We start from the raw sequence: 72089 nt of genomic DNA on the forward strand, positions 1-72089 counted from the left end.
CAAGTGAAACCAAAAGAAGAACCACATGGAGAAGAATTGGAGACTTTATTAATAAAGAAACAAGTTAAAAGAGAAGCAAAAATATAAAGAATACAAGCTGTTCATGGAGACTGTGTTCATAGTTGATGAGAGATAGAAGGAAATTTTATCAACCTGATAAAGTTTATTAACAGAAAAAATATATATATCCTACAGCTAACATCATACTTAGTAATGAAAGACTGAACTCACCCTGCTTAAGACCACGAACAAGGCAATGATGTCCATTCTTACCATTTTCACTCTGTGCTGAGCTGAAAGACCTGACCAGTGGAATAAGGTAAAAATAAATAAATAGCAACAATAAAGGTTTGTTTACAAGTAATAAATGTGTATGTAGAAAATTCTAAATAATCTACATTCTATTTCCTGTAACTCATAAATAAATTTAGCAAGATTGCAGAGTCACGTAGTTAACATACATATTCTGCCATTTGCCACAATATGGATGTACCCTGAGGACATTATGCTAAGCAAAATAAGCCAGACACAGAAGGATAAATACTGCCTGATACCACTTACATTAGGAATCTAGAATAGTCACACTCATGGAAGCAGAGAGTAGAATGGTGGTTTCAAGGGGCTGGGGCGAGGGGAAATGGGGAATTGTTTTTCTATGGGTATAAAGTTTCTGTGATGCAAGATAAATAAGTTCTAGAGATCAGCTGTTAAATGTAGTCTCTATAATAAACAATACGGTATTGTGCACTTTTTATAAGATGGATTTCATTTAACTGTTCTCACCAAAGGAAAAACAAAGTAGAAGAAAAAACACAAAAGAACACAAGAAAATTTTTGGAAGTGATAGACATGTTACTCAGGAACTTGCTTATAGTGGTGATATCACAGGTGTATGCATATGCCCAAACTCATCAAGACATAGATATTAAATGTGTGCAGTGTTTTGTATATTAATTATACCTCAATAAAGCTAAAAAAAAAAACCTAAATGTCTTCAGTTGCATTTCCTTTTTTTAAAAAAATTATTTGCTTTATTTATTTATTTTTTAAAATTTTATTTATTTATTTATGGCTGTGTTGGGTCTTCATTTCTGTGCAAGGGCTTTCTCTAGTTGCGGCGAGCCGGGGCCACTCTTCATCGCGGTGCGCGGGCCTCTCACTATCGTGGCCTCTCTTGTTGCGGAGCACAGGCTCCAGATGCGCAGGATCAGCAATTGTGGCTCACGGGCCTAGTCGCTCCGCGGCGTGTGGGATCTTCCCAGACCAGGGCTCGAACCCGTGTCCCCTGCATTGGCAGGCAGATTCTCAACCACTGCGCCACCAGGGAAGACCTGCATTTCCTTTTGAACAATGTGTTTTTTTTTTCTTCTCCGTGGTCATTATTTAACAACGAAAAATTTAGAAAAGAAAACAAAGGCATGTTAATCTCACTGTATTATCAATATTTTCTTGCATGTATCACATAGTTTAGTTTTTACTGTAAATCGTACAACCTGAATTTTACTTAGCAATTTAATATGACATATTCCTCATTGTGAAATAACTGAATAAACATTGAAAAATTATTTATAAAGAGCTCTTATAGATTAATAATAAGAAAACAAACAATGCATTTCAAAAATTGGGCAAAAAATTTAAGATATTTCACAAAAGAAAATATGCAGACTTGTGGTTGCCAAGGGTAAGGAAGTGGGAGATGGATGGATTGGGAGTTTGGGATTAGCAGATGCAAAATATTATATATAGAGTGGATAAACAAAAAGGTCCTACTGCATAACACAGAGAATTATATTCAATATCCTGGGATAAACCATAATGGAAAACAATATGAAAAAGAATATATATATGTATAACTGAATCACTTTGCTCTACAGCAGAAATTAAACACAACATTGTAAATCAACTATACTTCAATAAAAATTTTTAAAAAAGAAAAAGAAAATATGCAGTGACAAATAAGGTGCACAATACCACTGGTCATTAGGAAAATGGAAATTACAACTACAGTGAGATATGACTACACAAACACTAAAATAGCTTAAAAAAAAAACACCTAACAATCTCAAGTGTTAGAGACACTCTGGAGCAATGGGAAAATATAAAATGGAACAACTACTATGGAAAAGAAATTGTGTATAATCATGCCATTAACCCTAGTTGGAAATAAAAATGAATGGATTTCTGACACTCAAAATGACATAGAAAATCCTCAGAAGCATTGTGCTGAGCAAAAGGAGCCAGACACAAAAAAGCATATATTATGTGATTCCATTTATATGACATCTACAACAGGCAAAACCAATCTCCAGTGTCAGAAATCAGATCAGTGGTTGCCTGGGTTGAGGAGTGGAGAAGCTTGACTGCAAGAAAGCACAAAGGAATATTTGGGGGAGATAGAAACACCCTATTTCTTGATTGTGGTTATTACATTGATATGTACATTTAGCAAGACTCATCAAACTGTACTCTTTATGTATTCTATTGTATATAAATTATGCTTCAATAAAGTTGAGTTTTTAAAATATTCCTCAAAAACATACCACACACAATGAGTAGAATGGATTAATATTTTAAAATATCAACCATAAGTCAATAGATCATAACTTCTTTCTGTTGGAGAAGGTGTTTAGCAACTGGAAATTTTATATGTTTCTGTTGGAAGTGAAAAATGGTACATTCATTTTGGAAAACAGTTTGACAGTTTTTAATAAAGTTAAAAATACCTGTACTGTATGACTCAGTAAAACCATTCTGAGGCATTTACTTAAGAGAAATAAAAATGTATCCAACAAAAGACCTGTATAAAAATGTTTATAGCTTTTTTATTCTTAATATACCCAAAATGGAAATAATCCAAAAATTCATCAACAGCTGAAGAGATAAACAACTTGTATATGCGTCATATATCCATACAATGGAATATTAACTATAAAAAAAAGAAACTACTGATACATGCAACTGATTCATGAATAGATATCAAAACACTATGCTGAACAAAAGAAACCAGACACACAAGCACATAAAATGATTCCATATATATATGAAATATATATATATAGATATTACTCAAACAGAAAAACTAATATTTAGTATTTTCTCAAGCCATGAAAAACATGGAGGATCCTTAAATGCATATTACTAAATGATAGAGGCCAATATGAAAATGCTATGTACTGTATGATTCTAAATATGATATTCAGGAAAAGGCAAAAGAATGGAGACAGTAAGATGATCAGTTATCTCTAGGGGTTTGGGATAAGGTGTGGGGAGGGGCAGGGGAAGAGGGATAAATAGAGCACAGAGGATGTTTAAGGCAGTGAAACTACTCTTCATGATACCATACAGATGGATACATCTCATATACATTTGTCATAACCTATAGAATGTACAACACTAAGAGTAAACCTTAATGTAAATTATGGGTGATAATAATGTTTCAAGAAATGTTCATCAATTGTAACAAGCATGTCACAATGATGGGTATGTTGATAATGGGGGAGGCTATACCTGTGTGAGGGCAGGGAATATATGGCAACTCTCTGTACTTTCTGCTCAATTTTGCTGTGAACCTAAAACTGCTCTAAAGAACAAAGTCTCTTCAAAAGAAAAAAAAATGTCATATCAAGGTTGCCTGATCCAGAGCATTGGCCTTTTATTGCAAACAGTTGTGAATAAACTTTTTTCAACAATGGAAATGTTCTATCTATAACTTGATGGGGTAGTAGTTACATATGTAAATGAGTGTATGTATTTTTCCAAGTTCAGGCGCTGTACACTCATAATGGATGTATTTTACTGTATGTAAAAATTACTCCAATAAACTCAATCAGAGATAATTTTTATAAAACATTTCAACAGAGGGGGCATTGGGTAGACTCTGTGGTCGGTGACTTAGAGAAAAACGTGTATGTAGAAAGAGTAAGAATATGAAGTACACTGGCTGTTTGTGACATATTGGTTGCATAACAGTCCTAATTAATGACACCCCTTCCCTTATGTATGTTCTTTGGATTAGTATATCTTTCCACTTTGATTCTGGGTCAGTCATTCCTTTGGCCCATTGTAAAATAGTCAATGTGGTGTATACTGGTGTTTATTTCTGCCGTGGCACTCTTTCTGGACTGGGCTTGCTCATTCTTAAATCTCTGCCCTAAACAAGAAAACCTCTTTAGGTCAGATACTGGATGGATGGGAGATGTGTAACAGAGCTATCTTTTCCCAGCCATCCAAGATAAGCTGCTGGTAGATAATCCAGCAGCCAGCCAACACCCTTACATGTGAAGATTCTCCCAGCACAGAACAACCTAAATAGTTGACCCACAGTGAACCCAGTGAATGCTTATTGTTTTGAGTCACTGAGTGTTAGGATGGTCTGGTATGTTCTATGGGGCATTAAAATGTAATGTAAACATCAAAAATAACTAACATTATTTTTAGATGATTCATAATACATTCTTACTTAATATATGTTGACATTATAGTTTAAAGGGTGGGCTCAAGTGTTTAATAATCCAGGATTGTCCTAGATATAATAGAAATTTAAGCTTTAAAAAGACTTTTTTAAGCCTTGAACTTAAATTTCTAAGCAAATTAAAACACTGTAATTCAAATTTGCTGAGTATTTTATTTAAACAGAAGTTGGCAGCAGATATAAGTGAGAGTGAGTCATTGACAATTCTTTTGTTTAAAGTTTTTTTCTTTTTTCTATGGGATTTCAGGTCTTTCAGGATGACATTCACATCTACTATCTCTTTTTTTCCCCTTATTTCAATAATACTGTTATTTCCTCTCTCTCTCTCTCTCTCTCTCTCTCCCTCTCTCTCCCTACCCCTCCCTCCCTCTTTCTCTGTTGGTCAACCTGGAAATTTCAATATAATTTCTGAATGCTAGAACATGAGGATGTATCCAGTTTTGCAAATCTACCTTATTTACATAAGTTATTTTATAATGAACTTCATGAGGTTTACTCAGTTTTTTAAATTGTACTAGAATTCTGTGTCCTGGCCACTCTTTCACCTAGTGAAGCACCAACTGAAGCTTGACAATCTTTTATGAAAAAATGCTATTTGTGATAATGATATTTTCCTTGAAGTTTAAATTCCTAAGTAGGCTGTCCTAGTGTTAACATCTTCTTCCACTGGAATCCTTTAGACTCGGAAGTAATCATACCTGATAAAATAACAATGCCACCAGGTTTACAATGAATAATTTTCTGCAAAATTTTGAAAAGGTCAAAAAAAGATGTTATTGTTAGCCTTCTTTTATCGGGAAAGATGCAAAACATAACAGCTGGCACATTGTATAAAGGCTTTAGAAGATGATTATTCAAAGCACATTGAAGTTGCTAAAAGAATAGATCTTAAAAGTGCTCATCACAAGAAAAAAAAATTGTTAACTATATGTGGTGATGGATGTTAACTAAACTATTGTGGTAATCATTTTGCAATATATACAATATATACAAATCCTTATGTTGTACAACTAAAACTAACACAATACTATATGCCACTTACATCTCAGTAATAATTTTAAAAAGAACATTAACTCAAAGGGTATGTGTAAGGGGAAAAATGACAAGTAAATACAAGCTACATTACATTTCTCTCATACTTAGTTAACATCTATTACACAGAACTAAGGTAACTTTTATTCCTCATGCTGCAAATCAACCTTTTATCATAAACTTGATTTTAATCTTTCAGAACTAGAAGAGAAAAGCTAAGATTATTGTTTTCTGATCACAATAATGAATAAAGGTATTATTATTAATGCAAAAATGGTAATTAAGAATTTTGTAATTTTCTATGATAAACTTCACCTGCGATTACTCAAATATTTTCTACTGATTCATGATATAAATATTTGATTTTATTGTTATCTTTACAATACTCTTTTTTAAAAAGCTTATCACTTCTAGAAATGTTGAAATTCATAATTATCAACTTTAATACTTTCATATTTCACTCAAACTTCGAGTTCTTACCTGGACTACTGTTTCCTCCAAAAATGGAATATGTTGGGAAATGGCTGCTTCTTCTGACTAAAATTGAACATAATAAATAATTAACTATCCATTGTCTACCAGTATAACCAAAACAGAAGCAATCACAAGCTGCTTGAAATTTGGGGTTTATAAATTTTATGTTTATAATAACAAAATCACCTTCCAACCTATACCTCCACATACCCTTTGATTTATACATCCCCTAGGCTCAATAGCAGTAAAGTCCTCCTACTAATCCAATGAATTTTAATGAAGCAACAACTATATACACAGCAGACACTTTAGAGCAGGTGTCATCATACTTTTTCAGTAAAGGACCAGATAGATTTTGTGGGGCACATAATAGTCTCTGGCACATATTTTCCTTTGATATTTTTGTTTGCTTTTTAAACAACCCTTTAAAAATGTTAAAACCATGAGGCATTCAAAAAATTATAGAACAACACTGCTGTTTTAAATACAATGCTTAATTCATTATCAGAAAGTTGTCCCCTTAAGTATGTAATTTTAAAATATTTTAATTTCTATTTTTTAAAAAGTATGACCTTAAGTCTATACATTCTCAGGGAGTTCTACATCTGAAGTTATAACGAGTATGTGTAGTAGTTCAAGTGACTCTGCTGCCATAACAGATATGCCCCAAATTGTGGTGTTTTTACTTTTATGCAGTTTATGTATCGCTAGTGTAAGTTTATATTAGCAGTTGGCAGTGAAAGTCTGTGCCACAGAGATATTTGGAACCATAGGTTGAAGGAAATTCTATCATCTTCAGCATATACTTTATAAATACTGAGAACACCCTGAACACATATTTACATTTGATTAGTAGGCTTGGGTAGAGATGTAGAATTAGGGTACGGGGGAAATTCTTGTGAACCAAGGATGGAGGTCCACATTCTATTGAACAAACTCAGTCATGTGACCACACCTCGCTTCATGGGAGGCAGAATGGTGGAGTCATACCAAGCATCTGAAAGGAAGAAAAAGCAAGAATGATAAATAGCTAGTATCTGACTCAGGTAGAGATAAGCAAATAAGACTCTTTAATAGAAATTAAATTTTAAACAAAATTTGCTACAATTCAAACCTTTTCTTAAACAAGGAGGATCTTTAGATAAATTGATTAAAATTACCTTTTCCTGATTTTATAATCTGGTTTAAAAAAATGAACTTCTCATGTTTGAGTAATAATACTCTTCAGAAATATAAACCAGAAAGCAATAAATAGCCACATTAATAATTCAGTAAAGTAATAAAAAAAAAGACTGAGACTGTATAGGGAGATCATTTACTTGAGAAATCAATGTGTAATTTATAACCTCCACATTCATGTGGAATAGTGGTTATTAGTGTTTGATAGGTAAGGTTTAACCCATCCAAGACTGAGTCCTTCCCCTTAGCCAGTCAGAAAAATATTCGGCATCACACAGAGCTCGGTGTGATCTCACTTCAGCCTTGTGATTAAGGCAGTCAATTCGGGTCATCTGAAAGGCATGGCCCCTAATCCTGATTGTGCCAGGAGATGGACTGGCAAGCTACAACAGGAGCAAAGTTTCTGTCCTATCAAATGGCTGCGGGAGAGGGCAGCCTCTTCTGAAATCTTGCAGCTGAGAAGCACCACAGTCATGAGGTCAGGACTCTTCTCCCAGGGACTAATATTCTGCCCTGCTAGATGTTGTGAAGCTCTACAATAAATGAGTAACTTGTAAGTTTTCTCCAGTGAATTCTGCACGGACAGCAGGGAGGGAGGTGTTACTTAACTGCTGCCCTATTTGCATGAGTCTTCCTCACATATTTTAATTTTTCATTGAGTTTACAGTGTAAAGCTTACCTTAAGATTTATACTTCCTCCAAAAGGGAGGGGATATCTGTGTGTGTATGGCTGATTCACTTTGTTGTATGGTGGAGGCCAACACAAAATTGTAAAGCAACCATACTTCCATAAAAACTAATAAAAAAAAAAGTTTCAGCCATAAAAAAAAAAAAGATTTATACTTCCCCCATTCATTTGTTTCCATTTTTTCTCTTTTTTATATTTTTAATCTTACCTGATATCAAAGTGTGAGGATTTTTTTTTTTCTGGTAGGAAAACTTTCTTTTTTAAATTGAAGTAAAGTTGGTGTAAAATATTATATAAATTACAGGTGTCCAATATAGTGATTCACAATTTTTAAAGGTTATACTTCATTTATAGTTGTTATAAAATATTGGCTATAATCCCAATATTGTACAATATGTTCTTGTAACTTAATTTATACATAAGAATTTGTACTTCTTAATCCCTTACGCATATATTAATCCTCCTCCTTTCCCTCTCAACACTGGTAACTAGTAATTTGTTCTCTATATCTGTGAGTCTGTTTTTTTTTTTTTGTTATACTCAGTAGTTTGTTGTATTTTTTAGATTCCACATGTAAGTGATATCATACAGTATTTGTCTCTCTGTCTGAATCATTTCACTTAGCATAATACCCTCCAAGTCCATCCACATTGTTGAAAATGGCAAAATTCCCTTCGTTTTATGGCTGAGTAGTATTCCACTGTGTGTGTGTGTGTGTATATGTATAAATATATATATGTGTGTGTATATATATATACACATACCATATATATATATATATATATATATCACATCTCCTTTATCCATTCATCCATTCATGGACATTTTGGTTGCTTCCATATCTCGACAATTGTAAACAATGCTGCTCTGAACATTGAGGTGCATGTTAACTTTTTGAATTAGTGTTTTTGTTTCTTTTGGATATATACCCTGGAGTGGAATTGCTGGGTCATATTGTAGTTCTATTTTCAGTTTTATGAGAAACCTCCATACTGTTTTACACATTGGCTGCACAAATTTACATTCCGATGAACAGTGAACAAAGATTCCCTTCTCTCCACATCCTTGCCAACATTTGTTATTTGTGTTCTTTTTTGACAGCCATTTTAACATGTGTGAGGTAATATTTCATTGAAGTTTTGATTTACATTTCCCTGATGATTAGTGATGTTGAGCACATTTTCATGTACCTATTGGTCATCTGCACATCCTCTTTGGGAAACTGTCTATTCAGGTCTTCTGCCCATTTTTTAATCAGGTTGTTTGGTTTTTTTATGTTGAGTTGTATAGGCTGTTTATGTATGTTGGATATTAACACCGTATAGGTCATATCATTTGCAAATGTTTTCTCTCACTCTGTAAGTTGTCTTTTCATTTTGTCGGTGGATTCCTTTGCTGTGCAAAAGCTTTTAAGTTTAATTTGTCCTATTTGCTTATTTTTGCTTTTATTTCCTTTTCTTTAGAAGGTAGATCAAAAAAAATATTGCTGCCATTTCTCTCAAAGAGTGTTCTGCCTATGTTTTCCTCTAGGAGTTTCATGGTTTCTGGTCTTACATTTAGGTCTTTAATTCATTTTGAGTTTATTTTTGTATATGATGTTAGAGAATGTTCTAATTTCCTTCTTTTACATGTAGTGGTCCAGTTTTCCAGCAAAACTTATTGAAAAGACTGTCTTTTCTGTATTGTATATTCTTGCCTCCTTTGTCACAGATTACTTGACGATAAGTGCATGAATTTATTTCTGGGCTTTCTTTTCTGGTCAATTGACCTGTGTGTCTGTTTTTGTGCCAGTACAATACTGTTTTGTTTTTTGGGGGTTTCTGGTTATTTATTTATTTATCAATTTTTAACATCTTTATTGGAGTATAATTGCTTTACAATGGTGTGTTAGTTTCTGTTGTATAACAAAGTGAATCAGCTATACATATACATGTATCCACATATCCCCTCTCTCTTACGTCTCCCTCCCACCCTCCCTATCCCACACCTCTAGGTGGTCACAAAGCGCTGAGCTGATCTCCCTGTGCTATGCGGCAGCTTCTGACTCGCTATCTACTTTACATCTGGTAGTGTATATATGTCCATGCCACTCTCTACTTTGTCCCAGCATACACTTCCCCTTCCCCATGTCCTCAAGTCCATTCTCTATGTCTGCATCTTTATTCCTGTCTTGCCACTACATTCTTCAGAACCTTTTTTTTTTTTTTGTAGATTCCATATACATGTGTTAGCATATGGTATTTTTTTTTCTCTTTCTGACTTACTTCACTCTGTAGGACAGACTCTAGGCCCATCCACCTCACTACAAATAACTCAAGTTCGTTTCTTCTTATGGCTGAGTAATATTCCATTGTATATATGTGCCACATCTTCTTTATCCATTCATCTGTCGATGGACATTTAGGTTGCTTCCATGTCCTGGCTATTGTAAATAGAGCGGCAATGAACATTGTGGTACATGATTCTTTTTGAAATATGGTTTTCTCAGGGTATATGCCCAGTAGTGGAATTGAAGTGTCATATGGTAGTTCTATTTTTAGTTTTTTAAGGAATCTCCATACTGTTCTCCATTATGGCTGTATAAATTTATATTCCCACCAGCAGTGCAAGAGGGTTCCCTTTTCTCCACACCATCTCCAGCATTTATTGTTTGTAGATTGTTTGATGATGGACATTCTGACTGGTGTGAGGTGATACCACATTGTAGTTTTGATTTGCATTTCTCTAGTGATTAGTGATGTTGAGCATCCTTTTATGTGTTTGGTGGCAATCTGTATATCTTCTTTGGAGAAATGTCTATTTAGGTCATCTGCCCATTTTTGGATTGAGTTGTTTGTTTTTTGAGCTGCAGGAGCTGCTTGTATATTTTGGAGATTAATCCTTTGTCAGTTGCTTTGTTAGTAAATATTTTCTCCCATTCTGAGGGTTGTCTTTTCATCTTATTTACGGTTTCCTTTGCTGTGCAAAAGCTTTTAAGTATCATTAGGTCCCATTTGTTTATTTTTGTTTTTATTTCTGTTTCTCTAAGAGGTGGGTCAAAAAGGATCTTGCTGTGATTTATGTCATAGAATATTCTACCTATGTTTTCCTTTAAGAGTTTTATAGTTTCTGGCCTTACATTTAGGTCTTTAATCCATTTTCAGTTTATTTTGGGGTATGCTGTTAGGAAGTGTTCTAATTTCATTCTTTTACATGTAGTTGTCCAGTTTTCCCAAAACCACTTACTGAGGAGGCTGTCTTTTCTCCATCGTATGTTCTTGCCTCCTTTATCAAAGGTAAGGTGACCATATGTGCGTGGGTTTATCTCTGGGCTTTCTATCCTGTGCCATTGATCTATATTTCTGTTGTTGAGCCAGTACCATACTGTCATGATTACTGTAGCTTTGTAGTATAGTGTGAAGTCAGGGAGCCTGATTCCTCCAGCTCCATTTTTCTTTATTAAAATTGTTTTGGCTATTCGGGGTCCTGTCTGTTTCCATAAAAATTGTGAATTTTTTTGTTCTAGTTCTGTGAAAAATGCCATTGGTAGTTTTATAGGAATTGCACTGAATCTGTAGATTGCTTTGGATAGTATAGTCATTTTCACAATGTTGATTCTTCCAATCCAAGAACATGGTATATCTCTCTATCTGTTTGTATCATCTTTAATTTCTTTCATCAGTGTCTTATAGTTTTCTGCATACAGGTCTTTTGTTTCCTTAGGTAGGTTTATTCCTAGGTATTTTATTCTTTCTGTTGCAGTAGTAAATGGGAGTGTTTCCTTAGCTTCTCTTTCAGATTTTTCATCATTAGTTATAGGAATATTTTATCGTTAATTATAGGAATGCAAGAGATTTCTGTGCATTAATTTTGTATCCTGCCACTTTACCAGATTCATTGATTAGCTCTAGTAGATTTCAGGTAGCATCTTTAGGATGTGTAGTATCATGTTATCTATAAACAGTTACAGTTTTACTTCTTTTCCGATTTGAATTCCTTTTATTTCTTTTTTTCTCTGATTGCTGTGACTAAAACTTCCAGAACTATGTTGAATAATAGTGACAAGAGTAGGTAACCTTGTCTTGTTCCTGATCTTAGAGGAAATGGTTTCAGGTTTTCACCATTGAAATCGATGTTGGCTGTGGGTGTGTCATATATGCGCTTTTTTATATTGAGGTAAGTTCCCTCTTTGCCTACTTTCTGGAGGGCTTTTATCATAAATGGGCGTTGAATCTTGTTGAAAGATTTTTCTGCATCTATTGAGATGATTATATGGTTTTTATCCTTCAGTTTGTTCATATTGCTCATCACATTGATTGATTTGCATATATTGAAGAATCCTTGCATTCCTGGGATAAACCCCTCTTGATCATCGTGTAAGATCCTTTTAAAGTGCTGTTTGATTCTGTTTGCTAGTATTCTGTTGAGGATGTTTGCATCTATGTTCATCAGTGTTATTGGCCTGTAGTTTTCTTTTTTTGTGAAACCTTTGTCTGGTTTTAGTATCAAGGTGATGGCAGCCTCATGGAAGGAGTTTGGGAGTGTTCCTCCCTCTGCTATATTTTGGAAGAGTTTGAGAAGGACAGGTGTTAGCTCTTCTCTAAATGTTGGATACAATTCGCCTGTGATGGCATCTGGTCCTCGGCTTTTGTTTTTTGGAAGATTTTTAATCACACTTTCAATTTCAGTGATTGTGATTGGTCTGTTTATATTTTCTATTTCTTCCTGGTTCAGTCTCAGAACATTGTGGTTTTCCAAGAATTTGTTCATTTCCAACAGGTTGTCCATTTTATTGGCATATAGTTGCTTGTAGTAATCTCTCATGATCCTTTGTATTTCTGCAGTGTTAGTTGTTACTTCTGTTTCATTTCTAATTCTATTGATATTGAGTCTTCTCCGTTTTTTTCTTGATGAGTCTGGCTAATGGTTTATCAATTTTGTTTATCTTCTCAAAGTACCAGCTTTTAGTTTTATCGATCTTTGCTATCGTTTCCTTCATTTCTTTTGCATTTATTTCTGATTTGAACTTTATGATTTCTTTCCTTCGGCTAACTTTTGTTTTTTCTTCTTTCTATAATTTCTTAGGTGTAAGTTTATGTTGTTTATTTGAGATTTTTCTTGTTTCTTGAGGTAGGATTGTATTGTTATGTACTTCCCTCTTAGAACTGCTTTTCCTGCATCCGTTGGTTTTGGGTCATCATGTTTTCATGGTCATTTGTTTCTAGGTATTTTTTGATTTCCTTTTTTATTTCTTCAGTGATCTCTTGGTTATTTAGCAGTGTATTATTTAGCCTCCATGTGTTTGTATTTTTTACTGATTTTTACCTGTAATTAATACTGTGTCTCACAGCATTTTCATTGGAAAAGATACTTGATGCAATTTTAATTTTCTTAAATTTACCAGGGCTTGATTTGTAACCCAAGATGTGATCTATACCGGACAATGTTCCATGAGCACTTGAGAAGAAAGCGTATTCTGTTGTTTTTTTTGATAGAATGTCCTATAAATATCAGTTAAGTCCATCTTGTTTAATATATCATTTACAGCTTGTGTTTCCTTATTTATTTTCAGTTTGGATGATCTGTCCATTGGTGAAAGTGGGGTGTTAAAATCCCATACTATTATTGTGTTACTGCCAACTTCCCCATTTATGGCTGTGAGCATTTGCCTTATGTATTGAGGTGCTCCTATGTAGGGTGCATAAATATTTAGAATTGTTATATGTTCTTCTTGTATTGATCCCTTGATCTTTATGTAGTGTCCTTCTTTGTCCTTGTAATAGTCTTTATTTTAAAGGCTATTTTGTCTGAAATGAGAATTGCTACTCCAGGTTTCTTTTGATTTCCATTTGCATGGAATATCTTTTTCCATCCCCTCATTTTCAGTCTGTATGTGTCCCTAGGTCTGAAGTGGGTCTCTTTTAGACAGCATATGTACGGGTCTTGTTTTTGTATCCATTCAGACAGTCTATGTCTTTTGGTTGGAGCATTTAATCCATTTACATTTTAGGTAATTATAGATATGTATGTTTCTATTAACATTTTCTTAATTGTTTTGGTTTTGTTTTCGTAGGTCTTTTCCTTCACTTGTGTTTCCTGCCTAGAGAAGTTCCTTTAGCGTTCGTTGTAAAGCTGGTTTGGTGCTGCTGAATTCTCTTAGCTTTTGCTTGTCTGTAGAGGTTTTAATTTCTCCATCAAATCTGAATGATACCCTTGCTGGGTAGAGTAATCTTTGTTGTAGGTTTTTCTCCTTCATCACTTTAAATATGTCCTGCCACTCCCTTCTGGCTTGCAGAGTTTCTGCCTAAAGATCAACTGTTAACCTTATGGGGATTCCCTTATGTGTTATTTGTTGCTTTTCCCTTGCTGCTTTTAATATTTTTTCTTTGTATTTAATTTTTGATTGTTTGATTAATATGTGTCTTGGTGTGTTTCTCCTTGGATTTATCCTGTATGGGACTCTCTGTGCTTCCTGGACTTGATTGACTATTTCCTTTCCCATATTAGGGAAGTTTTCAACTATAATCTCTTCAAATATTTTCCCATTCCCTTTCTTTCTCTCTTCTTCTTTTGGCACCCCTATAATTTGAATGTTGGTGCCTTTAATGTTGTCCCAGGAGTCTCTAAGACTGTCCTCAATTCTTTTCATTCTTTTTTCTTTATTCTGCTCTGTGGTAGTTATTTCCCCTATTTTACCTTCCAAGTCACTTTTCCGATCTTCTGCCTCACTTATTCTTCTATTGATTCCTTCTAGAGAATTTTAAATTTCATTTATTGTATTGTTCATCATTGTTTGTTTGCTCTTTAGTTCTTCTAGGTCCTTGTTTAACGTTTCTTGTATTTTCTCCATTCTGTTTCCGAGATTTTGGATCATCTTTACTATCATTACTCTGAATTCTTTTAGGTAGACTGCCTATTTCCTCTTCATTTGTTTGGTCTGGTGGGTTTTTACCTTGTTCCGTCATCTGCTGTGTATTTCTCTGTCTTCTCATTTTGTCTAACTTACCGCATTTGGGGGTCTCCTCTTCACAGGCTGCAGGTTTGTTGTTCCTGTTGTTTTCGGTGTCTTCCCCCAGTGGGTAAAGTTGGTTCAGTAGATTGTGTAGGTTTCCTGGTAGAGGGGACTGATGCCTGTTTTCTGGTGGATGAGGCTGAATATTGTCTTTCTGGTGGGCAGGCCTGCTTTCGGTGGTGTGTATTGGTGTGTGTGTGAACTTATTATGATTTTAGGCAGCCTCTCTGCTAATGGTTGGGTTGGTGTCCCTGTCTTGCTAGTTGTTTAGCATGCAGTGTCCAGCACTGTAGCCTGCTGGTCGTTGAGTGGAGCTGTGTCTTAACATTGAGATGGAGACCTCTGGGAGAGCTCTCGCCAACTGACGCTACATGGGGCTGGGAGGTCTCTGGTGGATCAATGTCTTAATCTCAGGTCTTCCACCCCAGAGGCTCAGGTCTGACACTCAGCCGGAGCACCAACACCCTGTCAGCCACACAGCTCAGAAGAAATGAGAGAAAAAAAGAGAAAAAATAAATAAATAAAGTAAAATAAAATATTTAAAGTTATTAAATTAAAAAAAAATTTAATAAAAAGAAGAAGAGAGAAGCCAAACTAATAAACAAATCCACCAATGATAACAAGCTCAAAAAACTATACTAAAAAAATAAATAAAAAAGAAACAAAAAAGAACAGACAGACAGAACCCTAGGACAAATGGTAAAATCAAACCTATACAAACAAAATGACACAAAGAAGCATCCACATACATGCTCATAATAATAGAAAACGGAAAAGAAAACAAAACAAATATATATATATATATATATATATATATATATATATAAAGGAAGAGAGCAACCAAATCAATAAACAAATCTACCAATTATAATAGGTTCTAAATACAAAACTAAGATCAACATAAAGCCAGAAACAAATTAGATACAGAAAGCAAACCCAAGTCTACAGTTGCTCCTAAAGTCCACCACCGCAATTTTGGGATGATTCAGTGTCTATTCGGGTATTCCAGAGCTGCAGGGCACATTAAGTTGATTGTGGGGGTTTAATCTGTTGCTCCTGAAACTGCTGGGAGAGATTTCCCTTTCTCTTCTTTGTTCACACAGCTCCTGGTGTTCAGCTTTGGATTTGGCCCCACCTCTGTATGTAAGTCACCTTCTGGCATTTGTTCTTTGCACAGACAGGAGGCAGTTAAAGGAGCGGCTGATTAGGGGGCTCTGGCTCACTCAAGCTGTGGGGGAGGGAGGGGTTCGGAATGCAGGGTGAGTGTGCAGTGGTAGAGGCCAGCATGACATTGCACCAGCCTAAAGCGTGACATCTGTTCTCCCGGGGAAGTTGTCCCTGGATCACGGGACCCTGGCATTGGCGGACTGCACAGGCTCCTGGGAGGGGAGGTGTGGATAGTGGCCTGTGTTTGCACACAGACTTCTTGGTGGCTGCAGCAGCAGCCTTACTGTTTCATGTCCGTCTCTTGTGTCTGCACTGATACATGTGGCTTGCCCCCGTCTCTGGAGCTGATTTAGGTAGTGCTCTGAATCCCCTCTCCTCGTGCACCCTGAAACAATGGTCTCTTGCCTCTTAGGCAGTTCCAGACTTTTTCCGTGACTCCCTCCTGGATAGCACTAGCCCACTTCAGGCTGTGTTCACGCTGCCAACCCCAGTCCTCTCCCTGGGATCTGACCTCTGAAACCCAAGCTTCAGCTTCCAGCCCCCACCTGCACTGGCTGGTGAGCAGACAAGCCTCTCAGGCTACTGAGTGCTGGTTGGCACCGATCCTCTGTGCAGCAAAGTGATCCTCTCTGCTTTGTGCTCTGCACCCCTGTTGTTGTGCTCACCTCCGTGGCTCCAAAGCTTCCCCTCTGCCCACCCTCTGTCTCTGCCAGTGAAGGGGCTTCCTCGTGTGTGGAAACTTTTCCTCCTTCACAGCTCCCTCTCAAAAGTGCAGGTCCCATCCCTATTCCTTTGTCTCTGTTTTTTTCTTTTTTCTTTTGCCCTACGCAGGTACATGGGGAGTTTCTTGCCTTTTGGGAAGTCTGAGGTCTTCTGCCAGCGTTCAGTAGGTGTTCTGTAGGAGTTATTCCACATGTAGATGTATTTTTATATATTTGTGGGGAGGAAGGTGATCTCCATGTCTTACTCCTCTGCCATCTTAAAGGTCCACCCTGCAATACTATTTTGATTACTGTAGCTTTGTAGAATTGTCTGAAGTTAAATTGTGAACTTTTTAAAGAAAGGATTAAGTAGAGATATGAGGAAAAAGCAAGAAAAAACATTAAACTAAATATACCGTAAGTTTATATTAATAAAAAGATATTTCTCTAGTATCATTTTAGTGTTGTGTTATAGTTGTTTTACATTGATTTAGCTATTTTAATTCAATAGTATCATCCAATAACATCTAAATTTTACCAGGACTATAATGATAGAAAACATAGAACATAGATATGCCAGAGTGCTTAACAAATTACTCTACATGTCCATGTTTGAGTCTAAGTTGTTTTATAGGAAATTACTGTATCACCTATTTACAAGTAATAAGTCATTCCTATAGCTTTTGTTCCATGGCTATACCTTCACAATATAGTGTCATTTCCAATTCATTTATCTCTACAGACAAATATAAATATAGTGATTATATTTACTGGACCCGTTACTGAATGATCAAATATGGGTAACTTACCTGAATATTACAAAAAATAATTCATAAATCCATAATATGTGTAAGTTGTTTTTATAATATACTCAGTAGTTTAAAAATGTATCAAGATTTTCAATGGAAATACACTTACATTAGGTATCTTTTTAAAATAAATAGTTTCAGGCATGTAACATTTATTAAGGGGTACACTCATTCAGCTTTTTTGTCTTTGCCTTTATATTTTTTATAGTTCTGTTTTTCTCTGGGTGGTATAGAGAGAGAACTTGAACATTATTTTCCAAGTGGCAGCACCAATATCTTGGCCTTTGATGTTGACACTGGGCTTGTCACATGGTCACATTGCTCTTGGACTATAAGGTTACACTTAAAGTCTTCTGCAGCATCAGTTTCCATGGCTAAGTCTTAATTAAAATCATATCAAGGTTTTATCTATAATATTGGAGAATTAACTTGTAACTATTTTAATGTAAAATGATTTCTTTTAATGCGAGGGGTGGGTGTTGTTTGAGATGCCTGTGTCTTATCCAACAGACAGTAGAGACCAATCATAAAGAATGTGAGAGACAAGAAAGAGCTCCCCACTCTCCACTATGATTCTTCTTGTCACTATGAAAGACATAATCTGGGAAGGAATTTAACAGAAAATAGGAGGGAATGGCACTAGAGTGTTCTGATTTAATTGTTTTATAATTTTAAAAAGCAAGAAAGAAAAATTTTAATTGAAGGAAAATGCAGAATGAATCATGCCAAGTTTTGTCTAATTTGGGGAGAAGGGAAAGGGACAAGAAAATGAGAATAAATGAAATTTTCTAGTTCTATCTTGATTGGAGGAGATATTTTTTGTAATCCGTGTCTTTATAGGGCTCTACCCATTAGATTAATAAACTCAATACTTAACAAAGATCGTGAAATATTCCATTTAAAATAACTGAGATGGTAATGTTTTCTACTTGTGAAGTTTGGCTAGAACCTACGTTATATTTCACAATAAAATAATGATGGATGAGAAACAAATATCACAAATATCCTATATTGTAGATGCCTAAGTCAAAGAAATATATTTCTATGATGACTTTATGATTGAAAATAAATTTTAGTTATAAATTGTAAAAGGAAAAAACAAGTTTATTTGAATAATAGTTAATTACTATCATGATTCATCTACCTCTAACTGGAGTTAAAAGAAGTGAAATTTGAATTAAATATTAGAATCACTTTAATAAAATATAAGTCAACTATATGCTATACAATGCATTGATTTTAATTATATCAATACATCATTTTCTATCAGAAGTCCCAAGAAATCTTTGCACATTCCCAAATTAAATTTTGTTTTGGAGTGCTAGAAGTTGTATGCAAAATTTGTCCTACTTAGATTTAAAATTCTCCCTGTAGTCTTTTTGTCCCTGAAGATTTTAGGTATGTACAATATGTAATATACATATAATGAAATACCTTGATAATTCAAAATGGACAGTATGAATTTCAACTATTGAAGTGTGTTTCATGTAGTTCCATTTTAAATGTCTATTAAATTATGTTATTTTCCTCTCTGGTAAGTACAGTAAACCTCTATATTTATAGCATTTCTGTTTTCTCTCCTATACAAATTCTTTTTTTTTTTCTTTTCTTTAAGTCCTTTATTTTAATCTCATATCTAATAGAAATATATCCGAGTTATATAGAATTAAATGATGTCACACATATCACACTTAATCCCAAATGATGCTGTTACAATGAAGCATTTTTTCTGTAGAGAGAATATCTGAATCCTTAGTCACTAGGGCAAAGAGTGGAAGCTAGTATTGATTTCATTTGCATAGACTGTTGGAACATGGGCCATGGGAATTGGTGGGCAACAAGAATGGGCCTGTGTGGTACAAGGACAGAAGACCTATTAGGTTCTCTCCACATGTGACCAGGCAGAAAAGATCCTTCAATATTTTTTATAACAGGAAATAATGTGTATTAAAGATAAGTCAATCTAATTTAAATTTAAAGTCAATCTAATTTAAATTTAAATTTTGAAGTATTTTATGAGCCAAACAACACACACCTGTGTGGCTCACATGGCCTCTGGGCCACCAGTATTCCATTTTTTCATATTTTTGTTTCCCTTGATTATTAGTTAGATATTTTTGCTTTGTTTTGTTTTGTTTTAGCAACTCTATTGGAATATAATTGCTTTACAATGTTTTGTTAGTTTCTGCTGTATAACAAAGTGAATCAGTTATCTGTATACATATATTCCCATATTCCCTCCCTCTTGAGACTCCCTCCCACCCTCCCTTTCACACCCCTCTAGGTGGTCACAAAGGACCAAGCTAATCTCCTTGTGCTATGCAGCTGCTTCCCACTAGCTATTTTACATTTCATAGTGTATATATGTAAATGCTATTCTCTCACTTCATTCCAGCTTACCCTTCCCCTCCCTGTGTCCTCAGGTCCATTCTCTAACTCTGTGTCTTTATTCCTGCCCTACTCCTAGGTACACTAGAACTTTTGTTTTTTGGTTTTTTTTTTTGAATTCCATATATATGTGTTAGCATACAGTATTTGTTTCTCTTTTTCTGACTTACTTCACTCTGTATGACAGACTCCAAGTCCATCAACCTCACTACAAAAAACTCAATTTTGTTTCTTTTTATGTCTGAGTAACATTCCATTGTATATATGGGCCACATCTTCTTTATCCATTCATCTGTCAATGGACACTTAGGTTGTGTCCACATCCTGGCTATTGTAAATAGTGCTGCAATGAACATTGTGGTACATGACTCTTTTTGAATTATGATTTTCTCAGGGTATATGCCCATTAGTGGGATTGCTGGGTCATATGGTAATTTGTTTTTAGATTTTAAGGAACCTCCATACTGCTCTCCATAGTGGCTGTATCAATTTACATTCCCACCAACAGTGCAAGAGGGTTCCCTTTTCTCCACACCGTCTCCAGCATTTATTGTTTGTAGATTTTTTTATGATGGATATTCTGACTGATATGAGGTGATACGTCATGTGGCTTTGATTTACATTTCTCTGCTGATTAGTGATGCTGAGCATCCTTTCATGTGTTTGTTGGCAATCTGTATATCTTCTTTGGAGAAAAGACTATTTAGGTCTTCCACCCATTTTTGGATTGGGTTGCTTATTTTTTTATATTGAGCTACATGATCTGCTTGTATACTTTGGAGATTAATCCTTTGTCAGTTGCATCATTTGCAAATATTTCTCCCATTCTGAGGGCTATCTTTCTGTCTTGCTTATGGTTTCCTTTGCTGGGTAAAAGCTTTTAAGTTTCATTAGGTCCCATTTGTTTATTTTTGTCTTTATTTCCATTTCTCTAGAAGGTGGGTCAAAAAGGATCATGCTGTGATTTATGTAATAAGAGTGTTCTGCCCATGTTTTCCTTCAAGAGTTTTATAGTGTCTGGCCTTACATGTAGGTCTTTAATCCATTTTGAGTTTATTTTTGTGTATGGTGTTAGGGAGTGTTCTAATTTCATTCTTTTACATGCAGCTGTCCAGTTTTCACAGCACCACTTTTTGAAGAGGCTGTCTTTTCTCCATTGTTTATTCTTGCCTCCTTTGTCAAAGATAAGATGACCATAGGTGTGTGGGTTTATGTCTGAGTTTTCTATCCTGTTCCATTGATCTATATTTCTGTTTTTATGCCAGTATCATTCTGTCTTGATTACTGTAGCTTTGTAGTATAGTCTGAAGTCAGGGAGCCTGATTCCTCCAGCTCCATTTTTCTTTCTCAAGATTGCTTTGGCTATTCGGGGTCTTTTGTGTTTCCATACAAATTGGGAAATTTTTTGTTCTAGTTCTGTGAAAAATGCCATTGGTAGTTTGATAAGGATTGCATTGAATCTGTAGATTACTTTGGGTAGTATATTCATTTTCACAATGTTGATTCTTCCAATCCAAGAACATGGTATATCTCTCCATCTGTTTGTATCATTTTAATTTCTTTCATCAGTGTCTTATAGTTTTCTGCATACAGGTCTTTTGTCTCCTTAGGTAGGTTTATCCCTAGGTGTTTTATTATTTCTGTTGCAGTGATAAATGGGAGTGTTTCCTTAACTTGTCTTTCAAATTTTTCATCATTAGTGTATAGGAATGCAAGAGAATTCTGTGTATTAACTTTGTATTCTGCTACTTTACCAAATTCATTGATTAGCTCTAATAGTTTTCTGGTAGCAACTTTAGGATTCTCTATGTATAGTATCATGTAATCTGCAAACAGTGACAGCTTTACTTCTTCTTTTTGATTTGGATTACCTTTATTTCTTTTTCTCTCTGATTGCTTTAGCTAAAACTTCCAAAACTATGTGAATAATTGTGGTGAGAGTGGGCAACCTTGTCTTGTTCCTGATCTTAGAGGAAATGGTTTCAGTTTTTCACCATTGAGAATGATGTTGGCTGTGGGTTTGTGACATATGGCCTTTATTATGTTGAGGTAGGTTCCCTCTATGCCTACTTTCTGGACAGTGTGTTTTCATAAATGGGTGTTGAAGCTTGTCAAAAGCTTTTTCTGCATCTATTGAGATGATCATATGGTTTTTCTCCTTCAGTTAGTTAATATGATGTATCGTATTGATTGATTTGCCTATACTGAAGATTCCTTGCATTCCAGGGATTAACCCCACTTGATCATAGTGTATGATCCTTTTAATGTGCTGTTGGATTCTGTTTGCTAGTGTTTTGTTGAGGATTTTTGCATCTATGTTCATCAGTGTTATTGGTCTGTAGTTTTCTTTTTTTGTGACTTCTTTGTTTGGTTTTGGTGTCAGTGTGATGGTGGCCTCGTAGAATGAGTTTTGGAGTGTTCTTCACTCTGCTATATTTTGGAAGAGTTTGAGAAGGATTGGCATTAGTTCTTCTCTAAATGTTTTATAGAATTCACCTTTGAGGCCATCTGGTCCTGGGCTTTTGTTTGTTGGAAGATTTTTAATCACACTTTCAATTTCAGTGTTTGTGATTGGTCTGTTCATATTTTCTATTTCTTCCCTGTTCAGTCTTAGAAGGTTGTGCTTTTCTAAGAATTTTTCCATTTCTTACAGGATGTCCATTTTATAAGCATATAGTTGCTTGTTGTAGTCTCTCATGATCCTTTGTATTTCTGCAGTATCAGTTATTACTTCTCCCTTTTCATTTCTAATTCTGTTGATTTGAGTCTTCTCCCTTTTTTTCTTGATGAGTCTGGTTAATGGTTTATCAGTTTTGTTTATATTTTCAAAGAGCCAGCTTTTAGTTTTATCAATCTTTGCTACTGTTTCCTTCATTTCTTTTCCATTTATTTCTGATCTGATCATTATGATTTCTTTCCTTCTGCTAATTTTGGGGTTTTTTTGTTCTTCCTCCTCTATTGCTTTAGATGTAAGGTTAGGTTGTTTATCTGAGACATTCTTGTTTCTTGAGGTAGGATTGTATTGCTATAAACTTCCCTCTTAGAAGTGCTTTTGCTGCATCCCATTGGTTTTGGGTCATCGTGTTTTCATTGTGATTTATTTCTAGGTATTTTTTTGATTTCCTCAGTGATCTCTTGGTTATTTAGTAGTGTACTGTTTAATCTCCATATGTTTTATTTCCTACAGTTTGTTTCCTGTAATTGATATCTAGTCTCATAGCATTGTGTTCAGAAAAGATACTTGATATGATTTCAATTTTCTTAAATTTACTGAGACTTGATTTGTGACCCAAGATATGATGTATCCTGGAGATGTGCCATGTGTAACTGAGAAGAAAGTGTATTCTGTTGTTTTTGGATGTAATGTCCTAAAAATATAAATTAAGTCTCTCTGGTCTAATTTACCTTTTAAAGCTTGTGTTCCTTATTTATTTTCATTTTGGATGATCTGTCCATTGGTGAAAGTGGAGTGTTAAAGTCCCTCACTAGTACTGTGACACTGTCAATTTCCCTTTTTATGGCTGTTAATATTTGCCTTATATATTGAGGTGCTCCTCTGTTGGGTGCATAAATATTTACAATTGTTATATCTTCTTTTTGGATTGATCCCTTCATCATTATGTAGTGTCTTCCTTTGTCTTGTAATAGTCTTTATTTAATTTATTTATTTTTAAAAATTCATTTATTTATTTATTTATTTTTGGCTGTGTTGGGTCTTCATTTCTGTGCAAAGGCTTTCTCTAGTTGCGGCAAGCGGGGGCCACTCTCCATCACGGTGAGCCGGCTTCTCACTATCGCGGCCTCTGTTGTTGTGGAGCACAGGCTCCAGATGTTCAGGCTCAGTAGTTGTGGCTCACGGGCCTAGTTGCTCTGCAGCATGTGGGATCCTACCAGACCAGGGCTCGAACCCGTGTTCCCTGCATTGGCAGGCAGACTCTCAACCACTGTGTCACCAGGGAAGCCCAATAGTCTTTATTTTAAATCTATTTTGTCTGATATGAGTATTGCTACTCCATCTTTCTTTTGATTTCCATTTGTATTTAATATCTTTTTTCATCCCCTCACTTTCAGTCTGTATGTGTCCGTAGTTCTGAAGTCGGTCTCTTGTAGACAGCATATATTTGGGTCTTGTTTTTGTACCCATTCAGCCAGTCTGTGTCTTTTGGTTGGAGCATTTAATCCATTTACATTTAAGGTAATTATTGATATGTATATTCCTATTACCATTTTCTTAATTGTTTTGGGTGTGTTAATATAAGTCTTTTCCTTCTCTTGTGTTTCCTGCCTAGAGAAGTTCCTTTAACATTTGTTGTAAATCTGGTTTGATAGTGCTGAATTCTCTTAGCTTTTGCTTGTCTGTAAAGGTTTTAACTACTCTGTCAAATCTGAATGAGATCTTTGCTGGGTAGAGTAATCTTGGCTGTAGATTTTTCCCTTTCATCACTTTAAATATGTCCTGCCACACCCTTCTGACTTGTAAAGTTTCTTCTGGGAGATCAACTGCTAACTTTATCTGGATTCCCTTATATCTTATATGTTGCTTTTCCCTCGCTGCTTTTAACTTTTTTTCTTTGTATTTAATTTTTGATAGTTTGATTAACATGTGTCTTGGCGTGTTTCTCCTTGGATTTATCTTGTATGTGATTCTCTGGCTTTCTGGACTTGATTGACTATTTCCTTCCCCATGTTTGGGAAGTTTTCAACTATAATCTCTTCAAATATTTTCTCAGACATTTTCTATTTCTGTTCTTCTTCTGGGACCCATATAATTCCAATGTTGGTGTGTTTAATGTTGTCCCAGAGGTCTCTGAGTCTGTCCTAAATATTTTCATTCTTTTTTTCTTTATTCTGCTCTGTGGCAGTGTTTTCCAATATTTTATCTTCCAGTTCACTTATCCATTGTTCTGTCTCAGTTATTCTCTTATTGATTCCTCCTAGAGTATTTTTAATTTCACTTATTGTGTTGTTCATCATTGTTTGTTTGCTCTTTAGTTCTTCTAGGTCCTTGTTAAACGTTTCTTGTATTTTCTCCATTCTATTTCCAAGATTTTGGATCATCTTTACTATCATTACTCTGAATTCTTTTTCAAGTAGACTGCCTATTTCCTCTTCATTTTTTTGCTCTGGTGGGTTTTTACCTTGCTCCTTCATCTGCTGCATATTTTTCTGTCTTCCCATTTTTTTAAACTTACTGTGTTTGGTGTTTCCTTTTCTCAGGCTGCAGGATCATAGTTCCTGTTGTTTTTGGTGCCTGCCCTCAGTGGGTGAGTTTGGTTCAGTGGCTTGTGTAGGCTTTCTGGTAGAGGTAACTGCTGCCTGTGTTCTGGTGGGTGGGACTGGATCTTTTCCCTCTGGTAGGTGTGGCCACGTCCAGTGGGGTGTTTTAGAGTGTCTGTGAATTTTGTATAAGTTTAGGCAACCTCTCTGCTAATGGGTGGTGTTGTGTTCCTGTTTTGCTTGTTTTTTGGCATGGGGCATCCAGCACTGGACCTTGCTGGCCGTTGGGTGGAGCTGGTTCTTAGTGTGAGATGAAGATGTCTAGGAGAGCTCTTGCCAGTTGATAGTATATGGGGCCAGTACGTCTGGAGGTCCAGTGCATTGGACTTGGACCTTCCACCTCAGAGGTTCTGGCCCAACACCCGGCCTGTGCACCAAGACCCTGCCAGCCACAGGGCTCAGAAGAAAAGGAAGAGACAAAACCTAAAACAAAAAACAAAAATAAAAAAATAAAAACAATAAACCAAATAGACAGAACCCTGGGACAAATGGTAAAAGCTAAACTATGCAGACAAAATCACAGAAAGAAGCATACAGATACACACTCACAAAAAGAGAAAAAGGAAAAATAAAATCTATCTCTCTCTCTCTCTCTCTCTCTCTCTATATATATATATATATAAAAGGAAGAGAGCAAACAAACCAATAAACAAATCCATAATTGATAATAAACACTAAATACTAAACTATTATAAACATAAAACCAGAAACAAATTAGACACTGAAAGCAAACCCCAAGTCTACAGTTGCTCCCAAAGTCCATTGCATCAATTTTGGGAACATTCATTGTCTATTCAGGTATTCTTCAGATGCAGGGTTTATCAAGTTGATTTTGGGGATTTAATCTGCTGATCCTGAAGCTGCACAGAGAAATTTCCCTTTCTCTTCTTCGTTTACACATCTCCTGGTGTTCAGCATTGGTTTTGACCCTGCCTCTGCCTGTAGGCCACCCTCAGGAGTCTGTACCCTCCCAGACAGGAGGGGGTTAAGACAGCGGCTGATTAGGGCTCTCTTGATCTCTCAGGAGGGGGAGATGGAGGAGTACAGTAGTCATAATTGGAATGCGGGTGATCCTGCAGTGGCAGAGGCCGGCACGACATTGCAACAGCCTGAAGAATACAGTGTGTTCTCCCGGGGGACTTGTCCCTGCATCTCGGGACCCTGGCAGTGGTGTGCTGCACAGGCTCCCAGGGTGGGGTGTGGGTAGTGACCTGTGCTTGCACACAGGATTCTTTGTGGCAGTGGCCACAGTATTAGCAGTTTATGCCCATCTCTGGGGTTCAAGCTGATAGCCATGGCTTGTGCCCATCTCTGGAGCTCGTTTAGGCAGTACTCTGCCTTCTGTGGGCACACTGGGAAGGAATCCCCTCTCCTTTTGCACCCCAAAACAAAGGTCTCTTGCCTCTCTGGCAAATCCATACTTTTTCCCGGACTCCCTCCTGGCTAGCTGTGATGCACTAACCGCCTTCAGGCTGTCTTTATGCAGCCAACCCCAGTCCTCTCCCTGGGGTCTGACCTCCAAAGCCTGAGCCTCAGCTCCTAGCCCCCACCCTCCCTGGCAGGTGAGAAGACAAGTGTCTCAGGCTTATGAGTGCTGGTTGGCACCGCTCCTCTGTGAGGGAATCTCTCTGCTTTGGCCTCTGCACCCCTGTTGCTGTGCTCTCCTTCATGGCTTTGAAGCTTCCTCCCTGCCCACCCCCATCTCCGCCAGTGAAGTGACTCCTTAGTGTGTGGAAACTTTTTCTACTTCACAGCTTCCTCCCAGAGGTGCTGGTCCCATCCCTATTCTTTTGTCTCTGTTTTTCCTTTTTTCTTTTGCCCTACCCAAGTATGTGGGGATTTTCTTGCCTTTTGGGAAGTCTGAGGTCTTCTGCCAGCATTCAGTAGGTGTTCTGTAGGACGTGTTCCACATGTAGATGTATTTTTGATGTATTTATGGGGAGGAAGATGATCTCCACGTCTTACTCTCCTGCCAGCTTGAAGGTCTCCTCACCAGTATTTTGACTCCTAGTTTAGGCAACAAAGATGAGAGAAGTGAATCCAGATGGTGTAGAAAACAGTAATTCTTCTGCATGGGGGAAGGGACGTCCATAGGTGAGATTTTGTTGGAAGGCAGTGAGGGGACTTGGCTTTGAGCTTTCTTTGCATACCCAGCACACTATTTACACTTATGTTGTATAATTTGAGCTTAGCTGGGGAGTGAGTCTATGATGGATATTTAGGATATACATAAATTCTTAATAGCTGTCCCTTAGTTTGTCCCTCATTCACTGTCCTGTTCTAAAGAGAAAAGCCATGTTGTTTCAATGACTAGTCTAATTTTATAGACTATGTTAAGACAACAGAGACAGAGGGAGCTTCCGTCTCTCTTTATAGACTAATGCAGTGTAATAAAAGAATCTAGAAACTTGTCATTAATTAGCTCTGTGGTCTTGACAAAGTCATTTATCCCATCTGGTTTTGGTTTCTCTGTTTGTAAAATGAGGAGGTCTTACCAACAATCTCTGTAAAGTCCCCTCTTAAACATAAATTTTTATGATATAAATTTTGATCAGATTTAATACAATATTTTTGAAACAATGAATGCCGAAGTAGTAATTTGGATGGTTTGCTAATTAATGTAAGATGAAAGTGAATCTAAAAAAAATCACACATCTTAAGAGTCCATCTGACAATAGTCACGATCGCAAATGATTTTGCTATTTAGATTACACTATTCACCTATGCCAGTTCCCTCATGCTGCTCTATTTATACTCCCAAATGTAACACTTCCAGCAACAGAAAAATGTTACTCACTTATTGAACTACCCAATACCCATGGAAATTTTTGCCAAAGTAGCATTGCTAAGTGATTGACCCACCCCCATTGAAATTTTTTTTCAAATAATGCCTTCACTTGAATCACAAGCAACAACCAGCCAGTGGAAATTTTTGCAAAACTTTTGGCTTTTTGTACTAACCTAATAGTAGATGGATATTTCCTCATTACAGATGAAACACATGTTTCTCTTTGGATAAGCTTGCCCATTAAACAACTTTTGCCATTGAAATCTGTTTAGATTTGGGTAGTTGGGACATCACCAAGTTAAGTAGTTGCTTGCTGGAATACCTGTTTTATTTTGCTGATTCAGAAACATGTTAATTGTTCTGTGAATTTGATAACAATCATCAAGTATTATTTTAAAATAATTACTTTGTCAAAAGGTGGTACTTCTAATGTTTGATTTTGTTGGCTTGTGAAGTAGACTTCAATCTTTTAAAATTACTTAAACTATCTACTTTTTCCTGAATACAAATGAATCATTTCTTTTGTGTGTGTGTGTGTGACAATCACACTCTGCTCAAAACTTGCTCAGAGAGAAGTCCAAGACCAGCAAAACACATCATTGTTGCTTAACAGAATAGAAAAAAACAGGATTTTTTTGAAAGTTCATACTTATATTTATTTTGAGCAACTATCCCCTTCTTGATCTCAGTGTCCTGTGTGTGAAATGATGAGTTTGCATTAGATGATTTCCAAGGTCTCTCCCCGCCCTAACTTACCAGGACTCTATGACCCCATTTATAAACCTTATGAAGCTAATATGCTGCAGTTGTACTCTGGTCCAATATCAAAGCCAATAAACATCAGCATTGAGAAACAATTAATAAGAAGTTAATGTTTTGGATGGTGCAAACAGATATTAATATAAATGAAAACACAGTTTAGTTTTCATTAGATGTAACTGGATGTCTTCTGTCATTCTTTTTGTTACCTACTATATATAAGGTTGGAATTCCTACCTAACTTCAGTGTATTATCCCCATTCTCTTTTCCATCCTCACTTTATTCATCTTCTATCATATTCTGAAGATTCAGAGGGACTGAGTTGAGAAAAGCACCAGTTTAAGGGGAGTATTAATAAGCTCTTCTCCAAGCCTCAACTTCTTCCTCTACTGACCCAAATGCTCAGATGCCCTGTATATGGTTGTAAGGCATGTTCTGCTTAGGGATCAATGTGGTTACAAATTAAGAATAAAATCACCTGTAGGAAATACTATTTTTTTTTTTGCTTACAATATATCAATTCCTTGCTTTTCCCTTATTAATAAACCACATCAAGCAGCAATATTCCCAGCCTCATAAAATTAATCTAAGTCAATCAACATAATCCTGTGTCCTTCAGAGAACTATTAAATTTGCCAATCTCCCTTGCCCTGTGACCAATCTGAACTATAAGAATTAAAGGTACATCTGCTGGAGGACTTTAACTTTCTAAATACGAGAATCATGATCAGTGGTACCACCCACATTTTCTTTTTCATCTTGATGCCTGGAGTTGGAGTCGGCTTCTTGCGAGAATAAAGAAAGACCAAGAGAAACAGATATACAGAAGTCCTGACATCACTGAATAGGTGAACCTAAACCATAGCAACTATTAATATCTAGTCTTCTTGTCATATGAGAGAAAATCAGGAGGTTTGTTTACAGTGAATGAGGTTATGGGCTGCCTAGATTTCCCCTTCAAGATTGAAGGATTTATTCTTCCAGCTGCTAAAAAGATTATGAGCTGACATCCCTCAGCTGTCAAGGCCTGTTCCAGAATTGAATCAGCTGAAGAACGCCTCCTTGCTGAGGGAGGAATTGTCTGCCCCCTTGCTGGAGAAGCCCCTATCCACTGCCTGGTTGATGTGGGAGTATAAATATCTGGGTGTCTCCCTTCAACACAGGATAACCATCTCTGAAAAGCCATCCATCTTTGGAGTTCCCCACAAGTTCAGCTGATGTCTTGTTATAAATTAACTGCAGCCCAACTCTTCCTCTACTCAGAGTCTTGCTTTCTTCAGATCTCCTAAGGTGATGTTTCTGAGAACACTCCCTCTGAAAACTTCTGACGCTAGTCTCTGTCTCGAATTGACTCCTAACAAAAAACATATTACAGTGTTGTTTAATCCGCTGTTAAACTTTCTGTTACTTGTGGCCAAAATTATGCCTAATTTATACATGGATATATGAGACAGTTAGAAGACTGGTTAAATGCTTCTTATATAGAAACTGTTACCAAATTGAGTCGTTAGGACCCTGCTCAGACCCTAGCCCAGCCCAGTCCCTGCATCCACGGAGGAGGGGTTTTTTTCCATTGTGGTTTGAGTAGATGAAATCAAGGCTGAGATCAACACAACACAAGCTTTATTCAGTGGCCAAAAAATGGAGAAGGGGGAACTAAGTTTACAGATCACCTTCTAGCCCATCTGGGTAGAGGGATTTAATTTTAAAGAGTAAAGACAAAGGGAGGAGGAGTGAGGCTAATGATGGGGAGGCATATGCATTAGCCTACTGGGGAAGAGGCAGTGCTTTTTCCAAGGGAGTGGGGTGCCACCCCCTTTTTTATCCTTTATTGGTCCTTAATGTCCAGCCATGGCCACCAGTAGGTGTGTCATTTAATATGCTAATGTAGTAAAATTAGTGTATAATGAGACTCAGGGTCTGTTGGAGGTCAGATTTATTGCCATTGCCATCTTGGTCCCAGCTGGTTTCAACTGGTTTTTTTGTTTGTAGCTTCCTTTCTTATTTCTGGATCCTTTAATGTAAAGATTTATGTTAACTCCTGCTAAAGGTGAGGGTTGATGGGTTTTGACCAAAGACTTGGAGCAGCTCTGGCAACAAAACCACTGGGTGAAACTAACTGTTTTAGACTCCAACAAAGAGAATACCCACCACTTTTCATGGAGGTAGGGTTCAAATCCAGGCTTGGTCTCTTAACCAGCAAGGTAAATTTAAGCAAAATATTTAAGCCTCTTTGTCCTCAAGTGTTAAGTCTAATAATAATACCGTTCTTATTATTTAACTTTTTGGTGACTAATAAATAGGTAACGCATGTGACACATCCATCATATATAATTGTCCTTGATCATTTTTTGTGAGGATTCAACAAAATAACAACTGAATAATACCTAACATATATAGTCACCCACTCTGTAAACAATAGTTATTACTATTACATTGACTTCAGAATTGTTTTCCTAAAATGACACCAGCCCAAAATTATAATTCCAGATTTGATCACCTCAAAGCTTATCTTGCATATGTAACTCTTTGACATTTATTAGGCTTCTCCTTTCAATTTTATTTTTAGATGTGTGTGTGGTCCAAGGTCTTCACTGGGATTTATGGAAGTAGCATGAGTGGGGAGATTTGAGAATGTGACAATGACAGAGGTACTCATTCATACCTGTCTCTGGAACAGCCTCAGAGGAGGGCCAGAGGTCCAGAGGATCTGTGACACATTCACAGTGGCCTCGGGTCTCAGATGCAAAATGGCTTCAGATAGGGTCTGAAGCTGAATCCAGCCTCTGTACTCCAACACCGAAATAAATCTCAGAGGCAGAGTTTTGGGTGAAGTAGAAAAATATAGCTTTATTCCTTTGCCAGACAAAGGGGACCATAGTGGCTAATGTCCTCAAAACTATATGTCCCAACCTGGAGGGGTTAGTGAGAAGTTCTATAGTAATGGTTCAACGAGGGTGTGATCAGCTCATGGACATTCTTCTGATTGGTTGGTGGTGAGAAAAGTGGGAGTCAGCATCATCAACGTTCTAATTCCAACCTGGTCTGGAGCCTAAGTGCTTGTGGGCATCATACCCTTAACTTCTCCCACCTGGTGGGGGTTTCAGTATCTTCATAACAGCTCAAAGATATTGTTATGTGTATCCCTTGAGAGGGAACCAGGACCCAGCCCCAAGGCTGCACTATTGTCTCTTTTGACTGCTCCTCCCTTGTCTCTGTATTCTCTTCCTTCCCTAATTAGCAACTGTCGGAATCTGCCCGTTGGAACTCAGGAAAGGTCATGGAGGCTGAATGAAGCCTATTTCCTGTAATCAAGAAATAAGGGCCACAAAAGAAGCTTTTGTGTCCAGGAGACCCACAGGGTCCTGCTAGGTAATAGGCCTACATGCCACTTTCACCCGAGAGGATCAGGACCTCAGAATTTTATGTGCCAATCTTGACTTGTTCATTTATGCATGACGGCTTTTGACAGACACTCGCTCCCCACATCACGTGTGGGTGCTTCTGCATCTATAGCTTTGCGGCACTTGGTGGAACCTCGGTTACTATTTCCTGATCTTGAAACAGTTTATCAGTGGGTTCCTGTTCTCCACTATAGTATGCCTTTAACAGTAAAGAATGAATTCCTCCTCTGAGTTCAGGGACTGTTTAGCCAAGAGATCAAATATTATCTCTCACTCTTAACATTAAAAAAAGTCAGTGTTTCAAAGGAGTCATCTCTTAAAATTTGAGGAAAGAAATGTTGGAAACACTATTGTAGAATTGTTGGTAAAGAAAGGCTCATTCATGGCAATTAACCTGCCTCAATTACTGTAAGATTTGTTCATGAACAAAGGCTTGTGAGAAATTTATGGCTTGTGGGAAAGTTGATGGTGAAACTCTATGTAGTGGGACTCCCTAAGGGAGTGTATTAGGCTTGCCACCTTCGGAATCTGGATGGATGAGGGTGGGCGGCCAGGGAAAGTTTATCAAGGTTCTGTTTCTGTTAAGAGCCACAGGTCCTCAGGGAGGAAAATTACTGGGCAGGTTGCTATTGTAGTTGGGCTCAATGTCTTTAGAATAGAGATTTCAAACTGGCAACCTGCAAGCTGAACATGGCTCATGGATATGTTTTATTTGGCTCCTATACTGTTTTAAAAAATGATACCAACATTTAAAACAGGAAATTTCACATAAAAACCCAGATTTCTGGCTTCTGCTGAAAAAATGGAAAGATCTGGCAACATGGGGCTCACATTCCTGTATGACAACAATTGGCTGGATCTATGTAATGGCTCTTCAACAAGAAAAGAATGTGCTCTTCTGTTTACCACAGTCTCCACTACTCCCTAATATTCTCCAACTCTGAACCTGTCAATTATCATCATGCTTGTAGTTTTCCAGTGTAAAGAATTATTTCTTCATAGAGATGTACATCTTTCTCAAAAGAAGGATAAAACAGATAGAATGAGAGGTCCTCAGGTTAAAAAACAATGAGAGAATTTTCCATTAGAGGTGAAGAATAATCATACACATTTAATTCTGTTTAATTTAAAGTTTATACCTGGCCTTAAATTAAGGGAAAATCCTCACTACTCTTTGAGGATTCATAAAAAATATTAATTTGATGAAAAGTTGACTTTGTTCTCACCACATACTATTGACTTTAGGATTGGATTTGACATATCATAAGACTTCAACCACTTAGATAAATGAATACATTTGCATAGAAAAAAAGATCTAGGACCAAGCCATTTCTCATTCCAAGTAAGTCATACAGATTCTGAGAGACTTTCTGTCCCCTAGGATGTGAAAGAAATGTGTATATTTTAAATCCCTGTCTGAGATATTGACACCTCTTCACAAGCTGAGAACACCTACACAAAACTTTATGAATCTGCACTTTCAAAATGCATCCATCAGAGTCTTTCATACTATCATCTGATAGAAACTTTAAAGGATGTGTCCCAGGACTTTATGGTTGACCTCGTCTGTTCATTTTTTTTTTTAATCAAGAGTTGATGAAGACAATGATGATTTGCTTAACATATTTACAGATGACAGTATTGGGGGGAAAGAATGTCTCCAAAATTATTTTCAGGTTCAGTATATTTGAGTGCTACCCCCACTAGAGACATACTTCACAGGTTCAGTTAACATCACAGACTCAGAAAAAGACAACAGTACATGTAAAAAGAGTCATGACTCAACAAGAATACACTTAAGAAAAAAAAAAAAAAGGTGAGGAAAAGCTCACTATGAGTGAATAGTGTTACATGACTTTCAAAAATGTCTAAGTAATCTTAGGGCATTGATAGAAATATAGAATGTTAGCCCCTCCACATTATGCACTTGTCAGACCTTATCCAATATTTATTTTCACTTCTCAGAATCATAAGTGTGTGTGTGTGTGTGTGTGTGTGAGAGAGAGAGAAAGGGGAATGGCAAGGTCAAGAATATGGAGTCAACAGCATGCCATTTGAAGAATGGTTAAACAAACTTGAACTAATTACATCAGAAAATAATACGAACGTCAATAACATATTTTATTTAAAAGAGATGGTTATGTTTAGATTATTTGGGTCTATTTCCTCTGTAGATCAAAGATGTAGAAGTAGTACTAAAAGATAAATAGTCAATACAAGAAATATTTTTCTCACAAAGGGTTTCACACCACCCCACCAAACAAATAAAATGCACTATTTCAGGGAAATTTTTTGTCCTTATTACCCTTTCTGTATTCAGCTGAAGGTTAAAGATGCATCATATTACATGATATTTAAGAGCCCTCTGGTCATTGGGAACTGCTGATTTTATAAACATTTTTTTAAAAATGAAAATTGTTTGGTCTCCCGCCTTTTATACAAATCCAAACAGTTGAGGGTTGCCACACTTTTATAACAGATCTGCCTTGTTTTCATGGACAGTTGTAATTTTTTGTTTGTTTAACATTCAAAGAGACTTCCAACTTTTGAGACATTTACTCTTCTTACCTCTTGCCAGGCTTGGCTGATCAGATGGTACTGTCAAGAATTTGCCTTTGGAATGGGGAAAACAGGGTCCATAAGCAGTTAAGAAATGATTCCTAACAGCAGTGCTGGCAGCATTGAGAATTTTATGATGCCCGTGAGCATCTAAAAGAAGTGTCCTATCTAAATTCCTTTGATCACTTATCATTTTATGATCTGGTTCCCCAGCCCTCATATCACTTCTGTGCATGTCTCCCTGATATTCTAAGAAATAATTTTGCTGCAGAAGTTAACCAGAGATGATTTCTGTTGCTTGTAGGCAATAAGTTGATACAGAAAAAAATTTATGAGAGACTATTTTATAGAAGTCAATGCAAATGCATTAATTTACAAGAAATAAAACTGCAAGGGGTTGGTTTTGGTGACTTATGCCCACCCAGCACATTCTCTTACAAGAGAAGAATATACTGTAATCTACATTCTAGTCAGAAGATTTGGGGGACATAGAACCCATGAGAGAGTTTTATAACTCACCTGATTACAACGGATCACAAGATCAAACAATGGGGCCCTGATATTTATTCTCATTGGCAGGGCTCTTCTGCTATAGAGACAAAAGAAAAAAAAAAAAAAAAAAAAGAAGAGACTTGGAGTTTCTCTAAACCTCTAAAAGTATTTGTATGGTCACTATCAATTTTCTTCTCTGACTCCTAGTTTTCAATATTTCATTATGATGCATTCTGATTGGTACATTTTAATGGCCAAATTTTTCCTTTGTTGCTTCTCAAGTAATAACGAAGCATGTGAACCAAGATTCCTTAATCACCCACTTAATTATTGATTTTCAAAAATTTACTTTTGAATACTATAATTTTTTTCTAAATTTTGGGAATACCTTTGCTATTCATTAGGCACAGCCTACTGTTGATCATGTGCTTTTATAAAAACTTCAAAAAATACTCAATCTAAGGTAAACAAATACTCATCAAAATGTATTGAATGTTTAGAGAAAGGAATTTAAGTGATGAGTGCTCTTTCAGTGTAGTGATTTAATTCAACTGTTTTTGATGTGACTACTTTTCCAATTAGAATAATTGTTCTCTTTGACAAACACAATATTACTGTATTTCCACTGATTTCACCATGAATGAGGTTTCTAAAATTAATTATTCCTTATTGCACCATCCTTATCACCTAAGAAATTTAATGTAATGGTACAAATAGTATGTGCATCAGTTATCAATTTATTCTAAAATCTACATAAAAGGAAAATTATAGTATAGTGGAAAGTACACAGGTTTTAGAATAATATGTCCCAATGTTATTGAAGTATTTTGGCTTTCTAAATGTTTCACTACATAAAACAAACTTCCCTTCTTTAATTCTCCTATTATCTGTCATGCTTTGCATTATCATTCAAAAATGGAATCATAGGGCTATCATATAAAAACACTATAATAAATGCTAGGAATGCCAGAAGTTCTTGTCCTCAGATATCTAATTGTATTCTTAAGATAACTTGACATGTATTATGAAGATAAATAATGACACAGCACAATACAGAATACATAGTGCTGAATACTGCAGTCTATGAGCAAAACTGAATTCTGAAAAGAAAAATCACTACTGATTCTGTTCCTTAGAGGAGGTGAGCATTAGCTGAAACTTAAAGGAACAAAGAGAGCCTTCACTCTATTTAGGGAGCATTGCGAGGAAGAGAGTGCTGCTCACTATAAGATGATATGTTGTGTTTTTAAAAGCCATTCCATATGTGGGAATTTGTTATAGAAAAAATAGAAATTTAAGACAGATTTCAATACCTGAGAGTGAGACACTGCTGTAACAAATATCTAAAAATATGTCAAAATGTCTTGGAATTGAGCAGAGTGAGGCTGATGAATTTTCAGAAGCATGTTCAAAAAAGCTTAGATTGCCTTAAACATTCTGTTAGTAGAAGTATAGTTATTAGTGACTCTGTCAGGGAAGACTCAGAAGTGAAAAGCATGATAGAGAAAATATAGATTGTTTTAAAGAATGCCTAAATCATCACAAACAGACTATTAGTAGAAGTATGAACATAACAAGTTCTGTTGGTGAGGGTTCAAAAGGAAATAAGTAACACATTACTGAACAATGGAGGAAAGGTTCTCCTTCTTGTATAGTGGCAGAAGTCTTAGCAGAATTATCTTCCTGCAGTTATGTGGAAAGCAAAACTTATACGTGATAAATAAATAAAACTTATAAGTAATATTTAGCTGAAGAATAGTTAAACAAAAAGGAACCAAGAGGTGATGATTTGGAAAATCTTCAGCCTATCTAAACTGCCAAAAAAAAAAAAAAAAAAAAAGCTTAAAATTAAGGGATTCATTGTCAGGAATATATGATCTAAAGAAAAAGCTGAGGGTGTGTCTCTAACAAACTTTTGCTAGTATTCCCAGAAGATTAAAAGGTCACAATACTCAGTCACACATAAGACTCTTTGAATAGTTTGAGTGTGCCTCTCAGATCCCCTCAATCACACCAGAGAACATCTTGAAAGTTTAAGGGTGCTGTTCCTCAATTACCTAAGGGAAGCCAAAAATAGAGAACTATCTAAGAAGTATCTGTGCAAGAGTCTATTGTGTAATGGAATGAATCTCTATGACATACATAGTAGATCCACAAAGTTCTTGTGAATTTTATACTACAAGAAACACTGCCAGTTTGGACTAAAAGGTATAAAGTATGAAATGAAAGAAGGCTATTGGATCCTTAAAATTCTACTGGCAGGAAACAAGCTAGTAAAACTACTCAGCTGCAAACACCTGTCATATTTCATGAAAAGGATGATTCAGAGTAGAAAGCCATGAGCTTGAAAAGAGGGACTGAAAAGCATAGAAAATTATTCACAGGGCTTGAAACCTAATGGAGTTTCCTCAGCTGGATTTAGAAATTGTTAGGACCAATATCTCCTTTTTTCCTTTAGTTTTCTCCTTTTTTCTTAACTGGAATGTCTATAAATGTTGTCCTATGCCTGTCCAACATTTTATTTCAGAAGCAGTTAATGTGTTTTTAATTTCACAGATCCACAAATAGAAAGGAATTGTGTGTGCCCAAGGATAGTTCATACTCAGACCCTTATGCATACCTAAATTAGATCATTTAGATGATGACATTTGGGACTTTGAACTGATGAGATTTGGGATTTGGATGAGATTTTAGACACTTGGTTGATACTTCATGAGTTAGACTTTGAGGAATTAGGGGTTCAGTGAATAAATTTTGCATGTGGACAGGTAAATTTTAAGGGAAAAAAAGGCAACTGTACTGGATGGATCCATGTTGCCATGATGTCCATATCCTCATTCCCACAATTTATAAATAGATTCTCTTACAAGACAAAAAGAATTTTACAGATGTATTTAAAGTTAAGAAACTTGAGATAGGGAAAATATTATCCAGATGGGCTCAATCTAACCATGTGCGTCTTCAAAAGCATAAAACTTTCTCAGTTTTCCTGTTGTAGCACAACCAGAAAAATGGTAGAGTGAGGACTTGGTCCACCATTGATGGCTTTGAAGATGGAAGTAGGTGCCTAAACCAAGGAGTATAGGTGGTTACCAGAAACTGGAAAAGGCAAGAAAACAGATTGCCCTCCTATAGCTTCCAAAAAGAAATTCAGTGCTGCCAACAGCCAGCAAATTGGTTAGATATTAGCCCCATGAGACCTGTGTCAGATTTCTTACCTATAGAACAATAAGAACCATGCAGATGTGTGCAGCCTTTCTCACCTCCTGGTGCACTGCCTGGGTTGGAGGGATATTGCCTGAGCCGTGTGGCTGACGAGTGGTCTTGGTGCTCTGGCCGGGTGTCTGGCCTGAGCCTCTGAGGTAGGAAAGCCGAGTCCAGGACACTGGACCACTGGAGACCTCCTGGCCCCAAGTAATATCAATTGGTGAGAGCTATCACAGAGATCTCTGTCTTAACACTAAAGACCCAGTTCCACCCAATGGCCAACAAGCTCCATGGCTGGTCACCCATGCCAAACAACTAGCAAGACAGGAACACAACCCCACTGTGGGGTCATTAGCAGAGAGGCTGCCTAAAATCATACTAAGTTCACAGACACACCAAAAAACACCACCGGATGCAGGCCTGCCCACCAGAAAGAAAAGATCCAGTCCCACCAACCAGGACACAAGCACCAGTCCCGTCCACAAGAAGCCTACACAAGCAACAGAACCAACCTCACCAAATGGGGACAGACATCATAAACAATGGGAACTACAAACCTGCAGACTGTGAAAAGGAGACCCCAAACACAGTAAGTTAAAAAAAATGAGAAGACAGAAAAATATGCAACAGATGAAGGAGCAAGGTAAAAACGCACCAGACCAAACAAATGAAGAGGAAATAGGCTGTCTACCTGAAAAACAATTCAGAGTAATGATAGTAAAGATGATCCCAAAATCTTGAAAATAGAAGGGAGAAAATATAAAAAAACCTTTAAGAAGGACCTAGAAGAACTAAAGAGCAAACAAACAATGATGAACAACACAATAAATGAAATTAAAAATTCTCTAGAAGGAATCAATAGCAGAATAACTGAAGCAGAAGAACGGATAACTGACCTGGAAGGTAAAATAGTGGAAATAACTACCACAGAGCAGAATAAAGAAAAAAGAATGAAAAGAATTGAGGACAGCCTCAGAGACCTATGAGACAACATTAAACGCACCAACATTCAAATTATAGAGGTCGCAGAAGAAGAAAGAGAAAAAGAAAGGATCAGAGAAAATATTTGAAGAGATTACAGTTGAAAACTTCCCTAATATGGGAAAGGGAATAGTCAATCAAGTCCAGAAAGGGCAGAGAATCCCATCCAAGATAAATCAAAGTAGAAACACATGAAGACACATATTAATCAAACTATGAAAAATTAAATACAAAGAAAAAATATTAAAAGCAGCAAGGGAGAAACAACAAATAAAACAAAAGGGAATCCCATAATGTTAACAGCTGATATTGCAACAGAAACTCTGCAAGCCAGAAAGGAGTGGCAGGACATATTTAAAGTGATGAAAGGGAAACCTACAACCAAGATTACTCTACCAGCAAGGATCTCATTCAGATTCAACGGAGAAGTTAAAATCTTTACAGATAGCAAAAGCTAAGAGAATTCAGCACCACCAAACCAGCTTCACAACAAATGCTAAAGGAACTTCTCTAGGCAGGAAACACAAGTGAGGGAAAAGACCTACAAAAACAAACCCAAAACAATTAAGAAAATAGTAATAGAAACATACATATCAATTATTACCTTAAATGTAAATGGATTAAATGCTCCAACCAAAAGATACAGACTGGCTGAATGCATGCAAAAACAAGACCCACTTCAGACCTAGGGACACATACAGACTGAAAGTGAGAGAATGGAAAAAGACATTCCATGCAAATGGAACTCAAAAGAAAGCTGGAGTGGCAATTCTCATGTCAGACAAAATAGACGTTAAAATAAAGACTATTACAAGACACAAAGATGGACAGTACATAATGATGAAGGGATCAATCCAAGAAGAAGATATAACCATTGTAAATATTTATGCACCCAACATAGGAGCACCTCAATACATAAGGCAAAGGCTAACAGCCATAAAAGGGGAAATTGACAGTAACACAATCATAGTATGGGATTTTAACACCCTACTTTCACCAATGGACAGATCATCCAAAATGAAAATAAATAAGGAAACACAAGCTTTAAATGATACATTAAACAAGATGGACTTAATTGATATTTATAGGATATTCCATCCAAAAACAACAAAATACACATTCTTCCCAAGTGCTCATGGAACATTGTCCAGGAGAGATCATATCTTGGGTCAAAAATAAAGCCTTGGTAAATTTAAGAAAATTGAAATCGAACCAAGTATCTTTTCTGATCACAACACTATAAGACTAGATATCAATTACAGGAAAAAAACTGTAAAAAATATAAAAACATAGAGGCTAAACAATATGAGGCTAAACTAAACAAACAAGAGAACACTGCAGAAATCAAAGAGGAAATCAAAATACTTAGAGACAAATGACAATGAAAACACAATGACACAAAACCTATGGGATGCAGCAAAAGCAGTTCTAAGAAGGAATTTTATAGCAGTACAATCCTACCTCAAGAAACAAGAAAAATCTCAAATCAGCAACCTAACCTTACAACTAAAGCAATTAGAGAAAGAAGAACAAAAACCCCAAAGTTAGCAGAAGGAAAGAAATCATAAAGATCAGATCAGATAAAAATGAAAAAGAGGGCTTCCCTGGTGGCGCAGTGGTTGAGAATCTGCCTGCCAATACAGGAGACACGGGTTGGAGCCCTGGTCTGGGAAGATCCCACATGCTGCAGAGCAACTGGGCCCGTGAGCCACAATTACTGAGCCTGCGTGTCTGGAGCCTGTGCTCCGCAACAAGAGAGGCCGCAACAGTGAGAGGTCCGCGCACCGCGATGAAGAGTGGCCCCCGCTCGCCGCAACTAGAGAAAGCCCTGGCACAGAAACGAAGACCCAACACAGCCAAAAATAAATAAATAGTAAATAAATTTAAAAAAAAATGAAAAAGAAATGAAGGAAACAATAGCAAAGATCAATAAAACTAAAAGCTGGTTCTCTGAGAAGATAAACAAAATTGATAAACCATTAGCCAGACTCATGAAGAAAAAAAGGGAGAAGATTAAAATCAACAGAATTAAAAATGAAAAAGAGAAGTAACAACTGACTCTGCAGATATCAAAGGATCATGAAAGATTACTGTAAGAAACTATATGCCAATAAAATGGACCACGTGGAAAAAAGGCACAAATTCTTAGAAAAACACAACCTTCCAAGGCTGAACCAGGAAGAAACAGAAAATATGAAGAGACCAGTCACAAGTACTGAAATTGAGACTGTGATTAAAAATCTTCCAACAAACAAAAGCCCAGGACCACAAGGCTTCACAGGAGAATTCTATCAAACATTTAGAGAAGAGCTAACACCTATCCTTCTCAAACTCTTCCAAAATATAGCAGAGGGAGAAACACTCCTCAACTCATTCTACAAGGCCACCATCACCCTGATACCGAAACCAGAAAAAGGTGTCACAAAGAAAGAAAACTACGGGTCAATATCACTGATGAACATAGATGCAAAAATCCTCAACAGAATACTAGCAAACAGAATCTGACAGAACACTAAAAGGATCATACACCATGATCAATTGGGGTTTATCCCAGGAATGCAAGGATTTTTCAGTATATGCAAATCAATCAGTGATACACCATATTAACAAATTGAAGGATAAAAACCATATGATAATTTCAATAGTTGAAGAAAAAGCTTTTGACAAATTTCAACACCTATTTATGATTAAACACTCTCAGGAAAGTGGGCAGAGAGGGAACTTACCTCAAGAAAATAAAGGCCATATATGACAAACTCACAGCCAACATCATTCTTAATGCTGAAAACTTGAAACCTTTTCTACTAAGATAAGAACAAGACAAGGTTGCCCACTCTCACCGCTATTATTCAACATAGTTTTGGAAGTTTTAGCTACAGCAATCAGAGAAGAAAAAGAAGTAAAAAGAATCCAAATTGGAAAAGAAGAAATAAAATTGTCACTGTTTGCAGATGACATGATACTATATATAGAGAATCCTAAAGTTGCTACCAGAAAACTACTAGAGCTAATCAATGAATTTGGTAAAGTTGCAGGATACAAAATCAGTGCACAGAAATCTCTTGCATCCCTATACACTAACAATGAAAAATCTGAAAGAGAAATTAAGGAAACACTCCCATTTACCATTTCAACAAAAAGAAAAAAATATCTAGGAATAGACCTATGTAAGGAGACAAAAGACCTGTATGCAGAAAACTTTAAGAGACTGATGAAAGAAAGTAAAGATGATACAGACAGATGGAGAGATATACTATGTTCTTGGACTGGAAGAATCAACATTGTGAAAATGACTATACTACCCAAAGCAATCTACAGAATCAATGCAATCCCTATCAAACTACCAATGGCATTTTTCACAAACGTAGAATGAAAAATTTCACAATTTGTTTGGAAACACAAACTACTCCGAAGAGACAAAGCAATCTTAATAAAGAAAAATGGAGCTGGAGGAATCAGGCTCTCTGACTTCATACTATACTACAAAGCTACAGCAATCATCACAGTGTGATACTGGCACAAAAACAGAAATATAGATCAATGGAACAGGATAGAAAGCTCAGGGATAAACCCACACACATATTGTCACCTTACCTTTGATAAAGGAGGCAAGAATATACAGTGGAGGGCTTCCCTGGTGGCGCAGTGGTTGAAAATCTGCCTGCCAACGCAGGGGACACGGGTTCAAGCCCTGGCCTGGGAAGATCCCACAAGCCGCGGAGCAACTGGGCCCGTGAGCCACAACTACTGAGCCTGCGCATCTGGAGCCTGTGCTCCGCAGCAAGAGAGGCCGCGATAGTGAGAGGCCCGCGCATCGCGATGAAGAGTGGCACCCGCTTGTCGCAACTAGAGAAAGCCCTCGCACAGAAATGAAGACCCAACACAGCCAAAAACAAATAATAAATAAATAATAAATAAATTTTAAAAAAAAGCTTAAAAAAGAATATACAGTGGAAAATAGACAGCCTCCTTAGTAAGTGGTGCTGGGAAAACTGGACAACTACATGTAAAAGAATGAAATTAGAACACTTCTTAATAACATACCCAAAAATAAACTCAAAATGGATTAGAGGCCTAAATGCAAAGCCAGACACCATAAAACTCTTAGAGAAAAACAAGGCAGAACACTCTATGACATAAATCACAGCAAGATCCTTTTTGACCCACCTCCTAGAGAAATGGAAATAAAAACAAAAATAAACAAATAGGACCTAATGAAACTTAAAAGCTTTTTCACAGCAAAGGAAACCTTAAATAAGATGAAAAGACAGCCCTTATAATGGGAGAAAATATTTGCAGATGAAGCAACTGACAGAGGATTAATCTCCAAAACATACAAGCAGCTCATGCAGCTCAATATCAAAAATCAAACAACCCAATCCAAAAATGGGTGGAAGGCCTAAATAGACATTTCTCCAAAGAAGTTATACAGATTGCCAACAAACACATGAAAGGATGCCCAATATCACTAATCATTAGAGAAATGCAAATCAAAACTACAATGAGCTATCACCTCACACCAGAAAGAATGGCCATCATCAAAAAATCTACAAACAGTAAATGCTGGAGATGGTGTGGAGAAAAGGGAGCCCTCTTATACTTTTGGTGGGAATGTAAATTGATACAGACACTATGGAGAAAAGTATGGAGGTTCCTTAAAAAACTAAAAATAGAACTACCATATGACCCAGCAATCCCACTCCTGGGCATACATCCTGAGAAAACCATAATTCAAAAAGAGACATGTACCACAATGTTCATTGCAGCTCTATTTACAATAATCAGGACATGGAAGCAACCTAAGTGTCCATCCACAGATGAATGGAGGAAGAAGATGTGCCACATATATACAATGGAATATTACTCAGCCAGAGAAAGAAACGAAATTGAGTTATTTGTAGTGAGGTGGATGGGCCTAGAATCTGTCATACAGAGTGAAGTAAGTCAGAAAGAGTAAAACAAATACCGTATGCTAACACATATATATGGAATCTAAAAAAAAAGTGCTTCTGATGAACCTAGGGGCAGGTCATGTATAAAGACACAAACATAGATAATCCACTTGAGTACACGGGGAGGGGGAAAGGTAAGCTTGGGCAAAGTGAGAGAGTAGCACTGACATATATACACTATGAAATGTAAAATAGATAGCTAGTGGGAAGCAGCCACATAGCATAGGGAGATCAGTTCAGTGTTTTGTGACCACCTAGAGGGGTGGGGTAGGTAGGATGGGAGGGAGGCACAAGAGGGAGGGGATAAGGGGCTGTATGTTTACATATAGCTGATTCAGTTTGTTGTACAGCAGAAAGTAACTCATCATTGTAAAGCAATTATATGCCATTAAGGATGTTAAAAAAAAAACAAAAACAAACAAAAAATCAAACAAGAACCATGCAAAGCAAGGCCTGCTTGTCTCTAAAAAGATAGCTATATGTATTCATGTTCTGGGTTACAAGGTAAAGGGCAATTCTCAGTTTTAAAAGTTTGAAAAACCCAAGTAAAGATGGCATTTGAATCAGCTTATTATCTAGCCTACATTTCCAGTTACATATCACAAGTGCACCTTATATTCTAGTCAATTAAAGTAAATGCACTCTCCTGAGTGCCTTTGGTTCCATAATGCCTTTGGTTCCATAACAAAGTAAATGCACTCTCCTGAGTGCCTTTGGTTCCATAATGCCTTTGGTTCCATAACATTATTCTTATTGTTCTTTCCACCTGGACCCACTGCCCTTATTTATCTGGTGAAACCCTACACTTCCTTGAACATGTCATTCGAGAGTCAGTTCCCATGGAAAGTTTTCCTGATGCCCTCTTCCCATCCTTGTCATTTATGTAAAAAACTAGCAGTCTTTCTCTATCCATGTATCTGCTGTTGTCTGAATGTTTGTGTTCCCTCTTCTCTCAAAATTCACATGCTGGTATCCTAATGCCCACAGTTATGGTGTTAGGAGGTGAGACTTTTGGGAGCTGATTAGTTCATGAGGGTGGAGCCCTCATAAATGGGATTAGTGCTCATATAACAGGGTTCCACCAGAGTTTCCTAACCCTCATCTGACCATGTTGGCACCCTGTTCCCAGATTTCCAGCCTCCAGAACTAAATTTTGGTTGTTTGTAAACTACCCAGTCTGCAATATTTTGTTATAGCAGCCTGAACAGACTCAGACAGAATCCATCTTTTTTTCTTTTTTTAATTAGTAGAAACTTCTATGAGATAGCTCTTGAACTCCTACCAAGAAACCCCATTGAAACTCCAGTAAAGAATTGAAAAAAAAATACTTAAGCAAATATTAATCATTGGCAGATAGTCATGGAAAACTCATGCTAGTCTGTCTATGTATATTTATATATATTTTTTAAGGAGAGCAAAAAGTGTGAACAAAGGAGCGCCAGTGTGTGTGTATGTGCATATGTGCAAGGTGTTCACACACAAGTGTTTTTTACAGAAAAATCACAAGGTTATGAAAAATATTTTGACATGATTATGAAACTGGCTTAAGAAAAATAAACTAAAGAGAGAATTTATCTTTGGATGAAAGAAACATAAACAGGATTCTCCAGGGATAGGTGCTATGGCCAATTTTGTTCCCCATCTTAATTAAATGTACCTTGGTGTCATTCAGAAACAAAACACTTGGTTATACAAGCCATTAATTTGGACCAATATGGAGATTTATCATGAAATCTTCATAAAGGTTGAGCTGCAAACAGCAACTCATACAAATAATTAATCATTGTTTGAGCTAAAACCAGAGGAGTAAGATATTTAGAGAATCTATTATTAAAAACATGTTTATACATAGAAATGGATTTTTAACAATTTAATCATACTAATCTTCTACTTTTTAAGCTTAGGTAGTGAATTATAGTACTTGGTATGGACTCAGCTATCTCATATATGCTATATTTTAATCATTCTTCTCTATTCATCAATTACAGTACTTGTGTTTCAAAGATATTGCTTAAGTTTGAAAAAGTGATATCACATTTTTTACAGTTTTGATTACCTCCATCTTTACTAGCACTGAAATCAAATTAATTTCTACTCTTTAGAAATTCTTATCAGTTTTGGGTTTCTTTCTCACTTTTAGGAGAATGAGAGATTGACAAAATCTCATTTATGTTAAATGGGAGGAAAATTACTTGCCTGAAAATTTCAGTTATCAAATAAATTTATTATTGGGGGAAAGAAGATGATTTTTGTTCTAGTCATTTCTTCCTATAATAAATACAAAAATAAATGTTTTAAGCCATTTTATACCTTGAATATTATATTTGTCAAGATACATCTCCATGTTTTAATTCTCACTGTGAGGTACATTTTGCATAGACATTTCCTAACATTGTGTTCTACAAGAGTTTCCCCCAAAATTAGTAGTTTAGGGGAAAATATTTTAAAATAAATATTTATTCTTTTATACAAGTTCATATTATTAAGCAGCTGGGAACCATCTATTTGTATAAAAACAATGTGTTTAATATGATTATATATTTAGTACTGTAAGCTCAGTGAATATTATATAGTAATAAAATGAGTTGTCATTCATATTCCATGCTTTAGAAAGTATTAAAACATTTCTTTAAAATAATGTGTTAGTTTTTTCTTCAAACTTTCTAAAATTTCTTTAAGTTTGTGAGGATATATAGATAAGTTTTATAATTTTTCCGTAAACAGTTTCACAGATTGTGAATACTAAATGGTAAATCCAAAGGTCAAGGACATATACATGAAACGTATCAAATCATTGGTCAATAATCTATGTTGATACTTCTATGATAAACTGGCAATGTCATTGATACTCAGATCAAAGGCATATACTTAATCAGTAATTAATATGAATAGAACAATAGCAAAACTATATTTTATGATATACTGTAAATATTTCTTCCAAATTCAAGTTCTTTCAACATACAGTGTAGTTAATTGAGAGTGTTAATTCCTCTTTTCTACATTTTATTCATTTCCCATTCTTTCATATCTGTGAGTGGTGCAAGACTTTGTGGTTGTGTTAAATATCAAAGCATTATTTACCGAGTGACAGAGTCAATAGAAGTCTATGCAGGCACTTCTAATGAGTTTTCCCATTATTAGATGATTTTTCTTTTAGGATGATTTTTCCTTTTTTCTATTATTACAAATGAAAAGAAAGAAAACGAATATTTAGGAACCTATTATGAAACAGGTATCTTTCTGACATTGTATATAATTCCTTCCATCACAATGTAAACAGTTATTATAATTCCCATCTTACAGAAGGGAAATATTGCCTATAAACCATTAGCTGTATTCCAAAATGAGACGTCCAGGAAAACAATATGGCTGGAATTTGGTACTCAGATCTATGAGAATTCTAGGTTCCTATGTTTTTAATGCCTTTTAATGCCTTTAGTGGTTTAATAAAATGTTTAAGGGACAGACTTAATGTCGTATCTTTAATTCTGTCCTCGCCAAAGAGATGGGCTATGCCTCTTTTATATTTCATACAATGTAATATGCTTCCAGATCAAAATGATAAAACTGATTCCAGAAAATGAAAGTCTAGATCCATTTAAACAGTTAAATCATAGCATCAGACATTGTGAGGCTACAAATAACTAATTCCAAATAGGATGATAATGCTAATTGTGAGACAAAAACACTGTAGACATAATGTAGCCTTAAACTATGAAGTTAAATGAAGGAGGATAATAGAATCTTGGCATAGAAAGATAATTTTAGAACATTCATTCCAATTTGTGTTAGTCCATCGGTAGAAAGTACTAGAGCCTGCACATTTGGTTTTCAAATCTCTGGCATGGCTCTTTTCCAGGGACAGTTTTGTGTGAGGAGGGATGATGTGAACATCTGGAAGTAAGGTGGCCATCACAGGATGCTGTGGGGACATATCTTTTGGCACCAAATAATTTATATCAGCTCCAGAAGGAACTTTGTTCTGAAGAGTATTATTCAGAAAAACAGTTTACAACAACAACAACAAATCTGTGAACATACAACTACTAAATTTAAAAAAAATCACTTCATATTATATTTAATTATATTATATACTTATCCTAAAGTGGTTAAGTTTTAAGCCAACCCATATTGTTAGAATTTCTTCCTCAAAAAAAAAAAAAAAAAGTAAAAAAACAAAACAAACAAGTGAACAAAAAAGATGTGTTAGTTAACTAGATAGTGGGAATTCTTTATATAAATATGTGTATATTTGATATATATTTGATTTTATGTATATATATATCAAATCACCACAATGTACAACAATATCCTACAGTTTTGTCAATTATACCTCAATGGAGCTAAAAACAAGATACAACAGAATCTCAGAATAAATGGTAATTTATTTGAATGGAAAATAGATTCTAAACACTATGTATGTATGTGTGTGTGTGTCTATGTGTGTGTGTGTGTGTTTCTAAATCATCTCTTAATGGCCTTCTGTCTTTTTCTTTTAGGGAAAATAAAGATAAGGATGCTGTTTTGTTTTACTTGATGAATAATTGTCATTTATTCCATTAATTCTATTAAGGGTAAAGTAAAAGTCAATGTGTTATGATTGATAAAGAAGATCTGGACTTTACTGTTAAGGAGGTAGCAAGAAAGAAGACCACATACCAACCTGACTAATATATGTGGTGAGATTTCTGTGAAAAAAATCTCTTTGATTGTATTGAAGTAATTATACTTTTCACCTGAGGTATTGATGTCTAAGTTTAAAACTCTTGAATAAATGTTTAGATGGATATAGGAAAGAAATACATATTGCTGTTCTATTTATAAATTATTGTTTTGATTAGAATGGATGCTGTAAGATCATTTTATCATATAAATAGTTACAATGAACCATTATTTTTAGATATATTTCTTCTTCTAAAAGACTGAAAGAGAGCATTTAAGGTCAACTGAAACAAAATTATCAGGAGACACATGCACAGAACATCATCAAATAGTAGGATTTCTTATGAGTGAAAACAATCTAGATATACAAAAATATAAGGAGTTTAGATATATGTATTTTATAAGTTCAAATATAAGGGAAATCTAAGTTTGTCTACCTATTTGAGGAGAGAAAGAGAAAGAGGGAGGATGATGACACCTTCCCTAATTGCTTTCATTTGCATATTTGCCATGTAGTAAATATGTGTATGTGTGTCTAGTGGAATATGGTAGTTAAAATTTGTCTTCTCAAAAACAATGCTGCCCATACCTTGATCTTGGACTTGCAGACTTCAGAAAATAAACTTCTGTTATTTAAGCCACTCAAAATAAATTTTGTCTTCTCAGGGTTAATTCTGATGCCCTCTCCATTTTTAAAGGTACAGTGTGTTATGGGTTGAATAGTGTTCCCGTAAAAATAAGATATGTTGTAGTCCTAACCCCTGGTACCTCAGAATGTGGCCTTATTTGAAGTTAGGATCTTTACATAGATGATCAAGTTAAAATAAGTTTATTAGGGTGAGCCCTAATCCAATATGACTGGTGTCCTTATAAAAAGGGAAAAGTTGAACACAGAGACAGATGCACATAGAAGACAGACCATGGGAAGAGACACAGGGAGGAGGTGACCATCCTATAAGCCAAGGAATGAAGCCTGGAACAGATCTTTCCATCAGAGCCCTCAGAAGGTATCAATTCTGCTGACATCTTGATTTCAGACTTCTGCCTGCTGAAACGGTGAAATGATAAACTTTGGCTGTTTAAGCCACCCTGCTGGTGGTACTCTGTTATGGCAGCCCTAGCAACTCATTCATACTGCCTCCTCTTTCCTTAGCAAACCCCTCCCCTTCCCTACACTATTGGAATATCTCCAGCCCACGTAATGTTTTGGTGTTGGAGAGAGGATGTCCATATGGAGAAGATAAGGAGACCAAATTACAAGGAAATGTAGAGACAAGAAAGGCTGATCAATAGTCAGGGAGAGCAGAAGGGTCCCAATTATAGCAGTTGAGCTGCTGCTTCTAACCAGACGTGAAGAGCTACACCTTGACTACTCAAAAATAAATTATTTTTGTTCCTTTCAAGTGAGCTAGTTTGAGCTGGGATTCTAGTCCTTTAAAGAAAAAGGACCTGATAATTCTGGTTAACATCATATGTGTTTGACTAAGTGTCTTCCATTTCCTTGTTTTTAGGAATGCATGCACGTATGTGTATACATATACATATACATACAGCAATGCTATTTTAGGAAGAGAAACTCGGTTTTGCTTGTTTCTATCTATATACCTAGTCAGCATGGTTACATTTCAGAAGATATTATCAGAGTTGAATGTTGGATTTTTTTCATCCACTCTTTTTACCTCCTTATCCATGTAAGATAAACTTACCTTAAAGCTAACTAATACTATTGCTATATTTGCTGCATTGCTGCATTTCTCAGTAAGACAGATGCTGATTATGTGAGGTGCTGCTACCTGAGAAGGTGTGTGCCCTAGAGGCACTTGAGACCAGTATGTAAAGTTGAGTTGGGGAGGAGGGGCTTGTGCTCAGCCATATCTACACTAATGTGATTGATCCAAGGCTTAGTTCAAATCCTGACCAGACCAGGGCTGCAGGATATTTGGCCACCAAAATTATATATACATATATATGTGGCATGTATTATGATCCTGAAATACTTTGTTGAAATACCAAGAGGCAATATCACATTCCAAAGGACATCCTAGACATTATGCAGAATTTACAAAGCTGGTGGCCAAAACCTGATGATAATTTTCCCCCTACTTCTATTTGAGAGAATTAGATTTTGAGAGAAGTTTTCTTTGAAAAGTTCTCCCCAGTGCAGAAAGAGGAACTGCATGGCCATTTTCTTGCCCCAAGACCACTGAAACCTCAAAGATATATTTTTTTAATATGACTACGTTGGAAAGAAGAAAAGGGAAGGAATGGGTGTACCCTCCCGTATCTTGAACTTAAAAAGAGTATCTCAATAGAGCAACTCAGGGACCTTGAGAAGTGTTTCTTTATAATTGGTGGACAGGATCAACTGAGGTTAGCCTCCACCTAAAACAATCTAAAGGGTGAGAGACAAGCAGGACAGCTGTTGACGGATGGACCAAAGGAGTAGTGGCTGATTAGGGAAGTTCACTCCCAGTTTATCAATACTGAAGGAGTGTGTGTTTGTGTGTGTACGTGTGTGTGTGTTTGTGTGTGTGAGTGTGTGCTCATTCAAGAGGGCTGCCTGAAGGGGCAAACAGGCTTGCGTAAAGACAAACCAGAAATGCTGTCAGATGCTCAGAGACTGAGAAAAAAGCAAATGAGGAGCCAGAGAAGGAATCATCTCTCACTTGGAGGGTGAGGAGTGGAAGACAAGAAAGGGTCCACAGGAGAAAAGGGGTCAGCTTTCAACTATTTTCAGGCCCAAAGGAGTACGACATTGGCCCCTCCTCTCACTCCCTGTATACAGACTTTTATGGGGACAGACACCTCTGATGCCATGAATGGAGAAAACCAGTAGAATTATAAGGTAAGGAAAGAAAACAAATCAGCCACTTGGTTTTTGACCCTGACTGCTGGCTTCCTTGTCTGTTGCAGAGCTGAATAAGGAGGGTGGGATAAGCCCTATCCTTATACCAGTTCCTTCTTTACTATTCCAGTGGGATGGGGAATTTTAATAAACAATCAAAGAACTTTTGTATACTTGAGTTATATCACAAAAGAAGCATTCATAACAGGAAAAAAACCTGCATAAATAAAAAGGGACTGTGAGAGACAAAAAAGAAAAATAATTAAACTTAATTTTTCCATCTATAAGGGGAATTGTCTCTATCGAAAATAATACACTGCAACTTCATATGTAGGCTTTATCCAAAAATCAGCAAGACGAGAGATGCCTAATAGACTTCTGTTGAATGGTTGTGAGTTCTCAATTAAATGGTGTTATTTCAATTCTAAGCTTGACAAAATAATTTATGTATACATTTTAAAAATATTTTTTTTACTCATTTTTCTCAATTTTAGGAAGTTATTCTTTCTAAAGCAATGCTAGTATGTTTTATGTCATGATTGCTTAACATACATTAATTACAAAGATTGTCATAAAGAATTGCAGTTACATTTCACAGACTCAAGTGTCCTTGTAATACATGTTCAAAACAGCTTTAGAAAATACAGCATATCAAAGAAAACGGTGGGATTTTATTCAGTTGCATGACCTTCTTCATGGTCAAAAGTGGATAATAATAACTATTTCCTTAGGTTGCCATTAGGATTAAATGTGCTCAGACATGTAAAACATTTAGAATAATGACTGTCACAAAAAAAGTGTTAAAGTGTTAGGAAATACTATTGTCATATCTACCTCATTATGCAGCTATACACACTATACTAGAAAAGTATTTGTAACACTAATGAGTAATTAGTGCTTAAGTGTTGTTATATTTCTACTAACAAGACTTTCATGAAATAAAGATGAAAATGATGATTCAATGACTAACAAATATTTATAATGATGCTATTCTTATTTAGGCAAAGTAAATATTTCCTGAATCACTCATAAATAAAATAGGAATTACAGAAATACTGCTTAACTCTATGAAAGTAGTACAAATGAAAATATAAATGAGATATGTATGTTAATTACCAGTAACAATGATATTGTTTGCCCAGTTTGTTAAAATGGAATGTAATATAAGCGCAGAGGATTAAATTATTTAATATTTTGTAGATAGAATTCTTTTAAAATCTAACAAAAATATCTGAAAACATCCCTTAGATTTTATTTTTAATTACCCATAATTTATTTCTCACTATGAAAAGTGCTCCTTTTTAAATTGTTCAAGAAGTCACAAAACAAATTGAATAGTTAATATATACCCTGATTTTTCTATGATTAAAAAAAAACTCTTTATAATTAAGAGGGTTTTTTTTTCCTCCTTCCTTCCTTCCTTTCTTCCTTCTTCCTTTCAATTTAAATAGCATATTGTGGTTTCTTTTTTCAAGTACATGATTTTGATAATTTGTTTTCAAATAATACCAAGCTTTTAAAACACAACATCCCTTACCCTGATTATAATGGCAATAATTTTGATGGCTTGTCTGGTTATTAGGGATTTGAATTGTACTTCAGTTTTTCATTACCATTCTCTGTGACTTAATTACTGCAGAGTGCATGAAAATACTCAAGACTTAAAAAGCACTTAATTTCCATGATTAGGTATCTCCCTGCTGCAAGTGGAGAACGAATTTAGGAATATCTGTTTTATTAATAATACTCACGGAACAGTGACACTGAAACCAAATCTCATTACCTTTGCCATATATTCTAGCTCTTTCCATGGAGATCTTTTTTTTTTTTTTTTTCCCTTTGTGAAACCACATAGAGAGTAAATTCTATGGCTAATCTTTCTGTCATCAAAGAAGGCACAAATATGATAAGTAAGATCTCAGAATCCTCAACCAGCCCTGTTCTTATTACAAGAGTGGTAGGAGAATATAAACACAGAGGAATGACTTTATCACTAACCAGGGCTGTGTCCAAAAGCCTACGCAGTCAGTTTTTTATCTCATTGCATAGCATGAGCTTCTGCAACTCATTTCACATTTTTTAGCTGTTGATCGGATTTTTTCCTGGGATCCTTTCCCCTGTGCCTGCCTCCATCTGTCTGATCTTGGCTCTTGAATCTTACCACTCTGATAACGAGATTAGCTCAGAAAAGAAACCAAAAAGAGATTTTTCTTTAAGCCTAAGCAGAGCTGGCCTCAGTCACTCTGCCCACATTTTCCTTCTTTGAGACCTCTGCCTGTCTGCCCCAGCCCCAAACCTCTTGTTGCAGGAGACCTGCCATGTGAACCATTTCTCAGGACCAGGTTTCTTACCCCAGCCTTACTGACTGATGGAGAGAGAAAAAGGAAGAAAATCGTAAAGCAATCTTAAAGGAAAACAAAAAGGATCTAAGAAAGAGTTCCCAAAGTCCACTTTTTCTAGGCCTGCTCAATTAAAACACACTAGAGTTTTGAAGGAAAAGGCAATTTACCAAACAGGGAACAGTAAATCGTTCATTTTTGTTATATTAATCCTCTGTCAGTTGCTTCATTGGCAAATACTTTCTCCCATTCTGAGGGTTGTCTTTTCATCTTGTTTATGGTTTCCTTTGCTGTGCAAAAGCTTTTAAGTTTCATTAGGTCCCATTTATTTATTTTTGTTTTTATTTCCGTTTCTCTAGGAGGTGGGTCAAAAAGGTTCTTGCTGTGATTTATGTCATAGAGTGTTCTGCCTATGTTTTCCTCTAAGAGTTTTACAGTGTCTGGCCTTATATTTAGGTCTTTAATCCATTTTGAGTTTATTTTCGTGTATGGTGTTAGGGAGTGTTCTAATTTCATTCTTTTACATGCAGCTGTCCAGTTTTCCCAGCACCACTTATTGAAGAGGCTGTCTTTTCTCCATTGTATATTCTTGCCTCCTTTATCAAAGATAAGGTGACCATATGTTCATGGGTTTATCTCTAGACATTCTATCCTGTTCCATTGATCTATATTTCTGTTCTTGCTGTCAATTCCTTTTATGCTACTTTCTTTTCTGCCATTTGGATGTGAAAATCTGGGAGAGACAATTGTCAAATGACACATTCTATGAGTGTCGCATATTAGCAGCAATTGAACCTAATATTCCATTTGATGAGCAAGCATTTGCACCATTTGAAAAATAATATACTCTTCATGATTTCTCTCCATTCTGAACATAAAATAGCATCACTACTAATACTTATACTTATCAATCATTTCTATATGTCAGGGTTTCTCCTTGGTGTTTTGCACACATCTTTGCTACTCTTCCAAAAAACAGGAAAATTACATCTTGTTATGCACATTTTACAGAGGAAAAAATCAACAGGATCACCCTTTCCACAAGTTCCCACTGGTTAATATTATAAGAATATTGTCTTCAGGAATATTTCACACTGTCCAAACATTTTGGAACTGCTTGATACAAGTAGTATTTCTTAATGGAGAATTAATAGGGATATGTTTATATCACAAAGGAGTATGTATAAGTATATATATAATCTATCTATCTATCTATTGCAGGTTTAGTTCCAGACCATTATAATAAAGCAAATATCACAATAAAGTCACATGAATTTTTTGGTTTCCTAGTACATATAAAAGTTATTATGTTTGCCCTATAATGTAGTTTATTAAGCGTACAATAGCATTATGTCTAAGAAAACAATGTGCATACCTGAATTTAAAAATACATTATTGCTAAAAAATGCTAACCATTATCTGGGTCTTCAGTGAGTTGTAGTCTTTTCACTGGTGGAGGGCTTAAAGTATTGTGAAAATTACCAAAATGTGATACAGAGTACAGAGCTAGGAAGTGAGCAAATGCTGTTGGAAAAAAAAAGGTGCCAATACACTTGCTCAAAGCAGGATTTCCACAAACCTTCAATTTGTAGAAAAGGCAGTATCTGCGAGGCACAATAAAGTGAAATGCAATAAAATGAGGTATACCTGTATATATACTTAATATATACAATATATAGACTAAATATACACCACGTCTACCAATGTTCCAACAATCTTGTAGCGCTGTCACCTAGAAAACAAGTCTCCAAGCACACTGTGGGACTGCAGAATCATATGAAATGTTTTTAAGGTCCAGGCCTGGAACTGGCCTACAGTTTGGTGACCAGAATAATGAACTATTGGAGACGCAGTGTTAGGGTCCCTCCACATCCCGTAGACCAGACTCAGGTATATGATGTGGTGAAAACCTAACACTGCCTCTCCAATAGTTCATTCTCTTTGTCACCAAGCTATTTTATTCTCTCCAAGGACTGAACATACTTGCCAGCTCCCAGCGAAGTCAGTTCTCTCCAGTCCTATCTTGCCAATGCATGTTTCTAAAGACCAGGATCATTGGGATTGTGTAGTAATCTCTCACGGTTCTGGACATGGCCCACGTTTACCCGATGACTTATCACTTAAAATAAGTTGTTTGCTGGCACATACCTGATACAGGGAGAGAATGCCCTCAGTAAACAGAAAGGAGAAAAGTGGAAGATATACAGTAGTCACTGGTTGATAGAAATACTGAAATTTCACAGGGTAGCTATTATGAAAGCACTTTACTCTGGGATTGGAGGAGATTCTTCCTTTCTCTAAGGAGGCAACTATTTTATCCATGTCCTCCTAGGCTCCAGGTTCTGGGAAATTATTCCTTGTCCATGAATTTACTTGTCCACATCAGAAATGAGAATTCTTTAGGAGGTGCCTGCCTTTTGGTAATGGAAACTTATTGTAGATATTAAACAGACAGGTTTCTTGGGCAATATATTTCTGCCCAAAACTTAGTAGGCTTCTGCTCTATTTACTTCCAGTCAGTTCCCTATATCAGAAATCACACCCATGGTTCTTTCTTTGATTAAATCTCAAGAATAATTAATTTCTTATTGTCATCACCATGCTTATCTCTCAACTGAATGGTGTTTACTTAAGATTATCTGGTACAATATGTAAAAAGACAATACCCCTAAGTTCTCTTTTCCTCAATTCCTTTGTTCAGTTGAGTTGTATTCCACGCCACAGCTTCAGTCTGTTCTTTTCTCCATGAGAGTTTATCTAACAACGACCATAACATGATAACATAATAAAGTCCTTGTAAACCCGTCCCTTATTGTTAGAAATCTAATGCTGTAAAGGGTAAAATCTCATGTTGTCCCTACTTCCTTACCTTTATGCCTATAAAGCTACTAATTCTGAATACTAATTATTTTGTTTTTGTAATAATTTATTAAATGCCATCAAATGCATTCATTTTATCCATCCACGCTTTCCTAATTTTGTAGCAATTAGAAGTAATTATGTAAGCAATTGCATATCTTGGTATTACTAATATATTCTTACTGTAAAATAGTGATCACCAGCTTCCAAGCCTCTAATACCTGAGTCTTCACCACTTGCACTTACCTCTTCACTCTTGCCACATATTTTCGTTTTTGTTTTTTATTTTCTGCACTAGCCAGGGCAGGATAGACTATATTGCAAATACAAATATGTTTCAACATCTCACTGGCTTTTTGTAATCGAAGTTTATTTCTGGTTCATGCCATAGTCCAATATGGCGGCGTGGATCTCTGAGTTTTATTCAGCTCATCTTCTTCAAGCAGTGACTCAGGAATCAGCCTGCCTCCATTGTCTAATTATGTCATTTGGTGCATGTAGCCTCCAAAGTCACTATGGGATGGGGAAAGAGAATGAGTGTATCATCTGAATTATTTGTTTAAGGCCGTGCTTGAAAACATCTTCAACATCTCCCACACAAAATTGGTCAGAACTTGGTCACATGACAACAATATATACTCAAGGGAGCCTGAGAATTGTAGTCTTCCTGTGCCCAGGAAGAGGAAGTAGAATGATGAATATATAGTACTCTTTGTCATGTGACTGAGAATGTTTAATTAAAAGCTATGTTTCTTCGTCTGTCTTTATTTGACATTTGAAGGTTAAAATAAGAAACTCTGCTTCACATAAATTTCCCAATGCTGTTTACTGCCCTATTACATTAATCGATTTCCACTTTGAAACAACCACAACCAAAAAGTTCTAAGAAATAATTCTTTTTCTCTTTAAAAATGTTATAAAATTTCCCCTGGCCCTGGGAAATCTGGAGTTGGAGAAAAATGCATTGGCAGAATTCATTTAACTATAACCTCTTTTGCTCCACCTACAGTTTCCAAGTTGTCTCCTCTTCCTCTCTCTTCCCATCTCTTAATGGTAAAAGATACAATGTTTCTGGTTTTAGGAGTCACCATATGGGAAGTATCCAGTGCTTTAAAACTCTTTTTCATGGCATGGCACATATGAAAAATTTTAATATTTTATGATGCACTTAATCATATTATACTGTGTATTGTCCAGGTCGCACCAGATTTATTTTTTTAGACCCTCTTTGACATGCATTCTATAGTGGTCCTGACCTACTGACCATTCAGAGAGTATGGTAGTAAGAAGTGGAGAATAACAAGGATGATTCCCAAATTTCTGCCTTAGATAATTGTTATTTGATATAAACACAGATGAAATGAAAAGTTGTCACTGGAACAAGGTCTGAATGTTTATAAATTCAAAAATGGTTGAACTCATCAGCTTAATAATATAAATAGACCATATGTGACTATATATCTACCTGAGTGTGCTATAAAATGTGAATATTGATACTTAGAGGACAAACTCTTCCTTTTTGTGTGTATTTAGAAATAACTGAGTATCCTTTATCCAAAGTATTAATATAATCTTCCCTTCTCTTCATTGCAACCTTAAAGCTGAAAATGGCATTGATCCCCACTAAAGAGCTATAATTTTTTGGATAATTTATACTAGAAACTGCATTAATTTCAATCCAACTGAATGCAGAGCAGTAGATTAACAAGAAGGTCTTTTAAGATATAAATATTTAAATAAAAACAATTACACAATCAATTTGACATCACAACAAGCATACATATTTCTTCATTCAGACATGGAGGGGAGATTCACTTAGAGGATAAGAATTTATATTAAAATGAAATGATATAGTCTAAAGAATAAAATTAAACAGCTGTATGGAGGATTTATGTTAGATACTGCTGTTTAATATTATTTTAGCTTTGTGTTTCAAGAAAATGAGAAACAGAACATTTTTTTGAATTAATTTGTTATAGGTTTCTTTCTCTCTTCTTCCATTCTTGACCTCTTATTAGAGATATGTTTCTATTATTATAAGCACACTCTAACAGCAGTTGTTTTCTATCTAACCTGGGGTAAATTTGCTTCATATGAATTTAGGTCTCTGAAATTAACCTTCTCTATAAGTCTTGTGATTATTCAATAAATATTAATTTAAAAAAATAGTCGTTTAGAATTCCTAGGAAATGTTTGATTTCAAGGGCCATTGTAAACATTGGAAGAGACCATATACTATAAAGGAAATACCTTAATTTTAACTGGTATGTGTGTGTGTGTGTGTGTGTGTGTGTGTGTTTAAGGAAGAAAACTGCATAATGAGCATCTCACATGGCCTCCCATGGCTGGACTCAATATTATTGGGCCACAAAAATAAGTACTAAAGTGTAAAGAAGGGGTTTAACTCAGAATATAGACTATAAGAATTAATGGTGAGTGGAGATCTTCAAGATGGTGGAGGAGTAAGACGTGGAGAACACCTTCCTCCCCACAAATACATAAGAAATACATCTACATGTGGAACAACTCCTACAGAACACCTACTGAACGCTGACAGAAGACCTCAGACTTCCTAAAAGGCAAGAAACTCCCCACGTACCTGGGTAGGGCAAAAGAAAAAAGAAAAAACAGAGACAAAAGAGTAGGGATGGGACCTGCACCTCTGGGAGGGAGCTTTGAAGGAGGAAAAGTTTCCACACACTAGGAAGCCTCTTTACTGGCAGAGATGGGGGGTGGTGGAGAGGAAGCTTCAGAGCCACAGAGGAGAGCACAGCAACAGGGGTGCAGAGGGCAAAGCAGAGAGATTCCCACACAGAAGATCAGTGTCGACCAGCACTCACCAGCCTAAGAGGCTTGTCTGCTCACCTGCTAGGGTGAGTTGGGGTTGGGAGCTGGGGCTCAGGCTTCGGAGGTCAGATCCCAGAGAGAGGAGTGGGGTTGGCTACGTGAACACAGCCTGAAGGGGGCTAGTGTGCCACAGCTAGCCGGGATGGAGTCCGGGAAAATGTCTGGAACTGCCTAAGAGACAAGAGACCATTGTTTCGGGGTGTGCGAGGAGAGGGGATTCAGAGCACCGCCTAAAAGAGCTCCAGAGATGGGCGTGAGCCGCGGCTACCAGCAACCCCAAAGACCAGCAGACACCAGAGACCGACATGAAAGGCTAAAGCTGCTGCTGCAGCCACCAAGAAGCCTGTGTGCAAGCACAGGTCACTCTCCACACCTCCCCTCATGGGAGCCTGTGCAGCTCGTCACTGCCAGGGTCCCACGATTCAGGGGCAACTTCTCTGGGAGCACACACGGCATGTCTCAGGCTGTTGCAACATCATATAGGCCTCTACTGCCACAGACTCACCCTGCATTCTCTACCCCGCCCTCTCCCTGGCCTGAGTGAGCCAGAGCCCCCTAATCAGCTGCAACTTAACCCCGTCCTATCTGAGCAAAGAATAGACGCCCTCAGGCAACCTAAATGCAGAGGCTGGGCCAAATCCAAAGCTGAACGACAGGAACTGTGCCAACAAAGAAAAGAAAGGGAAATTTCTCCCAGCAGCCTAAGTAGCAGTGTATTAAACCCCACAATCAACTTGATGTACCCTGCACCTCTGGAATACCTGAAGAGACAAAGAATCATCCCAAAATTGAGGGAGTGGACTTTGTGTGATTTTGTCTGTATAGCTTTGCTTTTACCATTTGTCCTAGGATTCCGTCTGTCTATTTATTTATTTATTTATTCATTTTTTTAATATAGTTTTTTAGCACTTGTTATCATTGGTGGATTTGTTTTTGGTTAAGTTGCTCTCTTCTTTCTTTCTTTTTTTTTATTTTTAATTTTTAATAATTTTATTATTTTATTTTAATAACTATATTTTATTTTACTTTCCTTCTTTCTTTCTTTCTTGTTTTCTTCTGAGCTGTGTGGCTGACATGGTCCTGGTGCTCCAGCCAGGTGTCAGGCCAGTGCCTCTGAGGTGGGACAGCCGAGTTGAGGACATTGGTCCACCAGAGACCTCCCAGCTCCACGTTATATCAAACGGTGAAAGTTTTCCCAGAAATCTCCATCTCAACATTAATCCCATGTCCACTCACGATGATAAAGCTACAGTGCTGGACACGCTATGCTAAACAACTAACAAGAAAGGAACACACTACAACCCATTAGCAGAGAGGCTGCCTAAAATCATAATAAGGAAACAGACACCCCAAAACACACCACCGAATGCAGTACTGCCCACCAGAAATACAAGATCCAGGCTCATTAACCAGAAAAAAGGCACCAATCCCCTCCACCAGGAAACCTAAACAACTCACTGAACCAACCTTAGGCACTGGGGACAGGCACTAAAAACAACAGAAACTACGAACCTGCAGCCTGTGAAAAGAAGACCCCAAACACAGTAAGTTAAAAAAAAATGAGAAGACAGAAAAATATGCAACAGATGAAGGAGCAAGGTAAAAACCCACCAGACCAAAAAAAAAAAAAAAAATGAAGAGGAAATAGGCAGTCTACCTGAAAAAGAATTCAGAGTAATGATAGTAAAGATGATCCAAAATCTCAGAAATAGAATGGAGAAAATACAAGAAACATTTAACAAGGACATAGAAGAATTAAAGAGCAAACAAACAATGATGACAAACACAATAAATGAAATTAAAAATTCTCTAGAAGGAATCAATAGCAGAATAACTGAGGAAGAAGAACGGATAAGTGACCTGGAAGATAAAATGGTGAAAATAACTACAAAGGGCAGAATAAAGAAAAAAGAATGAAAAGAATTGAGGACAGTCTCAGAAACCTCTGGGACAACAGTAAACGCACCAACATTCGAATTATAGGGGTGCCAGAAAAAGAAGAGAAAAAGAAACGGACTGCAAAGATATTTGAAGAGATTATAGTTGAAAACTTCCCTAACATGGGAAAGAAAATAGTCAATCAAGTCCAGAAAGCACAGAGAATCCCATACAAGATAAATCCAAGGAGAAACACACCAACACACATATTAATCAAACTATCAAAAATTAAATACAAACAAAAATATTAAAAGCAGCAAGGGAAAAGCAACAAATAACATACAAGGGAATCCCCATTAGAACAGCTGAACTTTCAGCAGAAATTCTGCAAGGCAGAGGAGAGTGGCAGGACATATTTAAAGTGATGAAAGGGAAAAACGTACAACCAATATTACTCTACCCAGCAAGGATCTCATTCAGATTGGAGTAGAAATCAAAACATTTACAGAAAACAAAAAGCTAAAAGAATTCAGCACCACCAAACCAGCTTTACAACAAATGCTAAAGGAACTTCTCTAGGCAGGAAACACAAGAGAAGGAAAGGACTTACATTAACAAACCCCAAACAATTAAGAAAATGATAATAGGAGCACACATATCAATAACTACCTTAAATGTAAATGGATTAAATGCTCCACTCAAAGACGTAGACTGACTGAATGGATACAAAAACAAGACACATATATATGCTGTTTACAAGAGACCAACTGCAGACCTAAGGACACATACAGAGTGAAAGTGAAGGGATGGAAAAAGATATTCCATGCAAATGGAAATCAAAAGAAAGCTGGAGTAGCAATTCTCACATCAGACAAAATAGACTTTTAAAAAAAGACTATTACAAGACACAAATAAGGACACTACATAATGATCAAGGGATCAATCCAAGAAGAATATATAACAATTGTAAATATGTATGCACCCAACATAGAAGCACCTCAGTACATAAGGCAAATGCTAACAGCCATATAAGGAGAAGTCAACAGTAACACAATTATAGTAGGGCATTTTAACACCCCACTTTCACCAATGGACAGATCATGCAAAATGAAAACAAATAAGGAAACACAAGCTTTAAGTGATACATTAAACAAGTTGGACTTCATTGATATTTACAGGACATTCCATCCAAAAAAAAACAGAATACAATTTTTTCTCAAAAGCACATGGGACATTGTCCAGGATAGATCATATCTTTGGTCACATATCAAGCCTTGGTAAATTTAAGAAAATTGAAATCGTATCAAGTATATTTTCTGACCACAACGCTATGAGAATAGATATCAATTACAGGAAAAAAATCTGTAAAAATTACAAACACATGGAGGCTAAACAATACACTACTAAATAACCAAGAGATCAGTGAAGAAATCAAAGAGGAAATCAAAAAATACCTAGAAACAAATGACAGTGAAAACATGATGACCCAAAACCTATGGGATGCAGCAAAAGCAGTTCTAAGAAGGCAGTTTATAGCAATACAATTCTCTCTCAAGAAAAAAGAAACATCTCACATAAACAACCTAAACTTACACCTAAAGAAATTAGAGGAAGAAGAACAGAAAAACCCCAAAGTTAGCCAAAGGAAAGAAATCATAAAGATCAGATCAGGAATAAATGAAAAAGAAATGAAGGAAACAATAGCAAAGAGCAATAAAACTAAAAGCTGGTTCTTTGAGAAGATAAACGAAATTGATAAACCATTAGCCAGACTCATCAAGAAAAAAAGGGAGAAGACTCAAATCAATGGAATTAGAAATGAAAAAGGAGAAGTAACAACTGACACTGCAGAAATACAAAGGATCATGAGAGATTACTACAAGCAAATATATGCCAAGCAAATGGGCAACCTGGAAGAAATGAACAAATTCTTAGAAATGCACAACCTTCCTAGAGTGAACCGGAAGACACAGAAGGTATAAACAGACCAATCACAAGCACTGAAATTGAAACTGTGATTAAAAAGCCCAGGACCAGACAGCTTCAAAGGTGATTTTTCTCAAACATTTAGAGAAGAGCTAACACCTATTCTTCTCAAACTCTTCCAAGATATAGCAGAGGGAAGAATACTCCCAAATTCATTCTACAAGGCCACCATCATCCTGATACCAAAACCAGAAAAAGCTGTCACAAAAAAAGAAAACTACAGGCCAATATCACTGATGAACATATATGCAAAAACTCTCAACAAAATACTAGCAAACAGAATCCAACAGCATATTAAAAGGATCATATACCATGATCAAGTGTGATTTATCCCAGGAATGCAAGGATTCTTCAATATACCCAAATTAATCAATGTGATAAACCGTATTAACAAATTGAAGGAGAAAAACCATATGATCATCTCAATAGATGCAGAAAAAGCTTTTGACAAAATTCAACACCCATTTATGGTAAAAACTCTCCAGAAAGTAGGCATAGAGTGAACTTACCTCAAAATAATACAGGCCATATATGACAAACCCACAGCCAACATTGTTGTCAATGGTGAAAAACTGAAACCATTTCCTCTAAGATCAGGAACAAGACAAGGTTGCCCACTCTTGCCACTATTATTTAACATAGTTTTGGAAGTTTTAGCCATAGCAATCAGAGAAGAAAAAGAAATTAATGAATCTAAATCAGAAAAGAAGAAGTAAAGCTGTCACTCTTTGCAGATGACATGATACTATACATAGAGAATCCTAAAGAGGCTACCAGAAAACTACTAGAGCTAATCAATGAATTTGGTAAAGTAGCAGGATACAAAATTAATGCACAGAAATCTCTTGCATTCCTATATACTAATGATGAAAAATCTGAAAGAGAAGCTAAGGAAACACTCCCATTTACCATTGCAACAAAAAGAATGAAATACCTAGGAATAAGCTTACCTAAGCAGACAAAAGACCTGTATGAAGAAAACTATGAGACATTGATGAAAGAAATTAAAGATGATAGAAACAGATGGAGAGATATACCATGTTCTTGGATTGGAAGAGTCAACATTGTGAAAATGACTATACTACCCGAAGCAATCTACAGATTCAAAGCAGTCCCTATCAAACTACCAATGGCATTTTTCACAGAACTAAAATGAAAAATGTCACAATTTGTATGGAGACACAAAAGACCCCAAATAGCCAAAGCAATCTTGAGAAAGAAAAATGGAGCTGAAGGAATCAGTCTCCCAGACTTCAGACTATACTACAAAGCTACAGTAATGAAGACAGTATGGTACTGGCAAAAAAAAAAAAAACAGAAATATAGATCAATGGAACAGGTTAGAAACCCCAGAGATAAACCCACGCACATATGGTCAACTTATTTTTGATAAAGAATATGCAATGGAGAAAAAAGCCTCTTCAACAAGTGGTTCTGGAAAAACTGGACAGCTACATGTAAAAGAATGAAATTCGAATACTCCCTAACACCACACACAAAAATAAACTCAAAATGGATTAAAGACCTAAATGTAAGGGCAGACACTCTAAAACTCTTAGAGGAAAACATAGGCAGAACACTCTATGACATAAATCACAGCAAGATCCTTTTTGACCCACATCCTAGAGAAATGGAAATAAAAACAAAAATAAACAAATGGGACCTAATGAAACTTAAAACCTTTTGCACGCAAAGGAAACCTTAAACAAGACAAAAAGCCAACCCTCGGAATGGGATAAAATACTTGCAAACAAAGCAACTGACAAAGGATTAATCTCCAAAATTTTCAAGCAGCTCATGCAGCTCAATATCAAAAAATCAAACAACGCTTTCCAAAAATGGGCAGAAGACCTAAATAGACATTTCTCCAAAGAAGATATACAGATTTCCAAGAAACATATGAAAGCATGCTCAACATCACTAATCATTAGAGAAATGCAAATCAAAACTACGATGTGGTATCACCTCACACCAGTCAGAATGACCATCATCCAAAAACCTACAAACAATAAATGCTGGAGAGGGTGTGGAGAAAAGGGAACCCTCTTGCACTTTTGGTGGGAATGTAAATTGATACAGCCACTATGGAGAACAATATGGAGGTTCTTTAAAAAATGAAGAAAGAACTACCATATGACCCAGCAATCCCACTACTGGGCATATACCCTGAGAAAACCATAATTCAAAAAGAGTCATGTACCACAATGTTCATTGCAGCTCTACTTACAATAGCCAGGACATGGAAGCAACTTAAGTGTCCATTGACAGATGAATGGATAAAGAAGATGTGGCACATATATACAATGGAATATTACTCAGCCATAAAGAATACCGAAATTGAGTTATTTGCAGTGAAGTGGATGGACGTAGAGTCTGTCGTACAGAATGAAGTAAGTCAGAAAGAGAAAAATAATTACCATATGTTAACCCATATATATGGAATCTAAAAAAAAAAAAATGGTTCTGAAGAACCTAGGGGCAGGACAGGAATAAAGATGCAGACATAGAGAATGGACTTGAGGACACAGGGTGGGGGATTGGTAAACTGGGCTGAAGTGAGATAGTGGTATGTACATATATGCACTACCAAATGTAAAATAGATAGCTAGTGCAAAGTAGCCACATAGCATGGGGAGATCAGCTCAGTGCTTTGTGACCACCTAGAGAGGAGGGATATGGAGGGTGGGAGGGAGACACAAGAGGGAGTAAACATGGCGATATATGTATATGTATAGCTGATTCACTTTGTTATAAAGCAGAAACTAACCCACCATTGTAAAGCAATTATACTCCAATAAAGATGTTTAAAAAAAAGGAATTAATGGTAATGAGAGAAATCAACGAATACTTTTGATGAATCTAAATAAGTATTAGTTATAAAACAAGGTGAATACAATGGATCCAAAATATATACTTAATTGCTTTAACTATCATGTTATTCAAAAGTAGAATAGAGATTTTTAAATTTATCTTAGAGTTTATTAGTAATGCATGTATTTTTAAAGTAACCTCTGAAAGAATGTATACATGTAACTTGCAAATCAGTAAAAAAAAAAAAAAAATGCTGGAATAAAACTCAATCCTATCAATAGATTGCCATTAAGGAGGTAAGGAAGTATTTATGAAAAGAAGAGAAAAGCAAAATAAGTAAAGACACACTCACAAACACACACAAATGGATGGCAAAGAGATTAAAATACATACATAAGCATGATAAGAGTAAATGAATTAAGCACACTAGTGGGTGAAAAAAAGAAAGTTGTAGAATCCAGTATCTAATATGATATCTTTTGTATAAAACTTTTGAATGCAGTACAAATACTATATTTTTGTTGGATACATATATCTGTAGTACACTTACCAAAACCCAAATGGGTAAGATACCCACCAAATTCAAAAGAGCAATTACACCTAAGAAGGGAAGAAAAAATATATTTATAGTGTTTTATTTAATTTAATAATAAGTTAACTTTTGGTAATTCTGGGTGATACATACATGAATGTTTACTGTATTTTCTCTATGCTTTTCTTTGTGTTTGAATTTTTCACCATTAAAAAAATTGTGTAAGTTAGAATATCTGCTAGCCTTATCTAGCTCTTATAGACACCACTCGGTGTCTCCACATCATCTAAGGATCATAGTTTCTTCATTTTGGTTGTTCTGTCACCCCCTTCATGGGTGGTATTTGTCTACCTCTTCAATGATAGTCTCCCACATCAAGAAAGAGGAAAGAAAAAATAGAGTTAGAAGCTATCTTTTACAGACATGACACTTCAGTTTCACACATTATTTCTGTTTATAAACCATCAGCCAAAATTTAGTCATATAATCATACCAATCATACCAGAGGCTGGTAAATATAGTCTTAAGATGGGTGAACATGTGCCCTGGTTAATGCTTAGGGGTTCTAGTACTAATAGGAAACAGAGAAGTATGAAGATTGCCAAACCACAAGTACACTCTTCTATAGAATCACTAATAATACATTGTTTCTAAAAGTATGGGCCATAGACCACTGATTGTTCAAAATCTTTTTTTTTTCCTTGGGGGAAGTATAATTTTATGCTGCTAGGTCAGTATATTTTAGCAAAACAGCAGTTTAACAGGAGGACTTCTTGCCTATAATACACACACACACACACACCAGTTTTAGGTTTAGTGAGAAAAAATAAAAAACCCTTGAAGTGCTTGAGGGATAGGCATGAATCCTTTAATTTTTTTAAAAATTTTTATTGAAACATAATTGATTTACAATGTTGTGTTAGTTTCAGGTATATGGCAAAGTGATTCAGTTATATATATATACATATATATTCTTTTTTTAAATCCTTTTCCCTTATAGCTTATTACAAAATATTGAGTATAGTTCTCTGTGCTATACAGTAGGCCCTTATGGCATGAATACTTCTATCAAGATATTTCATGAATTAAAACAGAGCAATCAAAAATAAAACAAAAAATAACAGCAACAAAAATAAATAAATAAAACAACAATCATATTATTCCTAAGCACTAAACTGCATGAGGAAGAGTGGGACTAGGGCAGGTGGGTTAAATTCTTCTCCTAAGCAAATATCCTTAGTTTAAATAAAAGCAATGCTCCTTAGTATAAATAGGCATCTGGAAGGAAACAAGGTAGAAAGACCAACTAATATCATTAGGAGGAATGATATTGAAATTGTCAAGATCAGATTATTTTAGTTAACATTATTAAACATGTGAACTGTCTTCCAAAAGTATCTCAGCTGGACAGGATGTTACAACTTATTACATTATTGCCATTATTTAAAAACCTGTCTTGATCTTATAAGAGTGATGGGGGCCATAGCAGTTACTCTGATTTCAGGCATCTAAATACAGGGAAAATTCTTATGTTTTGCTCCTCTAATATCCATTACTTATAAGGAATAAGGTACAATTACAAGATCTTTTGTGGTCCCCGTATCCATAACTTAATGGTAAGATATGACTACCTGCTGAAAGCTATAGGTACCATACTAAAATTTTGATAATATATTTTAAAAATTTAATTCTCTATTGACATGTTCTGTCTTCAAGAAAAACGTCAAAAGCAGAAAATCCACAAAAGACACCAGAGAGCACTGAAGTCTTTCAAAGCAGCCAAGTTCTGCAATTTCTTGTTAAAGTTTTGTGAGGTGAAGTTGGCTGAACACAGATATTTTCCAGAGATGGGGAGTTGGCAGATATGATGCACACTGGCATTTTACTAATGAAAAAATAAACTGGTTCAAGTGATTGGAAAGTATGAAATGTTTGTGTATTATTATCTGTTAATGATGCATGTGGTATAATTGGAAGCTACAAATAACTTTCTTCAATTGCATGTGTTACATTGTAGTAGCTGCTGAGGTTAGAGAGCTTTATCCCACTTTAAGATCAGCATTATAAGAATATGGCATTTAAAGAATAATATGGAAAAGTCAAGGTATGTTAAAGGCTCGAAAAGTTAAAATTCACATAATTATAACACAGCATTTCTTTCCAAGAATTCTGTGGAAGGAAATGAAAAGTCAAAATTATTTTCATTGCTTTTATCCTAAGTATCGCTTCAGGTACAAGTTAAAGCTTCTATGCATTTAGTCAATACCATAGAGTCCTTTGCAGTCATTTCAATACAATTATGCAAAATTGTTATAATAGCTCTGAAAGATATGTATGTGAGAATACAAAAATAAACTTAAATTTTTTTTGAAGAAAAGGCATATTATATGTTGGAAAACTGATGACAACTTCAGGCACATTTTAAAATGTCCTGAAAATGCTAAGATATGTTTCTACATATTTGCCAACTGTAGCAGAACACATATAACAGATTTTCTTCTATTTTGGACAATTTTAATGCTATATATGTGTGTGTGTGTGTTTTATATATACATTATTATCATTTTCATTATTACTCAGGGAATATATTCTCTGAAAAAATACAGTTGACATTTTAGTTCCCATTCACCCTCAAAGTTAGCTAGGCCTGAATATATAAACATTACTTTGTTTTTGGAAAGCATCAATAATAAAGTCCACCCTTTTTTTCCAGTGGATTGGTACTGGCTCTATGAAGCATGAGAATTATCCTTAAATAACATGCTTGTGAGTTTAAATAAATTACAGGACAATGAGACTTAGTTAACCATGATTTTCCTTTCTAGAAAACACAAATCTTCATGGAGGGTGAAAGACTTAGCATTACTCTACAAACGTCTCTCAGTCTGAGGAGAAAAGAAATAATTATACATTCATTAAGTGTGCACTTCATTCCAGTCTTTTAGACAACGAGGGAGAAAACACAATCATCAACTTAGCTGGCCAGCCCGACAAATCCACAGGATTGAAAATGTACCAGAACCATGAAAATTACAAAGCCAGGATGCATAGGAAATCTAATGGGTTCAAGGACTCTCCAAATATTTTCAGAGACCTTATCGCCTAAGCTCATTATACTGATATGAAAAATAGAAGAAAAACGCTTGGCCCTTCTTTTTGGAGCTCATTCCAAAGTCTGAAGGAGAGTATTCTACCAATTACCACAGTTGGAAAATTTCAAGTTTCTTTGTCTCAAAGTTAAGCAGAACTAAAAAGATTAACCTTATTTCCATTTCAGAATTAATATTCTCAGAAGGCAAATGGTCTAGATATATTGATTACTTCTGCTAAGAGGAAATGTAGGGAAAGATAAAGCACGTGAAAAGTTCCAAACAAACTCTGGCTCTAAGCAATAAAAAAAAATTGAAAAGGCTCGTTTTAGGGAGTAAATGTTTGGAGATTAAGGCTCTAAGGGAGCAAGCACATTTCCTATTGTGATATGAACACATAAGAATGTTCTAATATAATTTTAATTAATTTATCATGTGTCTGTCCCTTACCTCAACTTACTTTGTAAATTTATGTGGAAAGAAAAGAAAATAACAGACCTGCCATACCTTACCCTGGCATAGTTACTATTTCTATGAGTTTTGATTTCCCAAATATGTAAATTCAAGCCTAGTTTTCAAACTAATTTAACAGTGATGGCTGGTTGTGTTTCTGTAGCTGTTTAGTAAAGATATTGTGTTTCTTATGTTTAAGTCTCATTTAAAAAGAAACCCAAACTTTTAAATATTTGACCTTATTTTTAGCAATAAGCACACACAGGAACCTTCATGAAGCCAAAAATAATGTGGCAATTTTATTTCTGAGAAGCCATAGAAATATTAGTTTTGATGACAGGATTTAAGCTTTAATTTACCAAGTGCCCATGCAAAGACATGTGACTTGCAAAATTTGCATTTAGGAAACTAAGATTAGCTTTTTCACAACTGCTGCTGTAGTATTAATGTAATAAGAAAGGGAACAAGGTCAGTTAATATGGCAACAACCAAATCAGCTCAATTTGGGTTGCAGAAAATTCTGTTTTCCTTTGGTTTCTTCATGATAAATATTTTACTCAAGATCAAATTTTCAAAATTCTAATTGGTTAAATAAAAGAAGAGATTGATTCTCATTGACTCCATGGTGGTTATAAATAGAAAACACATTAAAAAGATACCACTAGATTCAGATAATTCACATTCCACTATTTTATTTTTATTATTATTACTACTATTATTATTACTAAATTCATGAACAGACATTAATACAAGTTCTTATGAAAGGTAAAGGTTTTATACAAGAATATTTTATCCTTTTTAAATTTACCTCTAGGGTAAAATATTGATAATAGAGAATTTCCTGTATATTTATGGTAGTTTTGACATCACAGCAGTAATGAAAGGTACACTTCCAAAAGGATTTAGTGTCTACACAGACTGGTTCACACCGAGAAATCTTCATTTCCAGAGAATATTTGATGGGAAAATGAAAAGGCAAACATGATAAACAATCATAAGAGCAATTCTAAAAGATGATGTAGTGAAGTTTAGCCAGGGAGTATGATTCAGGTTGGTGGTACCTTGGTGTGATCATCATGTTCCAGGATGTAACACTCGCTTCAATCCTGTGAGTGACTTTTTCTTTGGATGCTGCAAGATTATATCTTGATTTATCCTCTCCTGGATTTCTCTTTCTTTGTCTTCCTTATGGATGACTTTTCCTCTAAGTGTCATTTGGATGTTGGACTTCTTTATTCCTTTCCTGAGCCTAATTTCACATTTCAGATTTCCTACCTGGTATTCAAGCCCATCTAGTCAGCTCCCTACTAGACAACTTCACTTTCTGAAAACAAACTCATCAGTAATTCAAAATTGTAAAAATGAATAGGTCATGGAGAAACAATGATTAGGAGAGATGGAACTCCTTAAGATAGAGTGGTAAAGAAATGTGTCTTTGAGAGGGGCACTGAATCCAAGGGTCAAAGAC

The sequence above is a fragment of the Eschrichtius robustus genome, chromosome 6 (genome assembly GCF_028021215.1).
Source record: "Eschrichtius robustus isolate mEscRob2 chromosome 6, mEscRob2.pri, whole genome shotgun sequence".
Classification (NCBI taxonomy): Eukaryota; Metazoa; Chordata; class Mammalia; order Artiodactyla; family Eschrichtiidae; genus Eschrichtius; species Eschrichtius robustus.